Below are 72,089 nucleotides of genomic sequence, written 5' to 3' on the forward strand. Positions count from 1 at the left end.
AATCATATTTGCTATAGCACTTCACAACAAAATTAAGATCACAATCAGTTGACGGAAGGCTTTTTATCCTAGCTAAAAATTGCAGAAATTATAAATGTAGACAGGTGTGGCTAAATTAGGAACCGGCAAGTTTGTACAGAAAGTAAGTCACAGTTGAGCAAAATCAAAAAGGCATCTGGCTCATCAAACACAGAAACGCACAATATGTAAATTGGCAGCCGTCTGTGGCAGCCATGCCTGAATTCGACGACTGCACGGCATGAATCAAAATGAGACTACACAAAATTACCTGAGGGGGTACATGACAACTTGACTGAGTATAAAATGCATCTGTTCTATGAACAACCAAGACACCAAACGATGTCAAACCATTACAATCCCTCCTGATAAGCTATAAATGGAGCATAAGTATAGCAGCAAATGCCTGAACCCACACAAAGCAATTGGGCATGATCCAACGTTAAACATACGAGCCAAGAGAAACGCTTTCTAACAACCTAAATCCTAAAACCATTAACTTGTTGTTCTTCAAATGAAAAAAAGTTTTCCATAAACTTGGGACATGAAAAAGTGAATCAGAGAAGCCACTCAAACAAAATTGGTACAAGGATGGGCATCTGAGGACAGTGTCACAGCCAGTTCTATCAAGTGCACAAGTGGTATGTATCCCAGGTCTAAAGACACAGATTTGGAAAAAATACAATACATACAGCCCTCAGAATCAGTTACCCATCTCTGCAACTAAAATATGTATATGTGGGGAACAAAAAGCACAACAAACCGACAAATTGTGAAAACATAATTTATTGATTTCACAGTAAGAACTGTTTAAGATCTGGGTCTCTCCTTCTTGCCTTTGTAAAGGGCCAGCAGGGAGACGTTAGCCACTTTGACCACCTTGAAACGGACACCGGGGATATCCCCGACGGCATGTCCCTTACGACCGAATCCTGCCACCAGAACCTCGTCGTTTTCCTGAAAGACCGAAGGAAACAAAACTAAATACACAGGACAACACCAGACAATACGCACCAGTCAACTTTGAATATCAAAATTATTGTCCCTGAACACGTGCACATTCTTAGATTACTTATGGGGGGGTCTTACAATTGTCATTATAGTGTATATCAGGCAGAGTATAAGATACTGGTTTATATGGCTACCCAAATATGTCCGTCAGATCCTACAATATCTGTCAAGTTAGCTAATGTTCTAGGAATTTATCAATCTCTTCTTATTCTGAGGCAATCCACAACATCCTAGAAATAGTTACCGGTACACTCTTCTTTGGTAAGATGGATGCAATGTTGGGTTTGACTCTTACCTCAATGAAATTCAAGCAACCATCATTTGGGACAAAGGCAGTGATCTTCTTGCCATTCTTGATGAGTTGGACCCTGACACACTTCCTAATGGCAGAGTTGGGCTGCTTAGCTTCAACACCTCTGTAAGAAGAATTGGGGAGAGGAGTTTGACACTTCGCACTGACAGTATATGAAAGATGGCATCCAGTGCACTGTACATAGTTGATCATACAGCATTCACATAGCTTTCACTGGATTAAAGTTTGCATGGTTATTAGTGAACACTCATTAGGGGCGTTGTGATGTAACGTTAGCTAACTACTTACACTTTCTCAAGTACGATTCCCTTAGCGTGGGAAGCGCCTCCGAAGGGGTTAGCCTTCAGGGCAGTGCCGAGATGGGCCTTCTTGTACTGTTTATCATGCCATCTCTGTTCACGACGATGGTTACGCAGCTTCCTGGCTGTACGCAGACCGCGACACTTTCCTGGGGAAATAGAACGGTAAACTTAAAATCATGTCGTGAACTAAGTCGACTAACAAAACAGGTCGATACATACCTACAAATGGAGTCTAGAGAACCTGACTAACCTTGGCTAGAATAGACAACCAGTTACAGTAGCTTATTAACGCATATGACTAACGTTAAATGCGGACAATCCAGCGGCTAACAATTTAGCTAGTTCATTGCTAAATATTTAAGCCAATTAGTCAAATGGATGCAGTTCGCTGCTAAACACTTGTTTTTCTATCACTTTGTAACTAGCCAGCAGGCTTCGTAAATGCTTGGTGACTGAAACGTAAGGCAGAGGGGAAGTGCTTGCCGAACCCCATGCCATGCTACTGGCCCTCTCCACGTTGCGAGACTCGCGCTATTTGTCCGTAACATTTAGAAAATATGGCTACAAATAACAGCCCGTTTTTCCACGATTATACTGGAAGTTGGTAAGAGGACATCCTTATTCCATATCAATGTAAGGAATATGACTATATATTGTAATCGTTCCGTTAAAAAGGGAAAATGACCGTACCCATGTTTGCAGATTACGAGCCCAGGCTAGAAAGGAAGAATCCCAGACTCCTCCGCGGCAATGTCCCTTCTCAGGACCCCAGAGGTGGGTAATAAAGTGCCTGTTTGAGCTCGGTCTTTTTTCAAAATACAATTTAAATATAGCTCCATTTTAAGCAACCCGTTTAAAATACACAATTTGAGGAAATATCACATGTATACTATATGAATAGCTATTTTATATTAAGTAAGTGTAATAACGAGGTGGTGTTTTAAATGCCTGATTTAAAGTGCAGTCAAACAAGTCTGAAAATGGACACGGCGTTAGTTCCTTAATTCATTAATGCTGAGAGCCAAGCAGAGAGTCATCAGGTCCAAAACTACTGGATTGATAAACCATCCTTTCTGTCTCTCCCCACTCTCAACTAGAATTTCATACCGCTGAGTGCATGGCTTGTTGCACTCAGGGGTGGGTTTGGACGGAGCCACATTGTCTCTCGATCATGGCCATGGTCAGCTTGTCTCATCTGGTGTACTGGGTTTTATCTGTTTTATCGGCATGCTCCCACTAACCCCCTTCTTTTGTATTTTTCTACGACGTGCCTGGCCCATACTGTACATTCCACCTCACCCTCTTCCTCTCCTCCTATGTCCTCTCCTGTCTTATGCCTAGTCCTGGACAAATAAATTATTTTACATTTATATTGAGCATGCTTTTTTTGTCCAGGACTAGGTGTAATCTGAGTCCGGGAAACCAGCCCATACTGTAGACAATGAGATTATTCCAGAATGCTATCAAAATAAAGATTGTTTTGTAATTGTATTTATTATGGATCCCCTTGGCAGCAGCTACTCTTCCTGGGGTCCAGCAAAATTAAGTCAGTTAAACAATTTAAAAAACAAAAACATTGTTTAACTGATTTAATTCTGCTGGAACCCAGGAAGAGTAGTTGCTGCCAAGGGGATCCATAAAAAAAGCATGCTCATTATAAATATAAAATAATTTATAACATTCACAACATATTTCACAACGCATTAAGTGTGTGGACTCAGGTCACTACTCCACCACCACATATCTACAATGCAAAATATAATATATCTAAGGCACCGCATCTCAGTGCTTGAGGCATCACTACAGACACCCTGGTTCGAATCCAGGCTGTATCACAACCGGCCATGATTGGGAGTCCCATAGGGTGGCGCACTATTGGCCCAGCGTCCTCCGGGTTTGGCCGGTGTAGGCCGTCATTGTAAATAAGAATTTGTTCTTAACTGACTTGCCTTGTTAAATCACTGTTTTGTTTTTAAAACATGTTGCAGTCATTTCAGTCGCTGTAGTAGCTGACATGTTTTGTGTTGAGTTATCCACATACATAGACATACTGGCTTTACACAAAGCCAGTGGCATGTCGTTAGTAAAGTTTGAAAGAAAGTAAGGGGCCTAGACAGCTGCCCTGGGGAATTCCTGATTCTACCTTGATTATGTTGGAGAGGCTTCCATTAAAGAACACCCTCTGTGTTCTGTTAGACAGGTAACTCTTAATCTATGATTATCTACGGGACATTTAACATTTCCATTCTACAATATGGCCTCTGACAAAGAAAATGTACTCATTGTGGTGTGGTTTGTCTCTCACAGAACAGAAGGCTTGGGAGAAAAACACAAGAACCCAGATGCTGGGAACAAGATCAATGGGAGTTAACACACACATCTAAAAATGCATAACACATCCTAACATACAAAACACAGCACAAAATAATGGTGAAAAAACAAACAACAAAGCAGATAAAACAAATCTAGGACAACAGACTAACCAATCAAACAAGGGTTAGGGTTGTATCATCCATTATCATGATACTTACGCCTATCCAAACATATCTACAAGTGCATAAGGGTTAGGTCTAACTTATCCATCTACAGACACGTTTTTTTACTTTTTCAGGAGAAGAGAAAGGATATTTAAAAAATTGAGGGGAGTGGAAAGGAAGGGAGGAGGGGGGTGGTTGAGGAGACAAAAGAGGGGAGAGGAGACACTAGAGAGAAGAGAAAAAGGGGAGAGGATGGGGTGGAGAGACTTCTACTTTATATTAGGAGAGCAATGGTTCCGCTCTTTTTAAGAGTTCCAGTTATTTGTTGTTTTTATTTTTTTAAGGACAAAAATATAGAAATGAAATCTTAGCATCCATATTCTCTCATGCCACATTCTCATTGCTAACATTATAGTTATTGCTATTCCATTACTTCAGTTCCATTGCTTTAGTGTCTGTAGTCTGGTGGACAGTTAGTATATGAAATGAAAGATATAAAGATGTCCATTCTTCCCCATCAGGGACTGGTAGAGATGGGACACCAGGTGGGTGCAATAAGAAAAACAGCAAGTACTCAGAACCTCCATACACGGACGGACCTCTAGCCACTGAGTTCCATGAGGGAAATATTACTAGCTGATAACACAATTCATGTTTGTATTTACATCAAGTAATGTAGTGCTCAGTAGAAAGTATATTAGCAAATTGTAGCTAGCTTGTCCCCAATGGAGAATAATGTTTTGTGCAAACTGGGTGTTGGAAAAGAATGCATTTGTATCTTATTTTTCCCAAAATTTCAGCACACACGTCTTCAAACATATGTCAGGTAGTAATATACTACTCACACACTTTGTTTGTATTGCATATTTGAAATACTATTTACCTGAATTCCTTACTGTACCACTAAATTTGTCACTATTGGAACAGTGAAAAAGTTGCAATAAAGGTAGAAATTACCCTTCATGCACAGAAATTATCATTTTGATTAACCTTCTATTACAGATACATTTTAGAAAAACTATTTGCATACCAAATTAACAAAACAGTAAAGACATGACTCTTAACCTGATTTTTAAAACCTTAACATTTTATTTGGAGAAGTACAGTGGCTATTCACCCCCCTTGGCATTTTTCCTATTTTGTTGCCTTACAACCTCAAATTAAAATGTATTTTTGGGCGGTTTGTATCATTTGATTTACACAACGTGCCTACCACTTTGAAGATAAAACATATTTTATATTGTGAAACAAACAAGAAATAAGACAAAAAAGCTGAAAACTTGAGCATGTATAACTATTCACTCCCCCAAATTCAATACTTTGCAGAACCACCTTTTGCAGCATTTACAGCTGCAAGTCTCTTGGGGTATGTCTCTATAAGCTTGGAAGATCTAGCCGCTAAGATTTTTGCCCATTCTTCAACGTAAAACTGCTCCAGCTCCTTCAAGTTGGATGGGTTCCGCTGGTGTACAGCAATCTTTACATCATATCACAGATTCCCAATTGGATTGAGGTCTGGGCTTTGACTAGGTCATTCCAAGACATTTAAATGTTTCCCCTTAAACCACTCGAGTGTTGCTTTAGCAGTATGCTTCGGGTCATTGTCCTGCTGGAAGGTGAACCCCCGTCCCAGTCTCAAATCTCTGGAAGACTGAAACAGGTTTCCCTCAAGAATTCCCCTGTATGTAGCGCCTTCCATCATTCCTTCAATTCTGACCAGTTTCCCAGTCCCTGCCGATTAAAAACATCCCCACAGCATGATGCTGCCACCACCATGTTTCACTGTGTGGATGATGTTCTCGCGGTGATGATAGGTGTTGGGTTTGCGGCAGGCATAGAGTTTTTTCCTTGATGGTCAAAAAGCAAAATTTTAGTCCCTGACCAGAGTACCTTCTTCCATATGTTTGGGGTGTCTCCCACATGCCTTTTGGCAAACACAAAAAAGCCCAACTCCGTGGAGTGTACGGCTGAAAGTGGTCCTATGGACAGATACTCCAATCTCCGCTGTGGAGCTTTGCAGCTCCTTCAGGGTTATCTTTGGTCTCTTTGTTGCCTCTCTGATTAATGCCATCCTTGCCTGGTCCGTGAGTTTTGGTGGGCAACCCTCTCTTGGCAGATTTGTTGAGGTGCCATATTCTTTCCATTTTTTAATAATGGATTTAATGGTGCTCAATGGGATGTTCAAAGTTTCATATATTTTTTTATAACCCAACCCTGATCTGTACTTCTCCACAACTTTGTCCCTGACCTGTTTGGAGAGCTCCTTGGTCTTCATTGTGCTGCTTGCTTGGTGGTTCCCCTTGCTTAGTGGCATTGCAGACTCTGGGGCCTTTCAGAACAGGTATACTGAGATAATGCGACAGATCATGTGACACTTAGATTGCACGCAGGTGGACTTTATTTAACTAATTATGTGACTTCTGAAGGAAATTAGTTGCACCAGATCTTATTTAGGGGCTTCATATCAAAGGGGGTGAATACATATACCTTTCCGTTAAAAATAACTAAACTTTTGTAATATATTAATATAACAATGTGTTTGTTATTTACTTATATTGAAATTATCACATTTCAGGTATGACCCAGAGGCAGACAGTGTCGAAGAAACAAACGTTTATTTCTAATACTGGGGCAGGCAAACGACAGGTCAAAGGCAGGCAGGGGTCAGTAATCTAGAGAAGGTGCAAAGGGTCCAGAACGGCAGGCAGTCTCAGGGTCAGTGCAGGAAGGGGTCAATAATTCAATGAGGAAAGAAACAGAAAGGAGCAGGGGAACAAACACTGGTAGGTCTCACGAACAAAACGAAATGGCAACAGACAAACAGAGAACACAGGTATAAATACACAGAGGATAATATAAGATGGGCGACACCTGGAGGGGGGTGGAGACAAGCACAAAGACAGGTGAAACAGATCAGGGTGTGAGAGAAATAAAACATATCATGATGTAAAAACATTTTTGGAGGCTTGATTGCTTTTTTAAATCTTTTTTTTGGGGGGTGGGACTGCAATTTGCACCACTTCTGTAGAATCACAAGAAGTACCAGTACTGTATCATTTTGTAGGAATATGAGGTATTTGAGGTAAGTATGTACATAAAGTCAGGGATAAAATGACTAGACATCAGTATAGATAATAATAAGAGTAAAGTAAAGAACAGATTAGCAGCAGCATATGATGAGTGAGTATGTGTGTGTCTGGCGTCGGTATGCGTGTGTGTTGTGTATATGTGTGTGGGGATTTTGTGTGAGAGTGTCAGTGTAGTATATGTGAGTGAGTGTAGTATTGTGAGTGTGCATAGAGTAAGTGCAAGATAGAGTCAATGCAGATGTTACTGATTGTAACAGAGAGGAAAAGTCCAAACAATCTTGGGTGAAGATGATTGGGTGAAATCCCAAACCTCTACCACAGATTATCATAATATTAGCCTCTACTGCAACTAGTAACATGTTCTTCACCACTGGTGAAGTAAATGAGATGCTTTTAAAATAGTTTTTTAGCAGTAGCCTAGATGACAGTGGATTAAGCCTGTCCCAGTCTACTGGACCACCCATCACTAGACTAATTTGATAAGACAAGCTCTAAAAGCCATCTTGCTTTATTAGTGGTCAAATTTTTTTTTTAAACTACAGAGCTACATAATTCAAGGAGTCATAGGCTTGATGTCAGTAAACCCAATGGGATGTACATTATTTGAGGTAAGCAGCAGCAGACACTATAATTAAACCTCTTAACTTTTGCACAATTTTATTCTTATATCACTATTTTGATTATTAGAATTTGAAACAATTCCATTGTTGTTGTTTTTTTTAGCCCACTTTTAAATTGTAGTGCAATCTCATCATTCATAGGTTACTGATGTACAGACAGAAGGGTATAGGCCAGTCGAGGAAAGAGAATAGATCCATCCAGTGTCAACTCTATGCCAATGACGAGGATGCAATTCCATTGAATGAACGTGTCTTTCGTCATATTTCATTTTCATACTGCTTCATTAACCCATGATCTCATTCTCATGCAGAGCTTTTTTTTTATTCTTCAGATAACCCTGGTTTATACTTTAAATGAATTCCAATAGAGACAGCCTGGTATCTAGGTCATTTAATCAAGGGGGCACGTTCACTGTGGGGAAAAAACGGCAAGCATACTGACCTTGAACATTCTGAATGTTTAACAGTGTATTTATGAATCAGTTTTCTTGAGGACAGCTGCTGGGCTTTGTGTGTGAGTGTGTGTGTTCTGAGAGTGGGTGTGACCGTGACACATAATTACCAGTCCATCTAGATTTCTATTGGCTGCTGCCCTTGTCAACCAGTAGGCTTAGGCTTCGGCTGTTTTCGAAGCAGATTAGGAAGCAGTCATCATCAGTCGTAGTCTCATCTGGCCGGCTCCATGGCAAAACAAGACCTCTTTATGTATTTGCATTTATTTTCTGTCGTTTTTCTGCAGCTTTCTTTGTCTTTTGATCAAGTGCCTGCTGTTGTGGAGAAAAGGTAGGCATGAAAGGAGGTATTTCAACTCTAGGCTGGAGTCAGGCAGGGGGATGGATGGATATGCAGGGGGGTGGGGGGAGAATGAGGTTCTTTCATAGTGTGATTGAGATCCTGGGAATGAGGAGAAACAGACAGTTTTAAAATGCACTTGTGAATCTGCAAAAGCATGATCTATTTTTATCTGTAACAATTGTGGTAGTGATTTCCCTCTTACCTTGTGTTCTGCACTGTACTGTACTATACTGTAGTGTGCACATCTGCAATTATAATGTTCCTCGGAATTTGCCAGTGAAACACAAGAGAAAATCCATTGGTGTTGCTCTGAAGGCATCAGTTTACAGGGCAAATCCATATATGCACTACAAAAATAGGCAGGAATGAAAGCTGTTACATCAGGGATGAGATGGAGTCAGATTCTGTATGCTCACATGCTATATATCGCAAAGCCATCCTTCCTCTGAGAATTACACTATTTGAGTACAGATCCATATATGCTAGATTGAGTATTTCTATTCTATTCAGCTCTTGCACTGCTGTCAATCTAGTAATCAAAATGTAAAAATAAATAATATAACAACAGACATTTTGTCATTTCTGTAACAGCTATCTTCACAAGTTTTACTGAATATATATATATTAAATACAATATGTTAACTATGATGTTAACTACAGATTTGTTACTTCAGTTACTTCGTTTATTTGTTTGTAGTGTTTCATTGGACAACAATTCATTGATTTTGGTTATTTTGATCGACAATGTCATTGCAGTTTGTTATTTCAGTAGCATGGATATAGTCTCCCATGAATTGCGTTTTATATCATTTTAATGAATACAGTAGGGAGCCATATTTGGACTGAAAGATGAGATGTCAGATTGCCAGGTAGATGACTCCAGTAGATGCCTGGTGCCTTGATGTCCTACCTTCTGACCCCTGCTTACTTTTTAATCATATTGTTTTGACATGTGGCATGTGGTCATGACCCTGACACTTACCTCAGATACTGCATAGGCTACAATAGCCCCCTGTCAACATGTCCTGACATTTCCGGCAGTATTGTGGGAATGTACTGCCCCCCAAAAATTCCACATCATATTCTCAGTAATATTTCTATTCAGCTGCCTTGGCTACAACCTCCTGTGAACCTGTCCTTAATAGACAGCAGGGGCTTCTGATGCTTTCTGTAGGAGAGCAGTGTGATATGGTGATTAAATCAGGCGATGAATACACAGAATACAGCAAACAAAGTCAACTGATGATCCAAGAGGTGAGGATCATTCCAATTGCAACAATGAAGAAACGTCAACGTAACAATTTCAGCCTCATTTCACTTGTCACGGTGTCTTTTGTGCATTTAGGCCAAAACGTGGACAATACTACTTAACATTTTAACATATGTATCTTTAACTAAAAAAGACAAAGATTCGTTCCCCTCCTTGTTTACCAAAGTAATTATTTTCCGCCCTGTGTCCCAGCACCTGTAACACATATGTGCTTTGCGCTCATCTGTTAGTGAATATCTGACTTAATACATTTTAAAAAAAAACGAATGTGTAATTGGCAACATATTGCCTCAAGGGCATTAGGCTATTTAGCCCGTCTGCATTTGCCCCTGCACAGATGGGACTTTGTGGCAACATGTAGGGCAGTACGGGCTTTAGTCTTAGAGCAGATTTGATTTAGCTAGGCATGAGCGTGCTGAGCTGGGCACAGGGTGCAGTCTAAAAGCAGCGCGTCCACCGCAATATTCCCTCTTACCCTCAGAATACATGACAGGCATTGTGAAGTGAAAGAGAGAGATGACCAACGGATCATATTGATTAATAAATGGCTTGTCCATAACATGCTCAGGTGCAGCCAGTCAGTGATGGCAGCAGGGCAGAGAACAGAGTGGATTTGTAAGCTGCTGGTAGGGTGGGGTTGGGATAGACGGAGGAGAAGGGAGGAGGATTTTGCTATCCACTCTTGATCATCGCAATTGGTTCAGTCGTTTGAATTAAAGCTCCATTTTTGCTTGGGTTAGGGATTTTGGTGAGGACGTGTGGGTCTGTGTAGCAAATTCAGTTGGACACTTGTGTTCAGATAAATTATTACTCATTGTTTTGTCACTTTTTATTATGTAAGAATGGCATCTGCTGGCAAACAAGAACACAGAGCACTCACTCCTCGTCAACTCCCAAATGTCTTGTTACATCACTGAGCAAGCCCAACACAGATACACCCACAGATGGGATTTCAATAACAAATGTCAGAGAATTACACTTTTACACTGAGGTACACTAAATATGATCTATTCCTGTTATAGATAATAATACATTATTTAACGGTAGTATATGACTGCCTGTAATAGTATTAAACAAATCACCACAAACAACGCAGTAACATAGTGCCTTATTACAGGGTCAAGCCAAATGCTGCCCTCATGCTTTTAATAATAAACATATCAGATAAGGGATTATGATTCATGCAGAATATAAGCACAGTGTATGACTACAGATGCTCACCACCCACTGCTCAGATAGACCAGTAGTGCGCCAATGGAGAAATCTACTGGACACCTGAAGACGAAAGCTGTAGAAAAAGTGCTTTGCACATTAAATGACTGAAATTTGCATTGATATTAAAGTGCATAGACACATCAAATGTCTGCCATTCATGTTTAGGGTCAATTCCATTTTAATTCAGGAACCTAACTGAAATTCCAATGTACCTAATTGAGAAGCAATGAAGAAGAATGGAATTGGAATGTCAGTTTACTGCCTGAGGACCACAACCCTGCTGCCTGCCAGTCCTCGGTAGCCGCCTCAGATCTGGTGGGCAGTCTGCTAGCTACACTAAACCCCCTGAGCCCTAATAAGGATACCATGGTCTGGCTGCTAGCCCCCCTAAGTCCCAGTAAGGACACCATGGTCTGGGAGGATTAATCGAGCAGAACCTTAATCAGGTTTTAGCGTTTCCCCAAAGCTCATTTAATCTGGCATTATGGCAGTGATTAGATGCTTAAACAGTTAGTCACAGGATAATCTCTTGCACTGTTGAGGAAAACACAATAAGAGCAAACTAGGCCAAATACATTATTAGGGAAAGTGTTATCTCTTTTTTTAGTCACGTCCAAATTTCTAAAACACTATTATACATTTTGTTTTCCATGTAGAAGGTACCATCTCACAATGTCCGCTTGGCCAACCAATGGTTCCAGTGTTGTTGTTTTTTAAATACAGTACCACTCAAAAGTTTAGACACACCTATTAATTCAAAGGTTTTTCTTTATTTTTTACTATTTTCTATATTGTAGATTAATAATGAAGACATCACAACTATGATATATGGAATCATGTAGTAACCAGAAAAACAAAACAAAATATATTTTATATTTGAGATTCTTCAAAGTAGCCACCCTTTGCCTTGATGATAGCTTTGCACACTCTTGGCATATATATATAGGTAGTCACCTGGAATGCCTTTCAATTAACAGGTGTGCCTTGTTAAAAGTTAATTTATTCAATTTGTGCAGTTGTGTTGTGACAAAGTAAGAGTGGTATATAGAAGATAGCCCTATTTGATAAAAGACCAAGTCCATACTATGGCAAGAACAGCTCAAATAAGCAAAGAGAAACGACAGTCCATCATTACTTTAAGACATGAAGGTCAGTCAATCCAGAACATTTCAAGAACTTTGAAAGTTTCTTCAAGTGCAGTCGCAAAAACCATCAAGCGCTATGATGAAACTGGTTCTCATGAGGACCTTCACAGGAAAAGAAGACCCAGAGTTGCTTCTGCTGCAGAAGATACGTTTATTAGAATTACTAGCCTCATAAATTGCAGCTCAAATAAATGCTTCACAGAGTTCAAGTAACAGAAACACCTCAACATCAACTGTTCAGAGGAGACTGCATGAATCAGGCCTTCATGGTTGAATTGATGCAAAGAAACCACTACTAAAGAATGCTAATAAGATGAAGAGACTTGTTTGGGCAAAGAAACACGAGAAATGGACATTAGACCGGTATCTGTCCATTGGTCTGATGAATCCACATTTGAGATTTTTGGTTCCAACAGCCGAGAAGCAGAGTAAGTGAATGGATGATCTTCGCATGTGTGGTTCCCACCGTGAAGCATGGAGGAGGAGGTGTGATGTGTGGGGGTGCTTTGCTGGTGACACTGTCAGTGATTTATTTAGTAGTCAAGGCACACTTAACCAGTACAGCTACCACAGCATTCTGATGGTTGGGATGAGTTGGACAACAGAGTGAAGGAAAAGCAGCCAACAAGTGCTCATCATATGTGGGAACTACTTCAAGATTGTTAGAAAAGCATTCCAGGTGAAGCTGGTTGAGAGAATGTCAAGAGTATGCAAAGCTGTCATCAAGGCAAAGGGTGGCTACTTTGAAGAAGGTAAAATATATGTTTTGATTTGTTTAACACTTTTTTGGTTACTACATGATCCATATGTGTTATTTCATAGTTTTGATGTCTTCACTATTATTATACAATGTAAAAAAAAACTTGATCCCTTGAATGAGTAGGTGTGTCCAAACTTTTTAAAATGTTTTTTACCCCCCTTTTCTCCCCAAATTCATTTTCATGTCTTTATTGAACACACCATGTAAACATTCACAGTCCAGGGTGAGAAAAGCATGTCTTTTGGGTTGTTGTCCTGTTGAATCACCCAAATTATGTTGAGCTTCAATTGGCGGACAGATAGCCTAACATTCTCCTGCAAAATGTCTTGATAAACTTGGGAATTCATTTTTCCGTCGATGATAGCAAGCTGTCCAGGCCCTGAGGCAGCAAAGCAGCCCCAAACCATGATGCTCCCTCCACCATACTTTACAGTTGGGATGAGGTTTTTGACGTTGGTGTGCTGTACCTTTTTTTCTCCACACATCATGTTGTGTGTTCCTTCTAAACAACACAACTGTAGTTTAATCTGTCCATAGAACATTTTGGAAAATCCAGGTGCACTTTTGCAAACTTCAAAGATGCAGCATTGTTTTTTTTGGACAGCAGTGGCTTCTTCCTTGGTGTCCTCCCATGAACACCATTCTTGTTTAGTGTTTTTTACGTATCGTAGACTCGTCAACAGAGATGTTAGCATGTTCCAGAGATTTCTGTGAGTCTTTAGCTGACACTCTAGGATTCTTCTTAACCTCAGTGAGCATTCTGCGCTGTGCTCTTGCAGTCATCTTTGCAGGACGGCCACTGCTATGGAGAGTAGCAACAGTGCTGAACTTTCTCCATTTATAGCCAATTCGTCTTACTGTGGACTGATGAACAGCAAGGCTTTTAGAAATACTTATGTAACCCTTTCCAGCTTTATGCAAGTCAACAATCCTTAATCTTAGGTCTTCTGAGAACTCTTTTGTTCAAGGCATGATTCACATCAGGCAAATGCTTCTTGTGAATAGCAAACTCAAATTTTGTGAGTGTTTTTATAGGGCAAGGCAGCTCTAACCAACATCTCCAATCTCGTCTCATTGATTGGACTCCAGGTTAGCCGACTCCTGACTCCAGTTAGCTTTTTGAGAAGTCATTAGCCAAGGGGTTCACATACTTTTCTCAACCAACACAACCGACAAGAAAAATACAATAATTTGTGTGTTATTAGTTTAAGCACACTTTTTTTGTCTATTGTTGTGACTTTTGATTTGATCACCAATTTAAACAGAAATCCAGGTGATTCCAAAGGGTTCACATACCCTTTCTTGCCACTGTATGTAATAAACTGTATCAAACCCGATGGTGGAAATGGATTTGATTGTATATAGTATATGCCTGATATTCATCCTACCATTATCCCTATATCTCCTGTCCTAGTAATCATATAAGAGAGATTTACGTTGATGTCCTGTAGCCAGTACCTTACAGCCTACCATCTGAAATAATGATTTATTGTCTTATATTTACAGTTTAGGGGGACCCACATCCCAAGATATCAGGGTTCAAAACAGTAGGTTATTTTCCCTTATTGTCAATTGATTATGTGACATTTTTTAATTCTATTCTATCTACTAAATTCACTGTTAACACTTCACTTCACGTTGCTCGTGTACCTGTGTAGTAGTAACACTGCAATAACTCCCGTAGCAATGCTGTATTAACGTTGCTAATACAGCAGTCATCTTTTTTAAATGAATTGTATTTCTCTCTCTCTCTCCTTGTATACAGATGGATTGGCTTCCCAGAGCCACAGTGCTGCTTCCGATGGGGACAGTTCTTTGCTTGTGGTGGAGCACCCTCTCAGAAGAGTGCTGCAGGTACTATGTCCCAATTATCTTTCCTCACTCTCAAAGTGTGCACTTGTTCACTTCACCTCACTGACCCTGAAAGGAAATGACTGGTAGAAGAAATATGGTGGAAACTCCCACTAGCCCATGCCTCCATCAATCCAATGCTTTCATATTTACGGAAAGCATAGTGAACGAGTGCACACTTCAGCGGAATGGAGAAATACACTGAGTGTACAAAACATTAAGAACACCTACTCTTTCCATGACACAGACTGACCAAGTGAATCCAGGTGGAAGCTATGATCCCTTATTGTCACTTGTTAAATCCACTTCAATCAGTGTATATGAAGAGAAGGAGACAGGTTAAATCATTATTTTTTCAGCATTGAGACAATTTAGACATGGATTGTGTATATGCACCATTCAGATTGTGAATGGGCAAGACGAAAGATTTGCTACTTAATATTTGGAAGGTGTTCCGAATGTTTGGTATACTCAGTGTAGACTACTGTGTGCGTGACTCCACCAGACAGAGGTTTTTAGTTATCGAAAAGGACCTTGTACATTGAGAATAGGTTTTATTCCCAGCCATTTGATATTAATCCCAGACAGAAGGCATAATCTCAGTGAGGTAAACCATTAGATATATTGTCATCAAGGAAATTAATAAACAGATTCGATTATTCCTAACAACAGCACCCTTACACAACGTCTTATTGGTCAATGAACGCCCGCTGCAGCGCCCACAATGAGATGAAAAGCAATCTGTAATAGTACTTCAGATTACTGTTGGTTGTCAATCAATGAGCCACCATCTTATCTATTTCTCTCTCCCCTTCTCCTTCTCTTATTTTCCCTCTCTCCCTCTTTCAACCCATCCTGTCTCATCCTCTCTTTCCCGCCATCAGCTTTATGGGTGGCAACTGGACTCCCCACACAGAACCAAAAGGAGGCTACTGCAGACATCGAGCACTCTTCCTTACTCTCCTCTGAGCGTGGTTTACAATGGAAAAACATGTATCCTGTTTAGGGCCAGGAAGATTGCTATAAGGTTCAGGAACAGCACTTCGGTGGATCTCACAGAGAAGGCATTCGGCCCCGACGCACCGGTTGACACCAAAGGCTCTATGTGCAGCAAAGATAAAGCTACGTAAGTCTGCTTAGCGGCTGTAGATATTCCTCCTGCAGTTCAAGGTACATGACTCTTCCTCGCTCTCCTGACATTTTGAAGGATGATGTAATGACAGTGCTATTGAACTTGTTTTCCCCACCAGGCTTGTTCTACGATTTGGAGATGTGGAGGACTTGAGAGGACTTGCCATAAGGTTTAATTCTTCATTCATTTTTACAGCCAATTTTAGGCTTGAAAGACCAGTATAAAAATGATAGATTGGCCCAGGGTTTTCCTGGCAGGTCACATGTTGGTCTGAAGTATATCGTGTGTGTTACTGTGTACTGTACACTAACTGTGTCTCTCTTGACAAGAGCATCTGCTAAATGACTCAAATGTAAATGTATAATCAATGTATGAGCTCTTCCTACAGGCTACAGATGTCCAACACATTCTATGAGTCGGCAGGGCAGAACTGGTTTACTCTGGACAGCGTACACATCCACTACAACTGGACCCACGAGGCTACGTTCAATGCCAGCGACGTGTACGCTCCTAGTACCTACTCCTACCACTGTCAACACGTCAGCAGTCTGCAGAAGTACGACACGCTGCTTGTACCAAGCTCCATCACAGACAACTCCGCAAACTGGCACATCACATTCACAGACTTCCAGGTTGGCATGCATTGTTTTTGCAGGAAGGCGACATTTTATGGCAGGAGGGGAGTGATGTTTTGGTAGAGGAGCACGTTCTAATGGTTCTGTCGGAACCTCTGCAGCTACTCCTGTTGAAATGTAATGGATAACTTGTACTGTTTGTTAAAACCATGATTTGTGAAAAGTGCTGTAAAATAATGATCAATGATTGGTAAACAGGACTCCAACTTGTGTGTGGCTTTACTTAAGTCTCCATAATACAGGACAGTTTCTAGTTATACCGCCATACCGCCATTGTTATACCATTACACTACATTGTTAATGTATTGTATTTAATTGTGTTTGTGTATGAACCCAGAAATATTCATGTTTATTTTTTTAAACAGTTACTTAATATAGAAATCCACAAGAATAGTTTCGATGTAATAAACTTTATGTGTTATGTATGTAATCTTTGCCTTGTTTACTTTACTTGAACATCTCACCTTTTTATTTCTCTTTGCCTGACAGTTACAATCCTTCAACGTGCTGTCCAACAAGTTTGCCTCAGCCAGCGACTGCGCTACGTTCTTCACTCCGGCAATCCTCATGGGTCTGATCACCTCCCTCATCCTCCTCCTGGTCCTGGCCTACGCTCTGCACATGGTGGTGCACCTCAAACACATCGACACCTACGAAGAGCACAAGACTACTGTCTACTTCCCTCGCAGCTCAGAGACTGCAGAATGCACCGATGCCACCGGCTCCACCGCCACTGAGAAAAACAGCTTGTAGGACTCTGTTTCCCAGGATCCACCTCAGTCTCCACCCACTAGGAGTATAGACCGTTTCTGTAGTTGTCAGAGAGTGACTGTGCAGGGGCTCCGACTGAGACCCCTGATGCCTGGCAGACCGACTGATTGACTGACTCAACTCTAGATATAAAGCAACATCCCATACTGAAGGACATGGTCATGTTGCCTGGACTTGATATGGTCGTCCACTCTGGCATTGCTGGACTCAGGCAGTGGTTGTCCAGTAGATCCAATACTTCCCGGCTCAGCATCATCTGGTGGATTTGTAAACAACTTTGGAGGACACTAATCCTGAGACATTAACCACTTATCTGGCATTGCAAGTGAAAAATAAACTAATAATGATGTACTCTTGAATGAAATTCAAACTGATAAAAGCACAAAAAACGATTTATTTTTAGTTCCTTGTCAGTACTATAAATTCTGGTATATTGGATAAAGAAGTTTCATTTGAATATCCATACCCTAAACGGTACATACCGTAAAGGGTATGCAGTATATACTATTATATAATTAACTAATCTTTGTTGGATACGCAATTGGTGAGCTTTTGTGAAAATAATACTGTTATGTGAATTCTGGTTTTGTAAATTTTATTTGGTGTTTTTAATTTCTCAATAGTTTTCCAGTTAAAACATTATATTGTCATTGAACTATTTAAAAACAGTTCAAATTGCCAGAATCACATCAACAATGTACTGTGATATGCATCATGCCTGTGGCTAGAAAATACATTTGCATACAACAGTACGCTACTCTGATGGGCAAAATTGTAAACATTTTCTAGGAACCTATTGTTATGTATGTTTCATGTATCTGTAGGCTATGTGTTTGGACAAAATAAACCCACGTTGGCTCAAAGGTGTCCATTGCAATCTATCAAAATGGAAGAGGAGTGTGGAAGTTTAACGGCCATTTTGAAATCAATATCAAATCATTTCTGGGTAAAAATCAGGTACTTGTAATAGATTTCTAGAAACATTTGCAAAAATACCTTTTTGGCTATCAACTATTTCTCAAGCAAGAATTTTGTTAGGGCTATCTGGGAGTGGTCTAAGTGGTGAGAGAAAAAATATAAACTAGCTGTTATTGGCAGAGAGGTTTGGAACTCTCTTTGTTATTGGTCTATTAACCAATTTACAGCATGGTGATGTCACCATGGAAAGACGAAACTCTCGCCCGTGTAAACCAAACCTGCTGATTAAAAGGTCCTGTGTAGATTGTAATTTCAACCAGCAACTACAAGGAAATAACACTTACCATGGTAGTTTCATCAGCTGTAGTACAATATGATATGAAACATAGGACAAAACTATTTTAACTGCACTGGGTCTTTTACAGTGAATTACATGCAGGGACCATGTATCGCGAGATCTTGGCCAACAACCTCCTTGAAGATGGGTCGTGGCTGGGTCTTCCAGCATGACAACGACCCGAAACACACAGCCAGGGCAACTTAGGAGTGGCTCCGTAAGAAGCATCTCAAGGTCCTGGAGTGGCCTAGCCAGTCTCCAGACCTGAACCCAATAGAAAATATTTGGAGGGAGCTGAAAGTCCGTATTGCCCAGCGACAGCCCTGAAACCTGAAGGATCTGGAGAAGGTCTGTATGGAGGAGTGGGCCAAAATTCCTGCTGCAGTGTGTGCAAACCTGGTCAAGAACAACAGGAAATGTATGATCTCTGTAATTGCAAACAAAGGATTCTGTACCAAATATTAAGTTCTGCTTTTCTGATGTATGAAATACTTATGTCATGCAATAAAATGCAAATTAATTACTTAAAAATCATACAATGTGATTTTCTGGAGTTTTGTTTTAGATTCCGTCTCTCACAGTTGAAGTGTACCTATGCTAAAAATGACAGACCTCTACACGCTTTGTAAGTAGGAAAACCTGCAAAAATCGTCAGTGTATCAAATACTTGTTCTCCCCACTGTATATATAGATAGATACAGTATATTTACCAAATAAATATATATGGGTGATTGGAAATGATGCAGACAATTACATTGATGGAAGCCACAATCTAGCTGCAATAAAGATGATCTACCCGCTAATATTGAAAAAAAAAAATACATGGAGTAACAGAAATGAATGTAACCAAATGACGGGGGATTTACGGTACATTTACTAGGCCTACCGGTTACATACACGATGGGCAATTGATCAAAAATAAACGATTAAAGGGCAAACAATTCACAGAATGAAACAATGAATGCGCAAGAATTGGCGGGAGACAGCTGAGCACATTCTGGAGAGCTGAGTGCATGCATTCTGAGACACTCCATATCTTCGCCACACACCTATCCCCTTCTTCTTGTTGCAACATTTTAAATTATACTCAAAACACATTATCTTCACACATATTTTAGATGCTTTTCACTGACAAGACCCTTGTGTCCTGATGCAACAGACTGGTGAGTTATGTAAAGCTTCTCCCATTTCTCTCAATCTCATTCTCCCTGTCGCTCACTCAAACTCACACACGTGTAGATTCAGAGAAGAGTAAGATATTTGCCAATTACACCCATTTCCAACAATGTTCGTTGCAGCAGTGATATGACAGACATCACTTTTGAAAAATGTAATATTTTATTGTCACTAACTTTTTCACTCGTGAGTTCCAAATATCTCTAACGGTCATCCCAGCGTGAGTAAAAACGTGAGGTCAGAATGCCCTCGCTATTCCAAAATGTGATTGTTACGCAACAGGACAGTTAGTCTCGGGGAAAATATTGGAAGCGGATGTTCTGTTTGAATCGGATGACGTGTGTGTCGAGTGGAGATGAGAGTGAGAAGAACAGGATTACAGTGGCGAATGCAAAAGGAAATAAGAGCAGTAAAGTGGTAGTGGAATCTTGTAGGGAAACGGAAGGAACAAGGGTTTTGGATTGATGTTACCTGGGAGATCCGTTTGAAGTCTCGATTAAAATTGTAGATGCGTTGGATAAGGTGGCGTCGATGAAGGGGAAAAAAACGATTCCGTTTTGTTGTGTTTCTATGGAACAGAAGGAGCATGCTTTGCTTCTCAAGAAGACGTCAGATTGGAATGTCCCTTGTGTAGATCTTCGAAACAGGGCGCCCATCAAGGGTGTTATCTCTGGGGTGGTGCTCGAAGTAAACGCAAAGGATACACACGAAGAAATGGATCAAGTGGTTGGTGCACACCGACTGACTCGCATGGTAGAGTGTGGAAGCCCAGTCCATCAATTCTATAGTTTTTTAATGAACACTCTCTCCCTTCTCATGTGTATCTGGGTTATATGAGATTCCCTGTGAGGGCCTTCGTGTCCAAACCCACGCAGTGTGAGAAATGTCAATTATTTGGTTGTGTGTCCTGTTAGGGTGAAGGAGGCGGAGGTGGCAAGAATAAGGGCTGTCCAGAATGTCTCCTACCCGGAGGCATTGAGAAGAGTGGAAGAAAGACTTGAATTTGAAGAAGTAATGGTCGTAGTAGAGACACTATATGATGTTCCTTGTAAACAGGGGGATCCTGACATGTTGCATGTTAAGAAGGTGGACTTTGTAGTGTTTATTACTTTGGTTATCGACTCCACAGTGCAAACAGAGAGGAAATCTGAGAAAATAGGCATCATTGTGAGTGCGGCTGAGCGTTCTTTTGGGACTCAGGAACTTTTCTGCAGAGGCATTACAAGGGATTCTGTCGATGAATGCTCAGTCCTCACAGGCACCTGAGCCTGTGTAGGGATGTGATTTGAATGTGACTGAAGGAGTGGAATGGTTGTTTGATTTATTTGTGTATTTTGTATTATCTTGGGCCCTCCCGCCCCACAATGGAATATATTATTTTGGTTGTATTTCAATACCCTGTACAGTAGGTGGCAGCAATACACCAAAAGGACAGGACAGTTAACCTGCTCTGCCCTCAAACCAAGACACACATTGCCTGCTAATTATTTATAGGTTATATTTCAACTTGTCGATTTGAAATTATTTTTAAAGAAATGTATTTTCTAACACTGAATTGAGTTGTGTTCCGCCTCATTAATTCACATAGAAGTAGCCCATTTTACTGTTGTGGACAATTTATATTTGAGGCTTTACTGAACCGGAAAAACTTCTCTTCAATGAGAGCCCAAGCACCTTCCCAGTATTCCTCCAGATCAAGTACGCAGACATTTGCGCCGTCTAGCACAAGATTTCTCCACTAGCACATTTTCTGGCTGGCACTCGTATTGCCTTCATTGTTGTCTTCCTTACAAATAAATAACGTTGGGCGTGTTTGTGTTCCAATAAAAGTAAGTGCCTTATTTTCTGCATATGTTTTTGTCGTTTTTAGTATACCGTAAGTATGTATGGGCATAATGTATTTACTGTTTTGCAAGTTGCTCTTTTTTTAAACATTTAAGATATAACGGCCACCAACTTCTTCAACTAGTCCCATGGAAATACTTTTAGCCAGCTGAGTCCACAAAGTTTCTTCAGGAATGTCCTTTTCTAGTTCTTTTGAAATCTCAAATCGATAAAGTTGTAATGCGCTGATTCTCTTCACTGCAGATCTGAACCATCACATCACTTTTATTAATAAAATAAAACAATCTGCCAAAATATAAGCTGTGTCCCAGTCTTTCTCTGCATGTAATTGATGTGGGTGAATTATGAAACAATTACTACTGTATGCAGATTTTGCCATTGCATAATCTTTGTTAAATAAAAATCTGTTACAGATTTAAACTTTAATTGGTGGCTGTGGAAACAAATAGAAATGTAATGAACAATGTTTTCAATATTCAACGTTATCCTCTGCTATACAGTAGTTAATAGGCTGTAGCCAGGTGATCATTACCAGGTTATGAGGTCTTAAGTATGACCAGTAGGCTACCTAATATAGCACATAATACAGTGTTCAGAATTACGACCAACTGGTTGTATGGTGGTCAGAAAAGACATATTCTGGTCAGTAAAAATACATACCAAACAGATTTTGACCACTGGGTGTAGGGTAAGGTCACTTGTTTTGTTTTCAACATGTATTAGGTAAAACATGTTTTGCTGAAGGGAGGGCCATCCATTTTCATTTCAGAGACAGGCGGGAGACTCCGGCAGCGCCGGAGAGGAGGAAGGCTCTGGCACCACTGGACAGGCGGGAGCACCTGTAGGGATGAGACGGAGAGACAGCCTGGTGCGGGGGGGCTGCCACCGGAGGGCTGGTGTGTGGAGGTGGGCGCACTGGAGCTCTTGAGCACTGGAGCCTGTCCAACCTTACCTGGTTGAATGCTCTCGGTTGCCCTGCCAGTGGTGCGAGGCGAACCGGGGACACCGTGCGCAAGGCTGGTGCCATGTAAGCCGGCCAAAGGAGACGCACTGGAGACCAGATGCGTAGAGCCGGCTTCATGGCACTTGGCTGGATGCTCACTCTAGCCCGGCCGATAGGCGGAGCTGGTATGTACCGCACCGGGCTATGCACCCGCACTGGGGACACCGTGCGCTCCACCGCATAACACGGTGCCTGCCCGGTCTCTCTCGCCCTCCGGTAAACACAGGAAGTTGGCGCAGGTCGCCTACCTGGCTTCGCCATACTTCCTGTGTGCCCCCCCAAAACATTTTTGGGGCTGCCTCTCGGGCTTCCTTGCCAGCCGTGTTCCCTCATATCGCCGGCTCCTCTCTCCGGCTGCCTCTGCTCTCCTAGCAGCCTCCACCTGTTCCCATGGAAGGCGATCCTTTCCCGCCAGGATCTCCTCCCATGTGTAGCAACCCTTGCCGTCCAATACATCATCCCATGTCCATTCCTTCTTGTGCTGCTTCCGCTGCCTGTCACCACGCCGCTTGGTCCTGTTGTGGTGGGTGATTCTGTCATGGTTTCTTCTGTTGAAGGAGAGGCGGACCAAAACGCAGCGTGGTTATTTTGATACATCTTTAATAAAGATGAAAATAGAACAATATACAAAAACAAGAACCGTGAAAAAAAACAAAAACAGCCCTATCTGGTGTAACAAACACAAAGACAGGAACAATCACCCACAAAACCCAACACAAAACAGGCTACCAAAATATGGCTCCCAATCAGAGACAATGACTAACACCTGCCTCTGATTGAGAACCATATCAGGCCCAAACACAGAAACAGACAAACAAGACATCCAACATAGAATACCCACTCAGATCACACCTTGACCAAACAAAACATAGAACACACAAAGCAAACTATGGTCAGGGTGTGACAATTTGCCAATTATTCATTTCAAAATTCTTCAAGCTCTGTCAAATCAGTTGTTGATCATTGCTAATCAACCATTTTCAGATGTTATCATATATTCTCAAGTAGATTTAAGTCAAAACTGTAACTCAGCCACTCAGGAACATTCACTTGTCACGCAACACTTGGTAAGCAGTCTAGATTTATCCTTTTGTTTAAGGTTATTGTCCTGCTGAAAGATGAATTAATCTCCCAGGTTCTTGTGGAGTGCGCACTGAACCAGGTTTTCCTCTAGGATTTTGCCTGTGCTTAACTCCATTATGTTTATTTGTTTTATCCTGAAAAACTCCCCATTCCTTAACGATTCCAAGCATACACATAACATGATGCAGCCACCACTCTGCTTGAAAATATGGAGAGTGGTACTCAGTAATGTGTTGTATTGGATTGGCCCCAAACATAACACTTTGTATTCAGGACAAAAAGTGAATTGCTTTCACACATTTTTTTTGTAGTATTACTTTAGTGCAAACAGAATGCATGTTTTGGAATATGTTTATTCTGTACAGGCTTTCTTCTTTTCACTCTGTCAATTATGTTAGTATTGTGGAGTAAATATAATGTTGTTGATCCATCATCAGTTTTCTCCTATCACAGCCGTTAAACTCCTTAACTGTTTTAATGTCACCATTGGTCTTATGGTGAAATCCATGAGCGGTTTCCTTCCTCTCCGGCAACTGAGTTAGCAAGGACACCTGTATCGTTGTAGTGACTGGGTGCATTGATACACCATCCAAAGTGTAATTAATAACTTCATCATGCTTCAAGGGATATTCAATGTTATGTCAATCTGGGTTTGAAATTCACTGCTCAACTGAGGGACCTTACAGATAATTAATTATATGTGCAGAATACAGAGATGAGGTAGTCATCCATTCAAATTATTTACTTTTGAACTTATTTTGGCTTGCTATAACAAAGGAGTTGAATACTTATTGACTCAAGACATTTCAGCTTTTCATTTTTTATGAATTTACAAAGATTTCAATAAACATAATTGCACTTGTTGGCCAATGACCAAAAATCTCAATGTAAATCCATTTTAAATTCAGGCTATGACAACAAAAATGTGGAAAAAGAAGGTGTGTGAATATTTTCTGAAGGCACTGTATAATAGCCAACCCCTCGCAGATAGTCTACAGTGCAGGTATAACTGATGAGACTCACAACGATATCCAGAAGCCTCTGTAGATGAAGGGGAGATTTCTTCCTGCCCCAAATATCCTAACAGCCGCTGCTGTTCTAATCGCTCAGTGACAAATGCATTTAACAGGCAGGCAGCTTTTCTCAGCCAGTCAAAATCATTCATCAGTGTAAATTTTATGGATATATCAAAATAAACATCAATAGAAAACAGGTAGAACGAAATTTAGTGCAGCTAGTTTGCAGTCTTTCCAGCTCCAGTTTGGACATTTTCAGATAAATAACGTTAACCTATTCATCCACAGAATCAACCATATTCGTTACATTTCTGCTCCCAAATGCAAATAAACTGATCTATATCCACAATCTAGTTTTTATCGCAACCTGCTGTGCAGTATGATTGATTCAGAGTGAATAATTATTTCAGCTTGATGACCAAAACCAATATGTCATTAAACTCCAACAAGTAGTCTATTTAGGCCACTGAATATCATAATAGCCAAGTTCATTATGCATAAAATAAAGTTAATGAAAAACAAACCTAGATGATTGTAGTGTTATGTCTACGCCATGGTCTCATGTGGTACCGCCAACAAAAAAAACTAGCCTCCGCAGTGACAGTGGGATAATCTCATTTTGATTTAATTGATTCCTCACATCCTCTTGCCTCCTTCTCAAAACCCATCGGATTAAAGTATAGAGGGGATGGACCTCAGACCTTCTCATCCAATGGGTTATGAGAAGGTGACGAGAGGGGAGGTGAGGAATGAAGGATATGCAATTGAAATTCTACCAGTAAATATTAGGTGGTTATGCATCCCTGCCAGAGCAGAGAGAATACCTTGTTAAAAATTCTTGAAAATTTGTTGATATTGGCCTACACCTGTTAGCAACGAGTGTGGCTGAAATAGCCAAATCCACTCATTTGAAGGGTTGTCCACATACCTTTGGCCATGTAGTGTATTTGGCAAATTCCTCAAGGAGAAAAGCCTTATGCATATGATGAGTCATGCAGGAGAGAAGACATTTACATGCCCTATGTAACAAAGGCTTTGTTGCGGTAGGTACTTTAAAAATAACACACCTGAGACTTCACACGGGCAAGGACACGTTTGTGCAAGATGCTTCAAACTGAAAGGAGCCCTGACGGACCACATGCAGCTACACACTGGGGAGAAACCATTTAGCTACCAATGACCGTGGCAAATACTTCAGTCGGACAAATTCCCTTAAAAACCACATGCAGCAATACTGACAAGAAAAGGATATACAAGTGACCTGCGGAGAAAAAGAGTCAGTCTGAAAAGTAGACTTCTTTCTCTAGAAAACACTCAAGTGTCATATAGTTGAATAAAGCAGAGGTAAATTGAATAAAGTACACAGACCATTTTCTAAACAGGAGTCCTTGTTCATTTTATGAAGGTAGAAGCCTCATAAATCTATTATTCGAAAAAAAAAATCATTGAAGACCGACATACACTTTCAAGTCTACTCATTTTATTTCTTTCAAAAATAAAAAGACTGTGGGCCCAAAAAAATCATCATATTTTACTTTGGAAAAACAAATCACGTGATGAGGCATTTACATCAGAACAGTGACAAAATAATACCTGCTCTTTCTGACATGCATGTGCTTCTGTGCAACTGGTGCCACGTTAAACCTCCACAGCTGTATTCTCATTAGAGCAGCAGGAGGAAACAGAAACCTACTTGTGTTAAACAATACAACTATGCATCAAAACAAAAATATGACCGATACACTAAACACACAAAAAAAAACAGAAGTTTTGGTTATGTGAAACCACAATAAATAGCCTGTCAAAATGGTTTTGTGGTGATAAAGAGGGATGATGTGTAACTCTACCAAATGGGTTTTAAAGTGAAGACAATAGGTGGCCATTTCAAAAAACCCAAACAATGCATTTGGTGCAGTGTCCTCCAAAGATCATGTATATGGCAGTGTAGAACACAGGAGCGCCTCTTGATTTTGGGTCTCATCTGTCCGGCCGGATCATACCCGGTCTGATAAGCATCATTGGCCGATGGTGGCGCATCATATGTGGGCCAGGCATCATCTGCATGTGGCCCATTGGTGGTCGCATACCTGGACATACAGGACAGCAAACATATCTGATTTTACTTGGTTTTCACATTGTACCCTAATCATGGTCCAGTATACATGTCCCTTATGGACTATTATTGAATACATCACATCAAATCTTGGTGAAAAATATATCTCAAAGCTATGACTTTGACCAGGCATGAACTGTTCTTGTTCAGTGAAGATTTGTGAGCAGCAGCAGATACATTTTGGGTGAGAACTTGCAGATCTTTAATTCAATGCCCACCAAAAATATATTTTTTAGACACACACACACACACACACACACACACACACACACACACACATTGTTTACATCAACAATACATGATGTAGGTGTTGGGGCAATAATCTCACCTCCAGGCATCATTCCATGTGGTGGGGGCCCCATCATTTGCATCATATGAGGACCATGTCCACCCATAGGGGGCCCGGGCACTGGTAGCATGCCTGGGCGTGGAGGGCCACCTGGGGTTCACAAATGACAATTTAAAGCTCAGTCCCCAACACACCAAGTTATCAGTATTTTATTTAAATATAAATCATCCTCAAAATGCTAGACTAGCACTGTTGTGGTTGGTCCACAGTCTACATACCGATGTTTGGAGGAGGTAGCATGGCTCCGCCTGGGGGAGGGGCTCCAGGGAATGGGGTAGGAGGCATCTTACCAGACTGGAAGGCAGCCGCTGAGGAGGAAAACACAAGGCAACATGTTAACCTATTGTAGAGTTGACAGTCGCTGGACCAGGGCGCTATCCCTGAATTCACTACGTCGGTGTCCGATGTGGGATGGCACCCATGAGGCCATCGGAGATGCACGTGTTCACGTGAGGGACTTCGTATAGAGAAGCATGGGGACACGCAAGGGGGTAGTGTAGCGACCTTAAAAGATGTTCGGATCTCTTGGAGTAACGGCTAAGGTGTTGGGTTGACAGTCGCTGGACCAGAGTTCGAATCCAGGTCAGTGCTACCCCCGAATTCGAACGTTACACGCTTATTATGCAAGTATGGGTGTGTGGGGCTTGTGTATGTTTTGTATATGCACAAACTGTTGCTTATAAACGAAACCGCATAGAATCGGCTGAATGTTTAGCTACCCCCTTCATATCTGCTTACTTGTTTTATCGATGAGGCTCTGTGCCTGCTCCTCCATCCATTTCTGGTAGTAGTCTTTCACATTCTCTTTATGCTTTCGTCCACTACAGTGAGTCTTTCTCACCGATGGCTGTAAAAATATATAATGTTCAATTTAATGTTAATACAGGGTGCAATTTATGATGTGCTCGCTATTGTTAAAGGGTGCAGAGACTGAAAATTAGTCTGGCTTACCGAGTCATGTGTAAGGTACGTATCACAGTAGTCACAATAAAATCTGGGGGATACAAAAAAGCAAGTTAACCAATTCACTGGGAGGAAAAAAAAAAAAAAAAAAAAAAAAAAAAAAAAAACTTTAGCTGGGCCATGGACCAGAACAAACTAGCTTGGAGCAGTACCCTATATTTTTTACTATGCAAATAGAATGCTCTGGCTGGGAGAGTGAAGAAGATGCTAGCTAGTAGCTCTCGAAAACCCTTCTTAGTATGTAGGGTTTTCAGCAGACACATTTCTCTACAGTTGGTTCCATGGGGGAAATTCGGACCCAAGTTAAGCGCACACGAATGGACTGTATTCCCCTTTATGCTCTTCTCTCTCTTTGTATTCTAACCTTGAACTTATGTTATTCACCAGCTGTTAGTTTGGGGTGGATGTCAGCGAAATTAAGGTGTGGCAGGGGTGTGTATTTTTTTTTTCCCTCCCCAATTTCATGATATCCAATTGAAAGTTAGTCTTGCCCCATCACTGCAACTCCAGTACAGACTTGGGAGAGGCGAAGGGCGAGAGCCGTGCGTCTTCCGAAACATGACCCCGCTAAGCCGCACTGTTTCTTGGCACAATGCTTGTTTAACCCGGAAGCCAGCCGCACTTAATATGTCAGAGGAAACACGTACACCTGGCGACCGTGTCAGCGTGCACTCCGCCTGGCCCGCCACAGGAGTCCATAGAGCATGACGGGACAAGGACAACCCGGCCGGCCAAACCCTCCCCTAACCCCGACGACTCTGGGCCAAATGTGCGCCGCCTCATGGGTCTCCCGGGGCGCGGCCGGCTGCGACACAGCCTGGGATCGAACCAGGATCTGTAGTGACGCAACTAGCACTGCGATGTAATGCCTTAGACCGCTGCATCACTCGGGAGGCAGATACACTGTATTCTGACCATTACCACCTTTAAGAGCGTCTGCTAAATGACTTAAATGTAAATGTAAATGTTTATGTGGAAGGAAACCATGAATAAGGTTGAGTGAACCTACAGGTTCCAAGTGGAAAAATAATAACACCATTCTCCATGCACTGTAATTTATAAATTGTTAAAGACATAGGTAAAATGAGTAATCAGTTTGGATAATGGGATTGTAAATAAACAAAGCAATTGTTTTAGGATGTTTCCTTATGATCCTTGGAGACGAATGTGAAACCATATGGACGCAAACTCAAAATCACATCAACATTGCAGCCTTTTTTCCATAGTGAAGTCCACTATAAATATCTGTGCTGTTTAGTGTTGTCAAGATAGCAGAATTTGACTTCGATGCCAGGTTTAGTATCACGGTACTCAGTACTAAAACGATACCATGGGGCAAAAAAGAAAGCGTATTAGCTAGTCACGGATTAATCATTGAACAATATGTTGATAAATGGTAGAACGACTAAAATAACTATAATTTATTCTATATAAAATTTTTCAAAAATAAAACTATTTTGAATGAACAGAAGAATCTTACATTTTCCTTATGCAAAACCATGACTCGGACCATTCAAAAATAATTGTACAATTACAACGGTTTTAAAATGTAATATATAATACATATAATCACAGTTAAATTTTCTAATCTACGGCCAAAATATTGGGTCAAATGACATTCATTAGACCGGATTCATTATAGCTAAACTATTGAATAGATTATATGAATAGTATAGATCCAAAACAAAAAAAAAACACTTTGAAGCTCATTTCTGAAGTTTCTATACAGAACAAAAATATAACATGTAATGTGTTGTTCCCACGTTTCATGAGCAGAAAAAAAAGATCCTAGAAATGTCCCAGACGCAAAAAAATATAATTTCTCAAATTTTGTGCAGAAATGTTTACATCCGTGTTCGTGAGCATTTCTCATTTGCCAAGATAATCCATCCACCTGACAGGTGTGGCATATCAAGAAGCTGATCATTACACAGGCGCACCTTGTGCTGGGGCCAACAAAAGAACACTATAAAACGTGCGTCACATAACGTCACATAACACAATTCCACAAATGTTTTGATGGAGCGTGCAATTGGCATGATGACTGCAGGAATGTCCAGCAGTTGGTATCCAGAATTTAAATGTGTAATTTCTCTATCATAAACTGCCTCCGTTGTTTTAGAGAATATGGCAGTATGTCCAACTAGCCTTGCAACCGCAGACCACATGTGACTACGCCGGCCCAGGACCTCCACATCTCGCTTCTTCACCTGCGGAATCATCAGAGACCAGCCACCTAGACAGCTGATGAAACAGAAGTATTTATGTCTGTAATAAAGCCCTTTTGTGGGGAAAAACTCATTCTTATTGGCTGAGGCTGGCTCCAAAATGGGTGGGTCTGGCTCCCAAGTGGGTGGGCCTATGGCCTCCCATGGCTGCGTCCCTGCCCAGATATGTGAAATCCATAGATTAGTGCCTAATTAATTAATTTATATTGACTGATTTCCTTATATGAACTGTAACTCGGTAAAAACATTGAAATTGCTGCATATACAGTGCATTCGAAAAATATTCAGACCCCTTGACTTTTTCCACATTTTGTTACGTTACAGCCTTATTCTAAGCCCTCTAGGAGAAATCATTAAAAAAAATGTATAAAATGGAAATGTTGTCAATGTACCACATTGAACGTGGCCTACATAAACCCAACCTCACTCCGAAATTACTTTAACATACAGTACCTTGTGTAAAACAAATTAGAGGAGAAACGTTCAACTATTCAACGTCACTAAGGTGGAGCACAGCTACGCAAATTAGTATGGAAGATGATCAGTATTCATATGTGGTGACATGATAGCTCAGCAGAAACTAACACAGCTGGATTCCAAAGACATCTTGGCCCGGTTGGAACTTAGGGCAGCGATGGAACTTTGACTTATTCATGTTTTACCGATGCAACTTTTTATACAACAGTTCGAATTGTAACATGCTTTTCCCATAACACCACGCAGAGAGCACATTCACTGAGTGCATCATTGAGGCATTTGTCAATACCGACAGGATCTAAAAAAAAAAGGCAACACTGCTCTCTGTATCGGATCAGCGTTCTCCCAAACATTAGAATTATTCTACATTACTGATGACGGATAAGCTCCTGGAGAGATAATATCACCAATTGCTTCAAATATTGATGAGACTCTCAAACACATACATACAGTTGAAGTCAGAAGTTTAAATACACTTAGGTTGGAGTCATAAAAACTCGTTTTTCAACCACTCCACTAATTTCTTGTTAAAACAAACTAGATTTTTGTATACGACAAGTACATTTTCCAACAATTGTTTACAGACAGATTATTTCACTTATATATATAGCTGTCATCAAGGCAAAGGATGGTTACTTTGAAAAATCTAAAGTATATCTAGATTTGTTTAACACTTTTTGGTTACTACATGATTCCATATGTGTTATTTAAAATCACATTTTATTCGTCACATGAGCCAAAAACAACAGGTTTTCACCTGTTCACCTTACAGTGAAATGCTTACATACAAGCACCTAACAAACAATGCAGTTAAAACAATTATAAATAACCCAAAAAATTTGTAAGAATAAGAAATAAAAGTAACAAGTAATTAAAGAGCAGCAGTAAAATAACAATAGCAAGACTATACAAAGGTGAGTACCGGTACAGAGTCAATGTGCGGGGTCACCGGTTAGTTGAGGTACTATGTACATGTAGGTAGAGTTATTAAAGTGACTATGCATAGATGATAACAACAGAGAGTATCAGCGGTATAAAAAAAGGGGGGGGGGGGATGCAAATAGTCTAGGTAGCCAGAAGCTGTTTAGAAGCCTCTTGGACCTAGACTTGACGCTCCGGTACCACTTGCCGTGCGGTAGCAGAGAGACTGGTCTATGACTAGGTTGGCTGGAGTCCAACCAATTTTTAGGGCCTTCCTCTGACACCGCCTGGTATAGAGGAACTTGAAGCACTCAACCTGCTCCACTACACTGTAATCCACAATCATCTCCTTTGTCTTGATCACGTTGAGGGAGAGGTTCTTGTCCTGGCACCACACGGCCAAGTCTTTGACCTCCTCCCTATAGGCGGTCTCGTCGTTGATCAGGCCTACCACTGTTGTGTCATCGGCAAACTTAATGATGGTGTTGGAGTTGTGCCTGGCCGTGCAGTCATGAGTGAACAGGGAATACAGGAGGGGATTGAGTACATACCCCTGAGGGGCCTCCGTGTTAAGGATCAGCAAGGCGGATGTGTTGTTACCTACCCTGACCACCTGGGGGCAGCCCATCAGGAAGTCCAGGATCCAGTTGCAGAGGGAGGTGTTTAGTCCCAAAGTCCTTAGCTTAGTGATGAGCTTTGGCAATATGGTGTTGAACACTGAGCCGTAGTCAGTGGGAAAGGGCAGTGTGGAGTGCAATAGAGATTGCATCTTCTGTGGATCTGTTGGGGTGGTGTGCAAATTGGAGTGGGTCTAGGGTTTCTGGGATAATGGTGTCACAAAGACACGATAGCTTGCAAGGATGTGAGCCATGACCAGCCTTTCAAAGTACTTCATGGCTACAGACAGGAGGTAATTCAGGCAGGTCACCTTAGTGTTCTTGGAAACAGGGACTATGGTGGTCTGCTTAAAACATGTTGATATTATAGACTCAGGGAGAGGTTGAAAATGTCGGATTGAAGAACACTTGCCAGTTGGTCAGCGCATGCTCGCAGTACACGTCCTGGTAATCTGTCTGGCCCTGCGGCCTTGTGAATGTTGACCTGATTAAAGTTCTTAATCACATCGGCTGCTGAGAGCGTGCTCACACAGTCTTCCGGAACAGCTGGTGCTCTCATGCATGTTTTAGTGTTATTTGCCTCAAAGCGAGCATAGAAGTCACTGGGCAGCTCTCGGCTGTGGTTCCCTTTGTAGTCTGTAATGGTTTGCAAGCCCTGCCACATCCGATGAGCGTCAGAGCCGGTGTAGTACGATTCGATCTTAGTCCTGTATTGATGCTTTGCCTGTTTAATGGGTCGTCCGACGGTATAGCGGGATTTCTTATAAGCTTCCGGGTAAGAGTCCCGCTCCTTGAAAGTATTAGCTCTAGTCTTTAGCTTAGTGCGGATGCTGCCTGTAATCCATGGCTTCTGGTTGGGTTTGTACCTACGGTCAACTGTGGGGAAAACGTCATTGATGCACTCATTGATGAAGCCAATGACTGATGTGTTGTACTCCTCAATACCACCGGAGGAATCCCGGAACATTATCCAGTCTGTGCTTGTAAAACAGTCCTGTAGCTTAGCATCCGCTTCATCTCACCACTTTTTTTTTTATTGATCCGAGTCAATGGTGCTTGCTTAAATCAGGAGGATAGAATTATGGTCAGATTTGCAAAATGGAGGGAGAGGGAGAGCTTTGTATACATCTCTGTGTGTGGATTAAAGGTGTTCCAGAGTTTTTTCACCCTCTGGTTGCACATGTAACATGCTGATAGAAATTTGGTAAAACTAATTTCAGTTTCCCTGTATTAAAGTCCCCGGCCACTGGTATTGTCGCCTCTGGATGAGCATTTTCATGTTTGCTTATGACGGAATACAGCTCATTCAGTGCGGTCTTAGTGCCAGCATCAGTCTGTTGCGGTATATAGACCGCTACGAAAAATACAGATGAAACTCTAAGTAGATAGTGTGGTCTACAGCTTATCATGAGATGCTCTACCTCGAGGCAAACCCTCGAGACTTCCTTAGATATCGTGCACCAGCTGTTATTTAGAAAAATACATAGTCCACTGCTCCTTGTCTTAACAGACACCACTGTTCTGTCCCACCGATACAGCTTATAACCAGCCAGCATGAAGCATTAGATATTACAGTTTTGAATATCCCGTTGGTAGTTTAATCTTCCGCGTATGTCATCGATTTTATTTTCCAAAGATTGCACGTTTGCTAGTAGAATGGAAGGAAGTGGGGGTTTATTATTGCAGTCTTGATGTTCAGAAGTTATTTTTGGTCATGAGAGGCAGTAGCAGAAACATTATGTACATAATAACTTACAAACAAAGCAAAGAAATGAACATAAACCACAGTTAGGAATACATAAAAAGGTCAGCCTTGTTCTCCGGGCGCCATCTTACATATAGTTCATAGTTTTGATGTCTTCACTATTATTCAACAATGTAGAAAATAGTAAAAATAAAGAAAATCCCTGGAATGAGTAGGTATGTCCAAACTTTTGACTGGTACTGTATATATTGTTTTTGGGGAGGGGGTTGCCTGTTTTGCATGTTATTTTGCCATCAATATGTGTTACATAGGTTTTTTTGTTGTAAAATCATTGAGTTAATAAACCCACATTCAAACATGGTTTCTTTTTTGCTTTCTTGAGTAAGGCAGCTCCAAAATGCAAGTGTTTCAACCTAGCTCTGTGCATTCTGTGGTGGTGGGGCAGCCAGCGGGAAAAAAACAGAGCACAGGGGTTGGTAATGTTCTGCATTTGCGCCGTGATAGGCTCAGTGTTCTGTCACTCATGGGGACACTATGCCACCACCAAATCAAAGGGTAGAACTCACAAATTCAAGCCCCTTGAGTGCTGCCAGAGAGTGATATTAGAAGTGCCCATCCAAAAAGGCTCAAGGTCATTGGCCACAGATACAATTTTGTCAAATCACGCTATACGTACAGAAGTTTGATTGGACTGATCAGGTCAACCTCATACATTCAAAATCTCAGCTAGCAGTTATTATCATGAATCAAGTTGACAATCTACTGCCAAATCCTTTTTCATCCTTGTCATCATACATCATACATCATACTTTCCAGGTCTATACCCAAACAGTTTGAACTACAAATTAAAAAAATGAACCTCTCCAGAAATAAGTCTCTCACTGTTGCCGCCTGGTATCGACCCCCCTCCGCTCCCAGCTGTGCCCTGGACACCATTTGTGAATTGATCACCCCCCATCTAGCTTCAGAGTTTGTTCTGTTAAGTGCCCTAAACTGGGATATGCTTAACACCCCGGCAGTCCTACAATCTAAGCTAGATGCCCTCAATCTCACACAAATCATCAAGGAACCCACCAGGTACTAAATCTGTAAACATATGGGCACCCTCAGACCTTATCCTGACCAACTTGCCCTCCAAATACACCTCCGTTATTTTCAATCAGGATCTCAGCGATCACTGTCTCATTGCATGTATCCACTATGGGCCCGCGGTCAAACGACCACCCCTCATCACTGTCAAACGCTCCCTAAAACACTTCAGCGAGCACTTTTCCTCACCATCTTAGATAAGCATGCTCCGTTCAAAAAATGCAGAACCAAGAAGAGATATAGCCCTTGGTTCACACTCAAGACCTGACTGCCCTTGACCAGTACAAAAACATCCTGTGGCTGACTGCAATAGCATCGAATAGTCCCCACGATATGCACCTGTTCAGGGAAGTCAGGAACCAATATACAAGGTACAGGTAACACGGTCATCACTGACAAATCCATGATAAAAGAACATTTCAATAAGCATTTCTCAACTGCTGGCCATGCCTTCCTCCTGGCTACTCCAACCCCAGCCAACAGCTCTGCCTCCCCCGCAGCTACTCGCCCATGTCTCCCCAGCTTCTCCTTCACCCAAATCCAGACAGCAGATGTTCTGAAAGAGCTGCAAAACCTGGACCCGTACAAATCAGCTGGGCTAGACAATCTGGACCCTCTCTTTCTAAAACTATCCCATTGTTGCAACCCCTATTATCAACCTGTTTAACCTCTTTAGTATCGTCCGAGATCCCTAAAGATTGGAAAGCTGCCGCGGTCCTCCCCATCTTCAAAGGGGGTGACAGCCTAGACCCAAACGGTTACAGACCTATCTAAAGTCTTCGAAAGCCAAGTTAATAAACAGATCACTGACCATTTCGAATCCCACCGTACCTTCTCCGCTGTGCAATCCGGCTTCTGAGCCGGACACGGGTGCACCTCAGCCACGCTCAAGGTACTAAACGATATCATAACCACCATCGATAAAAGACAGTACTGTGCAGCCGTCTTCATCGACCTAGCCAAGGCTTTCGACTCTGTCAATCACCGTATTCTTATTGACAGACTCAATAGCCTTGGTTTTTCTAATGACTGCCTCGCCTGGTTCACCAACTACTTTGCAGGCAGAGTTCAGTGTGTCAAATCGGAGGGCATGTTGTCCGGACCTCTGGCAGAGCCTCCTTCACTCACGCCGCCAAACTTACCCTAGTAAAACTGACTATCCTACCGATCCTCGACTTCGGCGATGTCATCGACAAAATAGCTTCCAACACTCTACTCAGCAAACTGGATGCAGTCTATCACAGTGCTATCCGTTTTGTTACCAAATCACCTTATACCACCCACCACTGCGACCTGTATGTTCTAGTCGGCTGGCCCTCGCTACATATTCGTCGCCAGACCCACTGGCTCCAGGTCATCTATAAGGCTATGCTAGGTAAAGCTCTGCCTTACTGGTCGCGATAACAACATCCACCCGTAGCACACGTTCCAGCAGGTATATCACACTGATCATCCCCAAAGCCAACACCTAATTTGGCCGCTTTTCCATCCAGTTCTCCGCTGCCAGTGACTGGAACGAATTGCAAAAAAAAAAAAAAAACATTTTTTTTTTTTAATTGACAGAAGTTGGAGACTTATTTCCCTCATCAACTTTAAACATCAACTATCTGAGCAGCTAACCGATCACTGCAGCTGTACATAGTAGAGGTCGACCGATTAATTGGAATGGACGATTATTTAGGCCTGATTACAAGTTTTCATAACAATTGGAAATCTGTATTTTTGGGCGCCGATTTCCGATTTTTATACCTTCATTTAACTAGGCAAGTCAATTAAAAACACATTCTTATTTTCAATGAAGGCCTAGGAACGGTGGGTTAACTGCCTTGTTCAGGGGCAGAACGACAGATTTTCACCTTTTCAGCTCAGGGGATCTCGTCCAACGCTCTAACCATTACACGCCACGAGGAGCCTGCCTGTTACGCGAATGCAATAGAAGCCAAGGTCAATTTCTAGCTAGCATTAAACGTATCTTATAAAAAACAATCAATCATAATCACTAGTTATAACTACTAATCCAGTTTAGCAGGGAATAATAACCAGGTGAAATTGTGTAATTTCTCTTGTGTTCATTGCACGCAGAGTGAGGGTATATGCAACAGTTTGGGCTGCCTGGCTCATTGCGAACTAATTTTCCAGAACTCTACATAAATATGACATAACATTGAAGGTTGTGCAATGTACCAAGAATATTTAGACTTAGGGATGCCACCCGTTAGATAAAATACCGAACGGTTCCGTATTTCACTGAAATAATAAATGTTTTGTTTTCGAAATAGTTTCCAGATTCGACCATATTAATGACCAAAGGCTCGCATTTGTGTGTTATTATGTTATAATTAAGTCTGATTTGATAGAGCAGTCTGAGCAGCAGCAGGCCCGCAATCATTCATTCAAACAGCACTTTCGTGCATTTTGCCAGCAGCTCGTCGCAAGCACAACACTGTTTATGACTTCAAGCCTATCAGCCTAATGGCTGGTGTAACCGATGTGAAATGGCTAGCTAGTTAGTTGGGTGTGCGCTAATACTGTTGTCACTCGCTTTGAGATTTGGAGCAGTTATTCCCTTTGCGCTGCAAGAGCCGCGGCTTTTGTGGAGCGATGGGTAACGCTGCTTCGAGTGTGGCTGTTGTCGATGTGTTCCTGGTTCGAGACCAGGTAGGGGCGAGGAGAGGGACGGAAGCTATGCTGTTACAATGACAATACTGTAGTGCCTATAATAACATCCAATAGTCAAAGGTATAAGAGATAAATAGTCCTATAAATACTATATTAACTACAACCTAAAACCTCTTACCTTGGAATATTGAAGTCTCATGTTAAAAGGAACCAACTTTCATATGTTCTCATGTTCTGAGCAAGGCTTTTTTACATGGCACATATTGCATATTGGCACATTTTATTTTCTTCTCCAACACTTTGCTTTTGCAATATTTAAACCAAATTGAACATGTTTCATTATTTATTTGAGGCTAAATTGATTGTATTGATGTATTATATTAAGTTAAAATAAGTGTTCATTCAGTATTATTGTAATTGCCATTATTACAAATGAATGAAAACATTTTTATTTTATTTTTAAAATCGGCCGGTTAATCGGTATCGGCTTTTTTGGTCCTCCAATAATCGGTATCGGCGTTAAAATCATAATCGGTCGACCTCTACATAGTACATAGTCCATCTGTAAATAGCCCACCTAATCTACCTACCCCTATACTGTTTTTATTTTATTTACTTTTCGGCTCTTTTGCACACCAGTATCTCTACTTGCACATCATCATCTAGCTCATGTATCACTCCAGTGTTAATCTGCTACATTTTAATTATTCGCTCCTATGGCCTATTTATTGCCTACCTCCTCATGCCTTTTGCACACACTGACTTTTTTTCCTACTGTGTCATTGACTTTTTATTGTGTTATTGGATTGTTTAATGTTTATGTGTAACTCTGTTGTTGTCTGTGTCACACTGCTTTGCTTTATCTTGGCCAGGTCGCAGTTGCAAATGAGAACTTGTTCTCAACTAGCCTACCTGGTTAAATAAAGGTGAAATAAAAACATTTAAAACATGTTTTTTAAAAGACAGTAAATGAGGCTAAATGACCTGTTTTACAGCCAGAAAAAGCTACGCTGATAGCCAGGTGCAGCAGTGGTAAGGTGTTGGGACAGCTTTATGTAGGCCCTAACAGATTGTGGGCAATCTCACAGTTATAGTGAAATTAATGCATTGTTTCGTGTTGTGTAGTGGCTTTGCTGGCATGTAATGCCCCACCAAGATTTACATGCTAAAATTGCCACTGGAAAAGACACGGGATCTCAGCCATAAGAAGTTAAGATTCACGGAAACATCCGAGGTGACACATTCGAAATTGGCACTTCAAGCCGAAATATATCATACTTTGCCTAAAATTATGACTTAGCTACATTGTCGTGCAACATCATGGGTAAGCTCTGGCCATCGTCTTTCAGGATGAAAAAGTGGATTTCTACTGGTGTGGGCGTTTAACCTTTTGTTTATCGAAAGTTATTCCTCGCTGATATGAAAGATGCATTCAGTACCCCAAGCGATGCGTTTTAACTTTCAGAACGAGTCGGGGATCTTTACAAAAAGATACTATCGTCAGGCGCTAAAGCAGTTAGCGTCTATGAATGGGTAAGCTAGCTAGTCTAGATAAAACATATTTCACATACACAATTTAACTTTAGTTAAGGCAAATGAGATCATTACCACGATATGGCATAGCTAAATGAGAACAAATAGCTTAGTATCAAAACCGCGAACTGGCAAGATGGGAATGAATAATGAGCTAAATGGAAACGCTAAAGGTCGTAATGCTAACGTTTACAATTGGGGGGCAGACACAAAATATACACAATCTCGATTTAAAAAGAATCGTTCCCAAACATACGTTTTAAAACATTGAAACATGTAAATATTGCAGGTGACGCAGCGATAAAATACTTGGAAATAACACTTGAATTGAGGGATTTCGCAACTTACTTAGGCATATTTTTGTGTTCTTCACGAGACGCTCAGTGAGATCATTTCCTGTGTTGAGGGTTGCCAGGCCTTCGCAAATGTAAATTGGTCATAAGGCCTGAAAACCAGCAGCAATATTAGTTTCCACTTTTATCCAATAAACCCTTTCCCATAACGACCTCGGGGGAATTAAGAAATAATATAGACTTAATTTAATTCGGTTTTCATTAAAATAATAATTATTGAGAGCTTTGCAAGAGAAAATATAATTCCCCTTTATTAAACGACCCAGATCATTTCCAATTTCACTTGTTCTGGCTGATATGATTAAGCTGGTTGGTTCGAGCCCTGAATGCTGATTGGCTGACAGCCGTGGCATATCAGAACGTATACCACGGCTATGTCAAAACATGTATTTTTACTGCTTTAATTACGTTGGTAATATATTTTATGGAAAAGGGATTGGAAATAGGTGGCTCCATAATGACCAATCGAAGTAGCCTACCTACAACTGGCAAAAAGTTGTCACAAAGGTGCTCTGTCTCCGTGACTCAGCTGCCTGCTGCAGAACTCTCTCAACCAGTGCTCTCAACACACACATAGACACCCCTCCGGTCCTCCCCATTATTCATTCACTTACTCACTCACAGCCTGATAGTGAGCATCAGCAGGTCACAGTGAGATTTTTTTTTTAACATAAGAGAAATGCCATGGCGGCCGCGATGCAATTTAGAAATAGCCCAAACCTCGCAACCAATACATTTTATAACCGGTGATATCGTTTTTATTAGTAACCAATTTTAGGAATATGTGGACATGGCAACCCTGCCTGTGTTCCCACTCTCAATTGTTCGAAAATTCAAAGGTTGCCCATAAATAGTTCCGCCTAATAATGTCATACTTTTTCTCATCACAAATTATGATTTCCCTGTGGAGAGTTGTTGATTAGTCTAATTAATTAATGCAATAAAGGACTTCTGATTATTTAATTGTGTTTTTCCTTAGAACGACCCAGATTATTGTTTTGAAACCATCATTAGCTAAAGAAAAGCAAATTAAAATAACAATTCAAATAGCAACAGATGACCGATGACAAAAGTCCGCACCAAAGACAGTTTTAGAATTCATTTTAAGATTATTCTATTGGTTTTAAAACAATCCACGATTGTGCACCCCAAAACATGTCTGACATGCTTCAAATGCACTAGCCTTTTAACTATCCCAAAGCCGAGGACCAAGAGGCATGGAGAGGCAGCCTTCAGTTACTAATACCCAGCCTCTGGAATAGCCTGCCAGCAGAGTATGTGAGCAGAGCTGAGAGTGCCCAATTTGACTGGAGCCTTGGGCGAGACTTGAGCATCGGCCTTCTCATCTCGTCCAGTAGAGCTCACTTGACGAGCTCAGGGCATGCATTTGTAGTCTACTTGTGTGCTGCTATAGCCCCTTGCTTTAGCTACTGTCATGGAGTTCCCTAAATATTTTCATAAAGAAGTTAGTAAAACACACAGGGGCTAAATTAAGGTGATTTACAAAAATGAGGACCAAGAGCAAGATAGGGAGTGTGGTGATGTAGTGTCCACAACTAAAGAATCATTGTGGAATCTGACAATACACTTGATGGTGTACTTACTATGTGAACATGCTTTAAGAAAGGAAGGAGGTGGGTATATAACTGTGTCATTGTAACAAAGTATTTATAAATAAAAAATCAGAACTCTTAAACGTTTAGTTCATTTTCATTCTATTATCTATACAATAGGCCATACTTGATTTTGGCACAATAGGCCTGTCATATTCCCACGTTCAAGGAGCTTTACGTTTTTATTGGGTTGTTTAGCCTAAAAACCTTTAAGCCTATCGATATAAAAATAAAACAACTCTGCATCTCTGCCCAGCCTGGCAAGAGTGGCCAAAATGGTTTTTACCATCCCCAGTGCCTCAGATATTCTCCGCTGCTGGCTGGCTCGCAGGCAGCAACGCGTGAGCCTGTAGCCAGACACTGGCCCGACTCATGTTTCTAAAAATGAATTCAAATTCACTAATAAGTCTTTTTTTGTTGACTTTGTATTTATTTCTAACTAAGTCACAGCCTATAAGTGCAATATACAGACTATAATCATATAATACAAGGACATGTTATTTAAATGCGGAGCGCTATATATCTCTACCAGCCTATTGTGTCACATTTGCAAATGCTTCACAATGTATTTATTTGTATGCTAGCCTTGAAATAATAGAAATAATATAGCCTATGTAGTAAATATTGCAGTTTTTATTTCCATTGTTTTTATATATTTTTTTCCTGTGAAGCACATTGTGGTGCATTCCATGTCTGAAATGTGCTGTATAAATAAAGCTTGATTTGACAGAAGAGTATGAAGATAGGTTTAGAACTAAACTAAGAGACCACAGCCTGCCGTTTCTAATGAGAATACATTAGTCATAGTGGGCAGAACAAGCAAGGAGGTGGGCAGAGACAAACACGAGCCAGTGAGATCCAATTAGTCTAGATCCTTCTTGCATATATCTGCATATTTCCGAGTGTGCAATAACTCAATTCGCATTTGCACTCCTAAACAACGCAATTTTTTGCAACTGGCAAATGTTAAAGTCTGAAAAACGTAGTCCACTTTGTTCATAACGGATTCTAGCTTGGGGAACAGAAAACTGTATTGAGATCCAATGTTTCATTGATTAGAAAATTTGCTGAATTTCAGCCAAAATCCATCTCCTTCCATCGTCTCCCACTGCCGGCCATATTTGGTAGTGAGTGAAAACGCCAAGCGGATTCTTCACATTTTATACATCTGGTGAAATATCTGTCTCGTTGTTCTATCTGTGCATAAACAGCTTCTCCAATAGAAATCCCGATCAAACTCTGTGTCCACACCTTGGCTCACACACCGCGACGCAAGGTGACGTTCAATTGCACCGACGTCAAACGTTGCCCTCCACCATGCGTATTAAATGTATTGTTGTTGGAGTGGTTGTTATGACTGGACAAGGCCTCGGTTTAAATTAGGAGACCCCGCCGTCGCTGCCACGGTAGACCTGCCGATGGAGGGCATGGACATAGACCTGGACCCGGAGCTCATGCAGAAATTCAACTGTATGGGCACCACTGACAAGGATGTCCTCATCTCAGAATTCCAAAGACTGCTGGGGTTCCAACTCAACCCCGCAGGATGCGCCTTCTTCCTTGACATGACCAACTGGTGAGTTCGTGGATATGGGGCCTAACTTGGCTAGTAGCTAGCTACATTTGGACTAGTGCCAAAGCGAGCTAGCTGTTATTTATTGTGGTTGTGTGTGTCTCTCTCGTTCTCTTTCATGTAGTTATATCTACTTGTGCCGATACTTTGCATTTGGCTATGTCATTGCTGGGAATTATGCCGTGTTCGTGTGCTAGTCGAAACTCGAACATTTCCGATTTGCTTATTCGGTGAACGCTGCACATGTATAACGAACCAGTTAACGAGTCAGACTTTTCCGAGTTTCCTTAGTTTCGATTAGTATGTGAACGCGGCAATAGTTACGTTAGTTATGTGAAACTGTAGCTAACGCCAGATAAATTGTGCTGATTTGATTATGATGCGGGGCACCGGTCTATGGACCGCGACCGTGAACGGGCAAAAGCGGTGAGGGAGGAGCGCCTTTCTCAAATAGACAGTAATATGTGCTGCTCGGTCATGTTGTCAACAAGGCAGCATGGTGCATACAACATATCTTGTCCATTGTGTGTGTTAGAATGTATTTTAAAACAAGTTTTCATTGGGAAGGCAGATACAACGTTATTGTCAAAAGCAATCACGTTTGCATGTGTAAACACAGAATACTACTCATTATGCTGTGTTCAAAACAACTGGGAACTCTGAAATCTCTGACTTCTGACGTCAGTGCGTTTAAGACAAAAATCATGGGGTCATTGATCTTCAAGTACCCAGTTGTCTTGAACACACTATCGGAAGTCGGAGATATACCAGCTCCCAGTTGATTTGAACGGGGGCACCTGGCTCCAAAACTAATGTAGTGAACATTTTGCCTGGACCAGATTCATAGAATCACCTCAACAACCACACTCCCATCCAGCTTTTATGTGAGTAAAGTCATATCTTATGAAAAATAACAAGGCAGCGGTAACCAGGTTTCCATAGAACATTTTTATGCCAGTAAAGTACATGTTGGATAAAAAAATGTCATGACATGTCTGATGGAAAAAAAAATTAAACATTTTTTTTGACGAACTTTCCGATTGTCAACAAAACATGATAGACAAGGTGGAATCTTTTTGTTGTTAGTGAATTATGCGAGAAATGCTGGTGGAAATGCTTTTATGGGCAAATATTGATATAATAACCATCATATTGAAGTGAACTTGGGAGTCATGGACCACTCGTCAGGAAAGCATGCAGTTTATTAGGCTACAGATTGAACAAATGAAGATGAACTTCACAAGGTGGCGCAAGTGATGAGGTTGATGCTCCTTTCCAACAAATATTGAGGGTCTAATTCTGGTGACATGCTCATCGATGCTTGGCAGCTGTTTGACAAATAAAAATTATCTTGCTCTTTGGTCCATAATAATTTCATCATGCAGGCTATACATGCCATGTAGCTAACACTTGCCAATACCGTAGTAGGCACACTCCCTATAAAACCTTTTTTTTTTTTTAAATATATAAAATAAACATCAGTAGAGCTGAAAATGGGTTTCCATCGCATTTAACTTGTATTTTTTTGTGGTCCAGCTAAACAACCATGTGCAAGCTCTAGGAGTAAATTTTTGAACACCTAGCTAGTGAGTGTTTGTGATATGATGACATAATTTGATTGGTAGTGAGCTGAGGTAGGCTAGTGATCACGACTTTATCACTGAACAAAATAAAACAACCCTGAAATGACCTTGACTCATATTTTTGCCAGGGAAAATCTTAATCAGCAAGATACTTATTAAATATATATATTTTTAAATGGTTGTTGTGAAGTAGTTTCAGGAACTAGATCATGTTGAATACTTCCTAGTTTAAACATGGCATTTACTCACCCACTCTCCTCAATGTCTTTTGCCATTAAAACAGGAATCTACAGGCAGCCATCGGTGCATATTATGACGTTGAGAGTCCCAGCATCAACACACCATCCATGTCCTTTTTGGAGGATGTGACGATTGGTGAGGGAGAGTCTGTTCCCCCCGACACACCGTTCACAAAGACCTGGAGGATACAGAATACAGGTGGGGGTTACCTTTTATTCATCCAGTTCATATCACCATACGTATGATTCAGTCACAAAAGAAGAAAAACCTTCACTGCAATGTAAGACCTGGAAACCACTGGCCTGTAAACGTGTGTGTGGTGCAGGTAAGGTAACTGACTGCATGTTTGGCAAGGGAGCTTTGTGTCTTAAAAATGTGCATCAAATATCTTTGTCTGTCTGTTTCACAGGTGCAGAGTCCTGGCCACCTGGGGTATGTCTGAAGTACATTGGAGGGGACCAGTTTGGCCACATCAACATGGTGATGGTGCGCTGTCTAGACCCCCAGGAGATCTCAGATGTTAGTGTGCAGATGCACAGCCCTGTGTCACCTGGCATGTACCAGGGCCAATGGAGGATGTGCACAGCCACAGGACTGTTTTACGGAGGTAGGTCCCAAACATGCACTGTTTTGTGGACACGTTTTTTTCCCCCATAAGGGTGTAATTCATTCTAGAAATGATCCAGACACGTTAACCTCTGCAGTTTTTATTTGAATCATTTTATACGTTTGTGTGCAACTGTTTAGCTGTGTAGTCCTTTTTCAAGATTTTTAAGTGGTCAATCAATGTCTTGAAATTGGTCAACTTGATTTTTTTATCCTTGATTTACTGAGCATTGGGGTATTTAACTCACAGCACTCTGTCTCCTGGACAGAACACGTCACCCCTAACTCCTGGTGGGTGTCACTCTCTCTCTGTCCACACAGATGTGATCTGGGTGATCCTCAGTGTAGAGGTGGGGGGCCTTTTGGGCGTGACACAGCAGCTGTCCTCCTTCGAGACAGAGTTCAACACGCAGCCGCACCGCAACGTGGAGGGAGACTTCAACCCCTTCGCCTCGCCACAGAAGAGCAAACACAACTCCGGAGACCACAACAACTTGAAAGACCCTGGAGGAGCCTGGGAGGGCACGCAGGACGCCATCCAGCAAGATCAAAACGGACTGTCTCACAATGCTGTAAATAGAGCATCGAATGGGCTCCAAAGCAATCTATCAGTAGTCACTTACAGTCAGGTATGTATGAATTAATGAACCAAGTTTGGCTTGACTCAAAACAAGGTGACGTCCACTCCTCATTGTTATCTGCTTAAACATCGGGCCTCTTGTGTTTGAAGTGAGTAGTTATTACAATATTTCTTGAGGTTTTTATGTATTTATTTTTTCATTGCCAAGTATGGATGTGGATAAGAACATCTCTCTTCATGGCTGACTTTGAAACCTCCGATTCAATATAGTGTTTTTTGTTGTCACGAAAGTACAGTGTTAGTGAAGTTCTCCGATTTTTCCAGGCGTTGCCACTACTGTACAGTTACAGAATGTGTGTTTGGTAGTGTGGAAAACATAATAGATCTCTGCTCTGAATTGTAGCACAGACCGATTGTTCGGGAAAGCATGCAGTTTATTAGGCTACTAGCAAAAAGTGGAAGTTTCTGGTTTTCAGGGGTACAGTATTTAACCTAACGTAGCATGTGTATGAAACTGAAGTTATTAAGCTACAGATTAAGTAAGTTATGATGAGCTTCACAGGGTGGTGAAAGTGCACAGAGATGAGCTTGATGCTCCTTTCCAATAATTGCTTGGATGCTTGGTTGCCATTTGACAAATACAAATAATTTAACTCTTTTTGTCCGTAATAATCTCAATATGTAGTCTATACGGGCACTGTATCTGCGGGCTGTTGGCTAGAGCGCAACTCATTTTCAGTTTCCCTCTCAGACCACTCCCAGACAGTCCTAGCAAAATTCTTGCTTGAGAAATTGCCCTTTGCTAAGAAGCCATTTTGTGTTTCTTTTTGACCATTTTTTTTTTAGCACTAGCCACAGAGTTTTGAAACTACAGCGCATGACACGATTCAGTGCACGAATAAATCCGCACAATTGAATTCAGTTTTTTTCAAATTGCCAGCGTCTTGGAGCAAAAATGTAGATAATTTAACGTCATTAGCACAGTATACATCAAAAGAGTAACTGAGAGGAATGTACAATACCGCAAACAAGGTATTTGTGGTAAGTGCATGGGGGCTCCATATTTATGCTTCTCTGCTATTAAAAACAATTACATTACCAAAAGTATGTGGACACCTACTCGGCGAACAACTCATTAAAAAAAATAATGGGCATTAATATGGAGTTGGTCCCCCTTTGCTGCTATAACAGCCTCCACTCTTCTGGAAAGGCTTTCTACTGGATGTTGGAACATTGCTGAGGAATTTGCTTCCATTCAGCACAAGGGTATTAGTGAGATCGGGCACTGATGTTGGCGATTAGGCCTGGCTCGCAGTCGGTGTTCCAATTCATCCCAAGGGTGTTCGATGGGGTTGAGGGCAGGGCTCTGTTTCCGGCCAGTCAAATTCTTCCACACCGATCTCAACAAACTATTTCTGTATGGACTTCGCTTTGTGTACGGTGGTATTGTCATGCTGAAACAGGAAAGGGCCAAATCTGCCAAACTCAGATTCGTCTGTCGCCTCCCAGATGGTGAAGCATGATTCATCACTCTAGAGAACGCATTTCTATTGCTCTAGAGTCCAATGGGGTAGAGCTTTACACCACTCCAGCCAAAGCTTGGCATTGCGCATGGTGATCTTAGGCTTGTGTGCGGCTGCTCGGCCATGGAAACCCATTTCATTAAGCTCCTGACAACAGTTATTGTGCTGGCGTTGCTTCCAGAGGCAGTTTGGAACTCGGTAGTGAGTGTTGTAACTCAGGACATGCTATTTTTACACGCTACACAGTTCAGCACTCGGCGGTCGCGTTCTGTGAGCTTGTGTGGCCTACCACTTCGTGGCTGAGCTGTTGTTGCTCCTAGACGTTTCCACTTCACAATAACAGCACTTACATTTGACCGGGACAGCTCTTGCAGAGCAGACCTGACAAACTGACTTGTTGGAAAGGTGGCAACCTATGACAGTGCCACGTTGAAAGTCGCTGATCTCTTCAGTAATGCCATTCTACTGCCAATGTTTCTCTTTGGAGATTGCATGGCTGTGTGCTCAATTAATTTTTTATTATGTCCTAATTTGTGGCTGAAATATCCGAATCCACTAATTTGAAGGGGTTTCAACATACTTTTGTGTGTATATACACTACCGTTCAAAAGTTTTGCGTCACTTAGAAATGTCCTTGTTCTTGAAAGAAAAGCACACTTCTTTTTCTTCTTTTTTTTTGCCCATTGAAATAACATCTAATTGATCAGAAATACAGTGTAGACATTGTTAATGTTGTAAATGACTATTCTAGCTGGAAATGGAGTAGTACACAGCGTTGTACGAGATCTTCAGTTTCTTAGCAATTGCTCGCATGGAATAGCCTTCATTTCTCAGAACAAAAATAGACTGAGTTTCAGAAGAACGTTTTTTGTTTCTGGCCATTTTGAGCCTGTAATCAAACCCACAAATGCTGATGCTCCAGATACTCAACTAGTCTAAAGAAGGCAAGTTTTATTGCTTCTTTAATCAGAACAACAGTTTTCAGCTGTGCTAACATAATTGCAAAGGGGTTTTCTAATGATCAATTAGCCTTTTAAAATGATAAACTTAGATTAGCTAACACAACATGCCATTGGAACACAGGAGTGGTGGTTGCTGATAATAGGTGTACAGAGGCCCATGTAGATATTCCATTAGATATTTCCAGCTACAATAGTCTTTTACAACTTTAACAATGTCTATACTGTATTTCCGATCAATTTGATGTTATTTTAATGGACAAAAAAGTGCTTTTCTTTCAAAAACAAGGACATTTCTAAGTGACCCAAACTTATGAGTGTGTGTACTTAAAATGTATTAACACCAGTAACCTGGATCCCATAACCACTCTTCACATTTTCTGATTTTTTAAAAATTGTATTTTTATGACCAGACCTGGGAAATTACAACATTTCCCCCCAATGTGGCACTAATGCAATTCCACAAAATCCACAACATGCGCCGCAGCAGATTGGCTAAAAATGTAATGGCACATTATCTAAACAGGTTGTCACATGGAAGCCTTTAGCCTCATGGATTTAGTTCACACAAAGTCGCCATAAATTCAAAGCACATGCATAATTGAAACTGCCGGACTGCACACAAGACCCAAATGCAATTTGGAGTTGTAATTATACCTGAAAATTTGATTCTGATCCAGGCCCGGTGAGCAGAAGCCCGAGTCCAGGCCTGTTCCACCATCACAGAAATTAAATGAGTCTGAACCTGGGGGGAAAAAATGAAAAGCCAGACTTCTAGTAAACAGTAGGCTATATTGATTTAAAACGGGTGTTGAGAACAACACGGTGAAGGCTGGCGGCAATGGAGTGAGGAAACAGCCATTGGGCCTAGAAAAAGCGCAGAGAATGGAAAACTGAATGATGAAAATATTGGAATAAAGTAGGCTAATGCAATTGAAGGCATCTATCAAATTCTTGCTTATACTGAAACTCCTAAAGTTGTATCCAACCGTTATACTAATTTAAAGCAATCGTTGTGTGTGTGGTCACCTAGATTATAATTTTAGCACTGTTTTGATTGGGACAGTGCTGCTTTGACAAGCGTGGGGGACTTATAGATTTTTCACTGAATCTCTGTTTGGATATTTGGTAACAATTAGGCTGGGGAAATATTAGCTAAGTACTAATGGTCATATTTTATTCTAGTTTGCTCATACATTGGCAAGAAGAAGTGTGTGAACCCTTTGGAAGTACCTGGATTTCTGCATAAAAGGGTCATAAAACGTTATCTGATCTTCATCTAGGTCACAATAATAGACAAACAGTCTGCTTAAACTAATAACACGCAAACAATTCTACGTTTGTCTTTATTGAAAACACTGTGTAAACATTCACAGTGCAGGGTGGATAATGTATGTGAACCCTTGGATTTGATAACTGGTTGACCCTCCTTTGGCAGCAATAACCTGAACCAAATATTTTCTGTAGTTGCAGATCAGACCTGCACAACGGTCAGGGGGAATTTTGTACCATTCCCCTCTACAAAACTGTTTCAGTTCAGCAATATTCTTGGGATGTCTGGTGTGAACTGCTCTCTTGAGGTCATGCCACAGCATCTCAATCAGGTTGATGTCAGGACTGGGCCATTCCAGAAGGTGTTTTCTATTCTGTTTAAGCCATTCTGTTGTTGATTTTACTTCTGTGTTTTGGGTCGTTGTCCTGTTGCGTCACCCAACTTCTGTTGAGCTTCAATTGGCAGGCAGACAGCCTAAAATTGTTCTGCAAAATGTCTTGATCAACTTGAATTAACTTTTCCGCTGACTATAGCAAGCTGTCCAGGCCCTGAGGCAACAAAACAGCTCCAAACCATGATGTTCCCTCCACCATACTTTACAGTTGGGATGAGGTTTTGATGTTGGTGTGCTGTGCCTTTTTTTTCTCTCCACACAGTGTTGTGTGTGCCTTCCAAACAACTCAACTGTAGTGTCATCTGTCCACAGAATATTTTGCCAGTAGCGCTGTGGAACATCCAGGTGCACTTTTGCAAACTTCAGATGTGCAGCAATGTTTTTTTTTGGACAGCAGTGGCTCCTTCCATGATGTCCTCCCATGAACACCATTCTTGTTTAGTGTTTTCCATATCGTAGACTCCTCAACAGAGATGTTAGCATGTTCCAGAGATGTCTTTAGCTGAGACTCCAGGATTCTTCTTAACCTCATTGAGCATTCTGTGCTCTTGCAGTCATCTTTGCAGGACGGTCACTCATAGGGAGAGTAGCAACAGTGCTGAACTTCCTCCATTTCTAGATTTTTCTAGAATTTGTGGAATGATGAACATCAAGGCTTTTAGAGATACTTTTGTAATCCTTTCCAGCTTTATGCAAGTCAACAATTCTTAGGTCTTCTGAGATCTCTTTTGTTCGACGCATGGTTCACATCAGGCAATGCTTCTTGTGAATAGCGAACTCAAATTTGTTTTTTAAAATTTGTATTATTTATTTATTTGTTTTGTTTTTATAGGTCAAGGCAGCTCTAAACAACATCTCCAATCTCGTCCCATTGATTGGACTCCAGGTTAGCTGACTCCTGACTCCAGTTAGCTTTTTGAGAAGTCATTAGCCTAGGGGTTCATATACTTTATCCAACCTACACTGTGAATTTTTAAATGATGTATTCAATATAGACAATGAAACATTCTATAATTTGTGTGTTATTAGTTTATGCACACTATGTTTGTCTATTGTTGTGATCAAATTTGATGACCAATTTAGGCAGAAATCCAGGTAATAATTCACATACTTTTTCTTGCCACTGTGTATTAGCTGATAACATTTTTTGAACAAGTCTGCTTGCTCTTCACTCATGTAGTAGCCGGTCCTACTCTCAACCAAAAGCCTGTGACTTGTCTGATAATCAATCAATGTGATTTTGTGTCACTGAATCTCTATTTGGTTATTTGATCTCTGGCAGGACATGTGGTAGATGAGCAAAATAATAAATGAGCTATCACTGATCAGAAACATTTAGTGTGCAATAATGTAGCCTAAATCCAGTGTATATTTCTATATTGACTTGCGTTGTAGCCTTTAAAAAAAATATCAAGCCTAGGCTATTTACCTATTGTGCCAATCCCAACGAAACCCAAAATCCTGACTCCTGTCTCACATTAAAATTCCTAACTTTATTCTGTAATCCATAGGTTGCATTATCAAAGCATGTCTCGCCTATGCATGTCAAAATACAGCTGTAACGTTTATCCTGCTTCTCTGCACTGTCTCTTATTGCTGCCCACATGAGCGCTCAAGTGGATTATTATTATTATTTCATGAGCCGATCTGTATTATTATAATAATAATATTGATTTTGCCAAATAGGAGATATTCTGTCAACTTTGAGCAGTTTGACCGCCGTTACAAAGTTTGTATGATTCGACAACGCTATAGCCTATTCGGGGTGCGCTCTATGCCTGAATTAATTAATAATGCTCATAATTTATGAACCCTTTCGCAATTCACAACAATGTTACTGGCGATCAAAGTTACTGTATCATTACTAAATATCAGTTTCACTTTTGGTGAAATCTTTGTATATATTGGGAGAACTCTGGCAAAGTAACCATATCTTTGTTTGAAAGATTTTTTGGTGGTATTTCCCGGGACTCTCTGCAACGTATACTCCCTCTCCGGCCTCTAGGTCATCAGGCTGCTGATTATCCCGCACCCCTGTCACCATCGTTTCACGCACCTGCGCCTCATAACACTCACCTGGACTCCATCCCCTCCTTGATTATCTTCCCTACATCTGTCACTCCCCTTTTGTTCTTTCCTCAGGTGTTATTGACTCTGTTTTCATGTCGGTGCGTTGTTTCGTGTTCATTGTTTCTTTTATTCATAAAAACACTCACTCTCTGAACTTGCTTCCCGACTCTGTGTACACTCGTTGCACTCTCGGTATAAATATGAATTATTCTTGGTATTGAAATGCAGGTAGATTTTTGGGGAAAATATTCATCCATAGTACTTAATTGTTACTGAGAAATGATTTGATATTGAGATAAACACGGCTGCATTGGCCCTTTTTTTTAAAAGTCTTGGACTAAAGCATTCTCAGTGGAGGTTCTCCTTGTAGTCATAATCTGTGTCTGGAAAACCAGCCCTATGTCAGTTCGTGGTTAATATCCTCACTGAGCAACAACATCCACCACTACAGCTCCTGTACACCACCTGCTTTGCCAAGTTTATTGCCCTTAATGATGCAAGTCATTTTTGTTTTTATGGATTTACCTGTATATATGATGATAACCCTTGTCAGTTTGCCACCATATAGCCCTCAGAGATGCTTGGATATGTGTGTGTTCCGTGCCTGCTCTAAATCACCTCATCGTTCTGTTATGGCTGGCCTTTTTTTTTTTAATTCCAGACTGTAAATGTACTGCCACTCCTGGCTGGGTACACCTGACTGTTCTGAAACTCCTATTAAATTCAATGAACCTGGGCGTAAGCACGCAGACTCCGCAAGAGGCATGCGCCGTTCAGCGTAAAATTGTGCACTGTGTTCTGTGTCTCTCCCCAGGGTATTCATGGCCCCTATCCGTTTGGCCAGAGTTAAAAAGATGGGAGATCCAGGCGGTGCTGAACTGACCTGGGTATGTTGAGGCAGGGGCACCGGAGAGGGGAGTGACACATTTCATACAGACTCCAGACAACCCTCTTCCTTGCCCCCAATCCACCAAAACACAAGCTACAGAGAGAACAAGGACGCACCGACCCCAGCGAATAACCCCCTACCTACATCATCAGCACCCTCCTGAGATCTGTCTGTAAATGCCACATAATGAGTGCTATAAATCCTTTAAAAAAAGTTGTCGTACTACTACACAGCTGTTTTTAGTTTTCTTTCTTATTTTTATCTGTCAACACACCTCAGTGAGTAAGGACTGCTGGATGAGTTTAGCAAAGGGATGGATGCGTGTGAGCTTGAGCAAATGACGTGTGAGTGAAAAAAAGCCATCTAAAACAATTTTGCCTGTTGAGCAATTGTACAGTTGAAGTCGGAAGTTTACCTACACCTAGGTTGGAGTCATTCAAACTATGTTTTTCAACCACTCCACAAATTTCTTGTTAAGTAACTAAAGTTTTGGCAAGTTGGTTAGGATATCTACTTTGTGTGACACAAGTCATTTTTCCAAAAATTGTTTACAGACAGATTATTTCACTTACAATTCACTGTATCACAATTCCAGTGGGTCAGAAGTTTACATACACAAAGTTGACTGTGTGTTTAAACGGCATGGAAAATTCCAGAAAATTATGTCATGGCTTTAAAAGTTTCTGATTGCTAATTGACGTCAATTGGAGGTGTATCTGTGGATATATTTCAAGGCCTACCTTCAAACTCAGTGCCTCTTTACTTGACATCATGGGGAAAGCTAAATAAATCAGCCAAAAAATTGTAGACATCCACAAGTCTGGTTCATCCTTGGGAGCAATTTCCAAACGCCGAAAGGTACCACGTTCATCTGTACAAAGAAGAGTACGTAAGTATAAACACCATAGGACCACGCAGCTGTCATACCGCTCAGGAAGGAGACTCGTTCTCTCTCCTAGAGATGAACGTACTTTGGTGCGAAAAGTGCAAAGCAATCCCAGAACAACAACAAATGACCTTGTGAAGATGCTGGAGGAAACGTCTACAAAAGTGTATATATACACAGTAAAACGAGTCCTATATCGACATAACATGAAAGACCACTCAGCAAGGAAGAAGCTACTGCTCCAAAACCGCCATTAAAAAAAGCCAGACTACAGTTTGCAACTGCACATGGGGACAAATATCGTACTTTTTGGAGAAATGTCCTCTGGTCTGATGAGACAAAAATAGAACTGTTTGGCCATAATGACCATTACTATGTTTGGAGGATAAAGGGGAACGCTTGCAAGCCGAAGAACACCATCACAACCGTGAAGCACAGGGGTGGCAGCATCATGTTGTGGGGGTTCTTTGCTGCAGGAGGGACTGGTGCACTTAACAAAATAGATGGCATCATGTGGAAGGAGAATTATGGGGATATATTGAAGCAACAACTCAAAACATCAGTCAGGAAGTTGAAGCTTGGTCGCAAATGGGTCTTCCCAATGACCCCAAGCGTACTTCCAAAGTTGTGGCAAAATGGCTTAAGGACAACAAAGTCAAGCGATTGGAGTGGCCATCACAGAGCCCTGACCTCAATCCTATAAAAAAAATTGTGGGCAGAACTGAAAAAGCGTGTGCGAGCAAGGAGGCCTACAATCCTGACTCCGTTTTACACCAGCTCTGTCAGGAGGAATGGGCCAAAATGCACCTAACTTATTGTGGGAAGCTTGTGGAAGGCTACCTGACACATTTGACCCAAGTTAAACAATTTAAAGGCAATGCTACCAAATACTAATTGAGTGTGTGTAAACTTCTGACCCACTGGGAATGTGATGAAAGAAATAAATAAATCATTCTCTCAACTATTATTCTGACATTTCACATTCTTAAAATTAAAGTGGTGATCCCAACTGACCTAAGACAGAGCATTTTTACTATGATTAAATGTCAGGAATTGTGAAAAATGTAGTTTATATGCATTTGGCTAAGGTGTATGTAAACTTCCAACTTTAGGTTTTAAATCAATGTCTGCATATGTACAGTACCAGTCAGAAGTTCCAATGTTCTTTATTTTTCCTATTTTCTACAATGTAGAATAATAGTGAAGACATCAACTATTATATAACACATGGAAGGAATCATGTAGTAACCAAAAAAGTGTTAAACAAATCAAAATATATTTGAGATTCTTCAATGTAGCCACCCTTTGCCTTGACAACAGCTTTTGCACACTCTTGGCATTCTCTCAACCAGCTTAATGAGAGTCACCTGGAATACAATTAACAGGTGTGCCTTGTTAATTTGTGGAATTCATGTCCTCAATGCGTATGAGCCAATCAGTTGTGTTGACAAGGTAGGGTTGGTATACAGAAGATAAATCTATTTGGTAAAATACCAAGTCTTTATTATGGCAAGAACAACTCAAATACGAAAAGAGAAACGACAGTCCATCACTACTTTAAGACAATCCGGAAAATGTAAAGAACTTTGAAAGTTTAAGTGCAGTCGCAAAAACCAAGCGCTATGATGAAACTGGCTCTCACGAGGACCGCCACAGAAAGGAAGACCCAGAGTTACCTCTGCTGTTCATTAGGGTTACCAGCCTCAGAAATTGCAGCCCAAATAAATTATTCAGAGTTCAAGTAACAGACACATCTCAACATCAACTTTTCAGAGGAGACTGTGAATCAGACCTTCTTGGTTAAATTGCTCCAAAGAAACGGCAGTGGGGCCGCAGCATAGCCTAGTGGTTAGAGCATTGGACTAGTAACCGAAAGGTTGCAAGATCGAATCCCCGAGCTGACAAGGTACAAATCTGTCCTTCTGCTCCTGAACAAGGCTGTTCCTAGTTAAACCACTACTAAAGGACACCAATAAGAAGAGACTTGCTTGGGCCAAGAAACACGAGAAGAAACACGAGCAATGGACATTAGACCGGTGGAAATCTGTCCTTTGGTCTGATGAGTTCAAATTTGAGATTTTTGGTTCTTTTGTGAGACACAGAGTAGGTGAACGGATGATCTCTGCATGTGTGGTTCCCACCATGAAGCATGGAGGTGTGAGGGTGTGGGGGTGCTTTGCTGGTGACCTCATCTGTGATTTATTATGAATTCAAGGCACCCTTAACCTGCTTGGCTACCACAGTATTCTACAGCGATACCTCATCCCATCTGGTTTACACTTAGTCCCACTGTCATTTGTTTTTCAACAGGACAATGACCCAAAACACACATCCAGGCTGTGTAAGGGCTATTTGACCAAGAAGGAGATTTATGGAGTACTGCATCAGATGACCTGGCCTCCACAATCACCTGACCTCATCCCAATTAAGATGGTTTGGGATGAGTTGGTCCGCGGAGTGAAGGAGAAGCAGCCAACGAGCTCAGCATTTCAAATTGTATTTGTCACGTGTGCCGAATACAACAGGTGTAGACCTTACCGTGAAATGCGTACTTACAAGCCCTTAACCAACAATGTAGTTCAAGAAGTAGTGTTAATGAAATATTTACTAAATTAACTCAAGTTAAAAAAATTTTTGAATCAATCAAAATAACACTATAACGAGGCTATTTGCAGGGGGTACCAGCACTGAGTCAATGTGTGGGGGTACAGGTTAATCGAGGTAATTTGTAAAGTGACTATGCATAGAAAATAAACAGCGAGTAGCAGCAGTGTAAAGACAAAGGGAGGGGGAGGTGGACCCATGCCAAGTCTTTTCAGTCTCCTGCGGCGGAAAAGGTGTTGCTGTGCCCTCTTCACAACTGCCTTGGTGTGTTTGAACCATGATAGTTTGGTGATGTTGACACCAAGGAACTTAACTCTCGACCCGCTCCACTTCAGTCCCGTCAATGTTAATGGGGGCCTGTTCGGCCTTCCTATAGTCCAAATCAGCTCCTTTTGTCTTGCTCACATTGAAAGGTTGTTGTCCTGGCACCAAACTGCCAGGTCCATGACCCCTTCCCTATAGGCTGTCTCATCTTTGTTGGTGTCGTCAGAAAACTTAATGGTGGTTTTGGAGTCGTGCTGGCCACACATTCATGGGTGAACAGGAAATACAAGAGGGGACTAAGCACTCACCCTTGAGGGGCCCTAGTGTTGAGGATCAGCGTGACAGATGTTATGTTGCCTACCCTTACTACATGTGGGAACTCCTTCAAGACTGTTGGAGAAGCATTCTACGCAAAGATGGTTGAGAGAATGCCAAGAGTGTGCAAAGCTGTCATCAAAACAAAGGTTGGTTACTTTGAAGATTCCGAAATATAAAATATATTTTGATTTGTTTAACACTTTTTCTTGGTTGCTACATGATTCCATATGTGTTATTTCATCGTTTTGATGTCTTCACTATTATTCTACAATGTAGAAAATTGTCAAATAAAGAGAGAACTTTGAATGAGTAGGTGTGTCCAAACGTTGGACTGTTACTATATGTGTATGGTTTCCTTCTGGATTTTACTAAACATGAAATGGTGGTTACTACATCGGCAAGAAAGTGGTGACCTATGTACACATAAATATAATACTCATTCTAAAACAATTCCTCCACTGATGTTTCAGAATTTAGGATACAGGCCTGTGAATGAGTAGCCCAGTAAGTAAGGCTTTGCTGTACTGTTCTAACACAGAGATGCATAGTTCAGTGGTAAAGCTTGTTCTTTAGAGCAAGCAGATGGTGCTATTAATTAAACTACCAAACCAAATCGTCTCTGACACGTCACGACAGACAACATCATAGAAAGATCGACTTCTGGATTTGTGACTTCTCAAGCCATCAGCAATATCAACACCATTGTTTTATTTCTGCAGTTTCTGCAGTTTGCACGATGCCACTTCGGATATTTGCAAGTGGTGATTCGATGTACTATCAGGATCTAGAGCGTATTTTGTTTTCATATATACTCCTTGTTTTATTTTTCTTCCAAACTTGTACACAACATTGAAATCCCGTTTTGATTGTCAAACTAAGTAAATTTGGTACTACTTATATTCAAACGAACACAGGGTCAACCCTGGAATTCATTGTCCTCTGCATAAATTGCTGTATGAGGTCTTGTTATGTTAATCATTGTTTCCAAATGTCAACCAAACTGAGTTAACATCATGTTCTGCCATTTGTTTACCATTTGGAATGTTGTCGTTTTGAACCCTTTTTCTATCGCACCCTTCAAGTAATCCTGATTTGTCTGCTTCCTATGTTCCAACAGGTTGAGTAAAAATAAAAAAAGGCAATTTGTGACCATTGTTATTCATCGACTAAAGCTGTTGTAGATGGCCGTACAATAGTCTTTTATGGTTCATTCTGATGTACGGTGTCTGTTTTCTTGTGGGCATGGTGTTTTCACACAAGCCTTTCATATTTCTGTATTTCTCGAGGTCATTACTGTTAGTCTTCCCAAACGTTTTTTTTTTTTTATACGACTTTTTTTTATCGGAGTACCTTGCTGTCTGCTTTGCTTGTGTTTTGTGTTCGATGGGGAGTTTTTAATTGTTTTCTTTTTTTTAAGCGGTGTGGCATGGTGAGTGGACGAGTGGAGAGTTTGCATAGTCTTACGATAGAACATTTATGAGAAGAAAACATGTCAAATTCAAGCATATTTCCTGTATGTATAAATTAAGATTTGTATGATTAAATTAACACTGACACAAATAATGTGGCACCATGTGTGTTTAGTTTTTTTTGTTGATTGACTCACTGACTCATGTAATACACTGTGTTGGCAGTGAGCACAGCACAGTTGTATGTCCTATTTTGGCAGGATGAGGCTATGGTCCCCAAATGACAAAGAAATAGGCATTGGGTCCAAGAGAAACTGCAAGTCAATTTGTGAGAGGTAAGTGGTATTTGAGACGGAAGGGCTGCTTCCCACATTAATGGTGTGGCCGTTGGTTTATGGTATAAAGCTGTAAGGTATGATGTTTCCTCACAGTGGGCTCTTCAGTCCAGGGTAACGGTTCTGTTATAGGCAATCGTACTGTACACTGACTTACTGTAAGGGGTGTCATCATGATTAAAGTTCAGACACGCTGAAACGGAAAAAGTATAATCCCACAGCATGTTTTACAGTAGGAAAATGGTTGTAAATGTTTCATTCTCATTAAACAACCCATCTCTCGTTGCAGACTGACAATATAATGTACATTTCATCACAAGCATTATTCATAATTCGAGATGTAGTGCCTCAAAAGGAGACGCTACTTATTTATTCTTAAATAATCCAAATTCGTGTTGGAGATAAGAGTATGGATGATGAAAAACAAAAAAAACGAAAGATTATTCTCAAAAGACCATACCTGAGTGTGTAGGAAAGGGGTGAACTCTGGCCTCATTGACTCCTGGATAGGTGGTGCCTTTGAGCTTATGGATCCAGTAGCATAGCAGTGTTTTCTAGAAAGATGATCTATTATACTGACAAAATAGCCGAGTGACCACTCAAACAATGTAAATACATGTCCTCAAAGGCAGATGAGATCAGGTGGGGCCTTTCTAGCCAATGAGAGGGCATACGTGTGTGGACAACAGGCACAACCAAGTAGTTCTTCTCAATATTGCTGGAATGATACATGCATTCACATACATTACCGTTCAAAAGTTTGGGGTCACTTAGAAATGTCCTTGTTTTTGAAAGAAAAGCTACTTTTTTGTCCATTAAAATAACATAAAATTTATCAGAAATACAGAGTAAGACATTGTTAATGTAAATGACTATTGTAGATGGAATTGGCAGATTTTTAATGGAATATCAACATATAGTTGAAGTTGGAAGTTTACTTACACCTTAGCCAAATACATTTAAACTCAGTTTTTCACCATTCCTGACATTTAATCCTAGTAAAAAACAATTTCAGGTCAGTTAGGATCACCACTTTATTTTAAGAATGTGAAATGTCAAAATAATAGTAGAGGGAATTATTTATTTCAGCTTTTATTTTTTTCATCACATCCCAGTGGGTCAGAAGATAACATACACTCAATTAGTATTTGATAGCATTGCCTTTAAATTGTTTAACTTGGATCAAACGCTTCGGGTAACCTTCCACAAGCTTCCCACAATAAATTGGGGGAATTTTGGCCCATTCCTCCTGACAGAACTGGTGTAACTGAATCAGGTTTGTAGACCTCCTTGCTCGCACACACTTTTTCAGTTCTGCTCACACATTTTCTATAGGGTTGAGGTCAGGGCTTTTTGATGGTCACTCCAATACCTTAACTTTGTTGTCCTTAAGCCATTTTGCCACAACCTTGGAAGTATGCTTGGGGTCATTGTCCATTTGGAAGACCCATTTGCGACCAAGCTTTAACTTCCTGACTGATGTCTTGAGATGTTGCTTCAGATTATCCCCATAATTTTCTTCCCTCATGATGCCATCTATTTTGTTCAGTGCACCTGTCCCTCATGCAGAAAAGTACACCCACAACATGATGCTGCCACCCCCGTGCTTCACGGTTGGGATGGTGTTCTTCGGCTTGCAAGCCTCCCCCTTTTTCCTCCAAACATAACGATGGTCATTATGGCCAAACAGTTCTATTTTTATCTCATCAGACCAGAGGACATTTCTCCAAAAAAGTACGATCTTTGTCGCCATGTGCAGTTTCAAACCGTAGTCTGGCTTCTTTATGGCGGTTTTGGAGCAGTGGCTTCTTCCTTGCTGAGCAGCCTTTATGATTATGTCGGTATAGGACTCATTTTACTGTGGATATAGATACTTTTGTACCTGTTTCCTTCAGCATCTTCAGAAGGTCCTTTGCTGTTGTTCTGGGATTTGATTTGCACTTTTCGCAACAAAGTACATTCATCTCTAGAATACAAAATGCGTCTCCTCCCTGAACGGTATGACGGCTGCGTGGTCCCATGGTGTTTATATTTGCATACTATTGTTTGTATAGATGAACGTGGTACCTTCAGGCATGTGGAAATTGCTCCCAAGGATGAACCAGACTTGTGGAGGTCTACAATTGTTTTCTGAAGTCTTGGCTGTTTTCTTTTGATTTCCCCATGATGTCAAGCAAAGAGGAACTGAGTTTGAAGATAGGCCTTGAAATACATCCATGGGTACACCTCCAATTGACTCAAATGATGTCAATTAGCCTATCATAAGCTTCTAAAGTCATGACATCACTTTCTGGAATTGTCCAAACTGTTAACAGGCACAGTCAATTTATTGTATGTAAACTTCTTTCGCACTGGAATTGTGATACAGTGAATTATAAGTGAAATAATCTGTCAGTAAACAATTGTAAACAATTGTTTACAGACATGCACAAAGTAGATGTCCTAACCGACTTGCCAAAACTATAGTTTGTTAAGAAGAAATGTGTGGAGTTGAAAAACGAGTTTGAATGACTCCCAACATAAGTGTATGTAAACTTCCGACTTCAACTGTCAGTGTACAGAGGCCGATTATCAGTAAACGTCACTCCTGTGTTCCAATGGCACGTTGTGTTAGCTTATCCAAGTTAATCCAAGTTTATCATTTTAAAAGGCTAATTGATCATTAGGAAACCCTTTTGCAATTATGTTAGCACAGCTGAAAACTGCTGTGCTGATAAAGAAGCAATAAAACTGGCCTTTAGACTTGAGTATCTGGAGCATCAGCATTTGGGTTCAATTACAGGCTCAAAATGGCCAGAAACAAAGAACTTTCTTTCTTCTGAAACTCATCAGTCTATTCTTGTTCTGAGAAATGAAGGCTATTCCATGCGAGAAATTGCCAAGAAACTGAAGATCTCGTACAACGCTGTGTACTACTTCCTTCATAGAACAGTGCAAACTGGCTCTAACCAGAATAGAAAGAGGAGTGGGAGGCCCCGGTGCACAACTGAGAAAGAGAACAAGTACATTAGTGTCTAGTTTGAGAAACAGAGGCCTCAAGTCCTCTACTGGCAGCCTCATTAAATAGTACCTGCAAAACACCAGTCTGAACATCAACAGTAAAGAGGTGACTCCGGGATGCTGGCCTTCTAGGCAGAGTTGCAAAGAAAAAGCCATATCTCAGACTGCCCAATAAAAAGAAGAGATTAAGATGTGCAAAATAACACAGACACTGGACAGAGGACCTCTGCCTAGAAGGCCAGCATCCCGGAGTCGCCTCTTCACTGTTGACATTGAGACTGGTGTTTTGCGGGTACTATTTAATGAAGCTGCTCCAGATACTCAACTAGTCTAAAGAGGGCCAGTTGTATTGCTTCTTTAATCAGAACAACAGATTTCAGGAGGTGCTACCATAATTGCAAAAGGGTTTTTTAATAATCAATTAGCCTTTTAAAATCATAAACTTGGATTAGCTTACACAACGTGCCATTGGAACACAGGAGTGATGGTTGCTGATAATGGACCTCTGAATGCCTGTGTAGATATTCCATAAAGAAATAAGCCATTTCCAGCTACAATATTCATTTATAACATTAACAATGTCTATACTGTATTTCTGATCAATTTGGTGATATTTTAATGGACAACATTTTTAGCTTTTCTTTCAACAGCACTGATATTTCTAAGTGACTCCGAACTTTTGAATGGTAGTGTATATCAGTACATTGATAATAGCCAAAACATGACCAAACTTGTATTTGATTAAATAAGCCTCCTGCAATTCGACCCTCTCTCATGGACCTCTGTACAAAAAAAGGACTTTTGGGTGGAGTAAATGTGTGGGGGTGTAGGTGAGGTGAGGAGGGGGATTATTTCATATGAACTTTTAAGAGGTAGGGTTTCAGGTGCTTCCGGGAAGATGGGCAGGGACTCTGCTGTCCTAGCTTCAGGGGAAATCTGGTTGCACCATTGGGGTGCCAGGACAGAGAAAAGCTTGGACTGGGCGAAGCAGGAGCTGCCCTCCCGTAGGGGTGGGAGGGCCAAGAAATGAGTTGTGGCAGAACGGAGTGCTTGGGTTGGGGTGTAGGGTTTGAGCGTAGGGCAGTTCCTCTTGCTACTCCGTAGGCAAGTACCATGGTCTTGTAGTGGATGCGAGCTTCAACTGGAAGCCCGTGGAGTGTGTGGAGGAGCGGGGGGACATGGGAGAAATTGGAACTCGACAACTAGGCAAGCTGCAGGGTTCTGGAAAAGTTGCAGGTGTTTGATGGCACAACCGGGAAGCCGAGTCAAGAGCAAGTTTCAGTAGTCCAGACAGGAGATGACAAGTGTCTGGATTAGGACCTGCGCCACTTCCTGTGTGAGGTAGGGCCGTACTCTACGGATGTTGTAGAGTCACTGCTTTGATGTTTGCAGAGAACGACAGGGTGTTGTCCAGGCTCACACCATGGTTCTTTACACTCTGGTAGGGTGGCACTGTGGAGTTGTCAACCGTAATGGAGCGGGCAGTCCTTCACCAGGAGGAAGAGCAGCTCCATCTTGTCGAGGTTGAGCCGACATCCAAACTGAGATATTTGCCAGGCACGCAGGGAAGCGTGTCGCCACTTGAGTGTTAAAAGGCGGGAAGGAGAAAAGTATTTGAGTGTAATCCACATAGCAATGATAGGAGAGACCATGTGAGGATATGACAGAGCCGAGTGACTTGGTGTATATAGAGAAGAGGGCCTAGAACTGAGCCCTGGGGGACACCAGTAGTGGGAGTATGTGGTGCAGACACAGATCCTCTCCGCACCACCTGATAGGAGCGGGTTGCCAGGTAGGATGCAATCCAAGAGTGTGCAGAACCTGAGACTCCAAGCCCTGAGAGGGAGGAGAGGAGTATCTGATGGTTCACGGTGTCGAAGGCAGTTGAAAGATCTAGGAGGATGAGAACGGAGGAGAGAGACAGTCATCTTTGGCAGTGTGGAGTGCCTTCGTGACACAGGGAAAAGCAGTCTCGGTTGAGTGACACATACTGTATTGAAGCCAGACTGGTTAGGGTCAAGAAGATTGTTCTGAGAGATAACGAGAAAGTGGATCAGAGACCTGTATCTCTTTTTTATTTTATTTCCAAAACATGTGAGCGTGCTGTCTCTGATCAACTTTGTCGTTATCTCTCAGAACAATCTTCTTGACCCTAACCAGCCTGGCTTCAATACTAGTAGTTCCTCTGAATTGACTTACCTTCATGTCTTACAGTAATAATGGACTGTCGTTTCTCTTTGCTTATTTGGTTACTACATGATTCCATATGTGCTATTTCATAGTATTGATGTCTTCACTATTATTCTACAATATTGAAAATAGTACAAATAAAGAAAAACCCTTGAATGAGTAGGTGTGTCCAAACTTATTTTTAGATGTTTCATGTAAAAAGTTAGAGGTACAATTTATTAATGATATATAAAATATGATATACAATAACATAGACCTGACTGTAGACAAAAAAAATAGAAAGGGTCTCTCTGACCAAATGATGGACAGGTGCCATAATAATATGAAATAATTATTCAATAAATAATATGTGATTATTTGAGTGGGACTGTGCAGATATGGTGTGAACAGAACACATGAGGACAAATATTGACTTTAACTCTCTGCTGTACATTGATCAACTTGAATAAGAAAGACACGGCAAACTGCTGCTTATCATATCTGGGATCTGCAAGTGCATTTAAGTCAACAGAATGATTGATTAGATATGAAGGAAAATACATTGTTAATATACATCTGCTAAATGGCATATATTTTTTTATTTTTTTATATATATTTTATATATATATACATTGTGTGGTTATGGCGGAATAGAAAAATGCCCACCACGGCCACCAGAGGGAGTTTTTTGCAATATGTTTATGGCCCCAAACTGTATAAGTGTACCAAGTTTCATGCTTTTAAGAAGACGTGAACATTATTTTCACATATTGCATGGACTGTATTATTTTGTTTGACTTTAATTTCATTTAATTTGATGTAAAGGTCCAGCACGAGAACATTGAATATGAACTTGATTGATCTGAAAAAAGCAACCATGTTCCCAGTCCTGGCCGTTCTGCCGCCTTCGTCGAGACAGAAACATTGCCGCCCTCCTCCCCTGCAAAACTACAAAAGTGTAGCCTACAGTGTCAGATTGCAATTACATTTCATAAATGCTCATCCATGTGGTAGGCCTACCGTTTGTAAAACAGCCAGTTGTATTAGCTTCATTACTCCTGATTCCGATGACCAATCATTTTGGGTTTATAATCTCTAAATATCAGCTACCCAATTTAATCAGGAGTAATCTTGAGCCCATTTGCAATGAGAATCCATATGTGTACACAACGGGAAATGCAGAGGTATTTTCTTTTTCGCTATGATGCAGCTCCTGAAAAATGTACTGATATAAACTTTAAAATCACTGATTATTATGATAATTTAGCCCACAGGGTTAAACTCCCAGACAGAAGTTATAACTAGCCAGATTTACCCTTCTAGATATTGTCCATTTTACTTTGACCTGTCCTGTTTTTAGCACAGCATTGTTGAATACTCAATTCTGATTGGTTAGAAGAGCATTTTAGAATGGAAATTATAACCAGATAATGGGTCAGTTGGAAAAGATATTGGGACACCTTGCAATCATGACGCAATATTCTCCTACACATGCTGACCGAAGTTACAGAAAGCTAAACCAAGAACCACACAAACCGAAATTGGATACATTGTAAATGCAGGTCCAATGAGGAAAAACGTAGCTAGCTAATTATCTGATTGGTTTTTGCTGAAACATATTTCTTTGGAGCATTTGATGACCTAATGTGGTGAGTGATGAACATGAATTGCTCTGGTCCCTATGTTGCAGTCACGATGCAGCGCTATGATGTCAAATCCTCCCACATGTTTTTACCCAGGTAGCAAAAATACGTTTTATAAATGTTTTTTTAGGTGTTGGATTGGTTGTCTAAACATTCTGAATGCATTCAGATAAACGTTTGGTTTTAGTTCAAGTGTAGGGGACAGATGACATTTTGTAAACATTTGTCAACGTTTGTTAAACGTTGGTATTAGTGTCATTTACAACGTTGGCCATTAGTTCCTTTTTAAACGTTAATGAACATCCAACAACGTTTAACAAATGTTGGTAATAGGTGTTATTTGCGATGATGGCTTCAACTTATAAAGACAGGAAATTCCAACTATATAAGACAGGAAATTCCAACTATATAAGACAGGAAATTCCAACTATATATTTAGATTTTTTTTAACCAACAAGGAAATACAATATAAAACTGTTACAATGACAAACTCTTGATGTACTATAATTGGATAAGCAACTAATTACATTTCTATTTCCCTAGTATTTCCCTTTTTTCTTTTTTTACTGCTGGACATATTTAATAAAATCACTGGAGTTACAAAATGTACTCTTCAGTCAAAAAGCATTAGGGTCGACTCTGTGCTTGTGCTCCTTCTCTCTCTTGGGCTTCTGTCTCTTGGGCTCGTGCTTCCGTCGCTCTCCATTATTTCAGGTGCTGTGGTCTGAAACAAAGTAACTGCGTGTTAAAACTCATAATTGGGCTAGCATTTATTTGAGGGGCACAGTCAGCTAATGCTCTCTCACACCATTTGGGCACACAGAGCTCTTTCTGTTTATCTGCGACTCTCTTCTCCTCTGGAGACAGATGTGTCAATTTTGACAAGTAACGTTACAGAATAAGAACGTTACCTAGCTTTATGGGATAGTGGTGAATTAAACAAACATGGCTGTACCCATGAAGTAGACCTGTCGACAGCTTAATAGGTTGTATAATTACTAATGTACAGTTAGGCATAACTTGCATGTGGTAAGTCGTAGCTACTGCTGTTACTTCGCTAATGTTTTGCTTCATGGATTACTACGGTATTTAGCTCGACTAGGCTAAACATCCAGCTGTTGTGTTAGCGAGCTACGAGGGAGTCGGTCATACAACTGAATTATTCAGATAAATTACAATGAAGAACAACATTTTCATGTAAGTAAAACACTTGTGCTGCTGTTGCGTACTGTTAATGGTTAATGAACACAAAATATCTGATGTGGAACTCCACCTGTCCTACATTCGATCTGTATTTGTTGCCCCCTTCCTTAAATGGCGCAATGCTTCAGGCACCTATTTCGGTCTCACACAGTGATTTTGGCCAGTGATTTTTGCTAAAATAATGATTATATTATTGATTGATTGTCTATGGCTTTTCAAATCACCCAGTATTGCTATCTGCAGTGTTAATTCTAGGCAACTGTTGCAATTCTTCAGCCATTCCTGGACCTGTGACCAAAAACGAGCTACATATGGACAATACCAAAGTAATAGAGAATTTGATTCCTGATATGTCTGACTGAAACAATGAAGAAGATGTGACCTACAGTAGTATCCCTATAATACTTTACCAGCCGGTGTTTATCTTTTTGTGGCGAAGAAGTACTTGCAGTGAGAACATACCAATTGTTTGTGAAAATTATCCTCTGTTGAGATCTGCTTAAACAGTAGCTTCAGGTCAACGGTGATGGCAGAATGTCGAGGTCCTCAGCCGTGGTCGATGGCTTTGTAGCAATAAGGAGCCTCAGTTGCTCTTGCTGGTTCTCAATTATAATGTCTAGCTTCATCAGTACCTTTGTCTGGAATGCAAAGCAATTCATTCATTCTTAACATTCTTTCATTCTTAACAGTGCATTGTGACATTTCAGAAAAAACACAACGGCTTTGATTGAGGGGAAAAGTAGAGATGGGTGTGTTGATGCTGTTGGGCACTACTAAGGGAGGTTGACTATGTACTGTAACAGATATGCAAAATTCTTACTGGATGCTGCAGGTAGCGCTATTCCGCCAGTTGTTGTTTTGGCTGGTAGGCCTGTAGGAAGTTCAGATAAAACTCAGGTATGTGAATTCAATATGCTATTACAGTCAACACCAAAGATAAATGGACAGTAACACTGTTTGTGGGTAATTACAAATCATAAGAAGCATGTTTTATTTGGCATTGCATTGGGCCAAAATTCTGTTAGTTGTGCAATCATAAATGATTTCTCCATATAAGACACCTTCATTTGTGTCCTGAAAAAGGAAAAAGATGGTGCTGCAGAACATGGCTGAAGTTTTACATTCTCCCAACCAATTGTGCTATTTTGTAAAACATTATTGCATTTTGTGTAACTTATTTTTTAACTTATTGTGTACATAATGTTGCTGCTACAGTCTCTTATGACCGAAAATAACTTCTGGACATCAGAAAAGCGATTAATCACCGCGGACTGAAAAAAACTTTTTCCTTTAACGAGTCCAACGAAAAGGATATCCTGCTTTCACTGGAACAGGCCCACATCCACGTCTTTGTGTGAAGAAAAGACGCTGGAAAAGGGGCCGCAGATCGGGCAGCCTTCTGAGAATCAGTAGGTGAGCGAATAAACTACCACTGCCATCCGTTCTTCTTGCCAACGTGCAATCATTGGAAAATAAAATGGATGACCTACGATTAAGATTATCCTACCAACGGGACATTAAAGACTGTAACCTCTTATGTTTCACCGAGACGTGGCTGAATGACGATATGGACAATATAGAGATAGGGGGATTTTCCATACACCGGCAGAACAGAGACGCTACCTCTGGTAAGACGAGGGGATGGGGTGTGTGTCTATTTGTCAATAACAGCTGTTGCGTGATGTCTAATATTAAAGAAGTCTCGAGGTATTTCTCGCCTGAGGTAGAGTACCTTATGATAAGCTGTAGACCACACTATCTACCAAGAGAGTTCTCATCTATATTATTCATAGCCGTCTATTTACCACGACAGAACGAACCTGGCACTAAGACCGCTCTCAACCAACTCTATAAGGCCATAAGCAAAGAAGAAAATGCTCACCCAGAAGTGGCGCTCCTAGTGGCCGGGGACTTTAATGCAGGCAAACTTAAATCAGTTTTACCAAATTTTTACCAGCATGTCAAATGTGCATCCAGAGAAAGAAAAATCCTAGACTACCTTTACTCCACACACAGAGATGCATACAAAGCTCTCCCCCACCCTCCATTTGGCAAATCTGACCATAATTATATCCTCCTGATTCCTGCTTACAAGCAAAAACTAAAGCAGGAAGTACCAGTGACTCGCTCTATACGGAAGTGGTCAGATGATGCGGATGCTACACTACAGGACTGTTTTGCTAGCACAGACTGGAATATGTTCCGGGATTCACCCAATGGCATTGAGGAGTACATCACATCAGTCATCGGCTTCATCAATAAGTACATTGACGACGTCGTCACCACAGTGAATGTACGTACATATCCCAACAAGAAGCCATGGATTTCAGTTAACATCCACTTTTTTTAATTTTTTTATTTCACCTTTATTTAACCAGGTAGGCTAGTTGAGAACAAGTTCTCATTTGCAACTGCGACCTGGCCAAGATAAAGCATAGCAGTGTGAACAGACAACACAGAGTTACACATGGAGTAAACAATTAGCAAGTCAATAACACAGTAGAAAAAAAAAATGGGCAGTCTATATACAATGTGTGCAAAAGGCATGAGGAGGTAGGCGAATAATACAATTTTGCAGATTAACACTGGAGTGATAAATGATCAAATGGTCATGTACAGGTAGAGATATTGGTGTGCAAAAGAGCAGAAAAGTAAATAAATAAAAACAGTATAAAAACAGTATGGGAATGAGGTAGGTGAAAATGGGTGAGCTATTTACCTATCCGATTTGACACACTGAACTCTGTCTGCAAAGTAATTGGTGAACCAGGCAAGGCAGTCATCCGAAAAACTGAGGCTGTTGAGTCTGCCGATAAGAATATGGTGATTGACAGAGTCGAAAGCCTTGGCGAGGTCGATGAAGACGGCTGCACAGTACTGTCTTTTATCGATGGCGGTTATGATATCGTTTAGTACCTTGAGTGTGGCTGAGGTACACCCGTGACCGCTCGGAAACCAGATTGCACAGCGGAGAAGGTACGGTGGGATTCGAGATGGTCAGTGACCTGTTTGTTGACTTGGCTTTCGAAGACCTTAGATAGGCAGGGCAGGATGGATATAGGTCTATAGCAGTTTGGGGCCAGGGTGTCTCCCCCTTTGAAGAGGGGGATGACTGCGGCAGCTTTCCAATCCTTGGGGATCTCAGACGTTATGAAAGAGAGGTTGAACAGGCTGGTAATAGGGGTTGCGACAATGGCGGCAGATAGTTTCAGAAATAGCGGGTCCAGATTGTCAAGCCCAGCTGATTTGTACGGGTCCAGGTTTTGCAGCTCTTTCAGAACATCTGCTATCTGGATTTGGGTAAAGGAGAACCTGGAGAGGCTTGGGTGAGGAACTACGGGGGGGGCGGAGCTGTTGGCCGAGGTTGGAGTAGCCAGGCGGAAGGCATGGCCAGCCGTTGAGAAGTGCTTATTGAAGTTTTCGATAACCATGGATTTATCGGTGGAGACCGTGTTTCCTAGCCTCAGTGCAGTGGGCAGCTGGGAGGAGGTGCTCTTGTTCTCCATGGACTTCACAGTGTCCCAGAACTTTTTGGAGTTGGAGCTACAGGATGCAAACTTCTGCCTGAAGAAGCTGGCCTTAGCTTTCCTGACTGACTGCGTGTATTGGTTCCTGACTTCCCTGAACAGTTGCATATCACGGGGCTATTCGATGCTATTGCAGTCCGCCACAGGATGTTTTTGTGCTGGTCGAGGGCAGTCAGGTCTGGAGTGAACCAAGGGCTGTATCTGTTCTTGGTTCTGCATTTTTTGAACGGAGCATGCTTATCTAAAATGGTGAGGAAGTTACTTTTAAAGAATGACCATGCATCCTCAACTGACGGGATGAGGTCAATGTCCTTCCAGGATACCCGGGCCAGGTCGATTAGAAAGGCCTGCTCACAGAAGTGTTTTAGGGAGCGTTTGACAGTGATGAGGGGTGGTCGTTTGACTGCGGCTCCGTGGCGGATACAGGCGATGAGGCAGTGATCGCTGAGATCCTGGTTGAAGACAGCGGAGGTATATTTGGAGGGCCAGTTGGTCAGGATGACGTCTATGAGGGTGCCCTTGTTTACAGAGTTAGGGTTGTACCTGGTGGGTTCCTTGATGATTTGAGTGAGATTGAGGGCATCTAGCTTAGATTGTAGGACTGCCGGGGTGTTAAGCATATCCCAGTTTAGGTCACCTAACAGAACAAACTCTGAAGCTAGATGGGGGCGATCAATTCACAAATGGTGTCCAGGGCACAGCTGGGAGCTGACGGGGGTCGGTAGCAGGCGGCAACAGTGAGAGACTTGTTTCTGGAGAGAGTAATTTTCAAAATTAGTAGTTCAAACTGTTTGGGTATGGACCTGGAAAGTATGACATTACTTTGCAGGCTATCTCTGCAGTAGACTGCGACTCCGCCCCCTTTGGGGGGTGACTTGATCACATGTCAGAAGGATTTTTACTTGCCTGCCCCTTATACACCATTCCCTCATCTTGAAGATTCTTCATCTCTTGTATGGTATCATTAAGAAAGTTGAGGTCATTCGGTTCAGAATTTCCACAACTGCGCAACTGGGAAAACTATCGGTGGGGTGTTGAGACCACACAACACGGACCAGGTAACGGTTTTTAGAGCTTTTGAATAGGGGTAGTCCATCAACATTCAGACACATTCAAATACTCAGTCTCATCTGTGAAGCAACTGGGACACTTGTCTAGGTTCTTCTTCAGCATGTTCTCTACTCCCAAAAACACATAGTCAATGCCAGACCTCATTTCGACCTGCACATGTTTATCAGTTTTTAACAGTGTACTACGTGCACTACATGGCAGATCATCAACACCATGTTTTTTCAGTATCTTGAGAAAACCATCTCCTGCGGTGTGCTTTATATTATTCACAACCAGCCAAGAGGCTAACTCTTCTCTTAGAATGGATTTCATCACTGTGTCATTGTCTGAGTCCCCATAAATATTCCTTTGACTGATTTCTCCATCATCATCATCGGCTCCATGAATGTCCACTTCACTGATTTCCCCATCATCCTCATTGTTGGCTCTGTGATTGTCAATTTCTCTGATTTTGTTTGATGTGTCTAAGTCATAAGGACCTGATGTGCATTCCATAGCAATTTCTGTCTCCGCAGGATCAATATTCCTTTCTTGCCCTGGCCTATTTAAGCTACAGTCCTTTAGTAGTTTTCTCCTGGAGGCAATCCATTTCCTGTTATAGCAGCATT

General features: G+C 41.1%; 4 protein-coding genes across 5 annotated transcripts; 2 read left to right on the top strand and 2 right to left on the bottom strand.

Moving 5' to 3' along the window:
* Window positions 1-786: 786 nt before the first annotated feature.
* LOC118399937 (40S ribosomal protein S23) lies at window positions 787-2,491 on the bottom strand. Its single transcript, XM_035796171.2, has 4 exons — window positions 2,335-2,491; window positions 1,631-1,790; window positions 1,325-1,445; window positions 787-975 (listed from the first exon to the last, which is right to left on the bottom strand). Exons 1-4 carry the CDS (start codon window positions 2,336-2,338, stop codon window positions 829-831), a joined length of 432 nt encoding a protein of 143 aa, XP_035652064.1. The 5' UTR covers window positions 2,339-2,491; the 3' UTR covers window positions 787-828.
* A 5,965-nt stretch (window positions 2,492-8,456) lies between these two features.
* LOC118399938 (V-type proton ATPase subunit S1-like protein) lies at window positions 8,457-18,335 on the top strand. Its single transcript, XM_035796172.2, has 7 exons — window positions 8,457-8,613; window positions 14,522-14,562; window positions 14,781-14,869; window positions 15,751-15,992; window positions 16,117-16,167; window positions 16,387-16,630; window positions 17,123-18,335. Exons 1-7 carry the CDS (start codon window positions 8,513-8,515, stop codon window positions 17,384-17,386), a joined length of 1,032 nt encoding a protein of 343 aa, XP_035652065.1. The 5' UTR covers window positions 8,457-8,512; the 3' UTR covers window positions 17,387-18,335.
* A 7,905-nt stretch (window positions 18,336-26,240) lies between these two features.
* LOC118399939 (U1 small nuclear ribonucleoprotein C-like) lies at window positions 26,241-39,911 on the bottom strand. The gene is made up of 6 exons (XM_035796173.2): window positions 39,745-39,911; window positions 28,196-28,238; window positions 27,983-28,091; window positions 27,463-27,552; window positions 27,224-27,334; window positions 26,241-26,869 (listed from the first exon to the last, which is right to left on the bottom strand). Exons 1-6 carry the CDS (start codon window positions 39,750-39,752, stop codon window positions 26,760-26,762), a joined length of 471 nt encoding a protein of 156 aa, XP_035652066.1. The 5' UTR covers window positions 39,753-39,911; the 3' UTR covers window positions 26,241-26,759.
* A 2,197-nt stretch (window positions 39,912-42,108) lies between these two features.
* On the top strand, window positions 42,109-58,687 carry LOC118399941 (protein ILRUN). Of its 2 annotated transcripts, none has more exons than XM_052473224.1 (5): window positions 42,109-42,938; window positions 44,802-44,956; window positions 45,168-45,365; window positions 45,686-45,993; window positions 52,099-52,872. In XM_052473224.1, the coding sequence occupies exons 1-5, from the start codon at window positions 42,691-42,693 to the stop codon at window positions 52,189-52,191; spliced, it is 1,002 nt and encodes a 333-aa protein (XP_052329184.1). In that variant the 5' UTR covers window positions 42,109-42,690; the 3' UTR covers window positions 52,192-52,872. The 2 variants fall into 2 exon arrangements, with proteins under 2 accessions (XP_052329184.1, XP_035652067.1); XM_035796174.2 differs by lacking the exon at window positions 52,099-52,872 and adding an exon at window positions 52,978-58,687 and having other exon boundaries at window positions 42,131-42,938.
* The last annotated feature ends 13,402 nt before the right edge of the window (window positions 58,688-72,089 follow it).

Source organism: Oncorhynchus keta, chromosome 21 (genome assembly GCF_023373465.1).
Source record: "Oncorhynchus keta strain PuntledgeMale-10-30-2019 chromosome 21, Oket_V2, whole genome shotgun sequence".
NCBI lineage: Eukaryota > Metazoa > Chordata > Actinopteri > Salmoniformes > Salmonidae > Oncorhynchus > Oncorhynchus keta.

Coding starts and splice junctions, on each gene's coding strand:
- LOC118399937 (XM_035796171.2), bottom strand. Junction 1,446..1,630: donor GGAATCGTACTTGAGAAAGT/GTAAGTAGTTAG, acceptor TTCTTCTTACAG/AGGTGTTGAAGCTAAGCAGC. Junction 976..1,324: donor GTTGCTTGAATTTCATTGAG/GTAAGAGTCAAA, acceptor TCGGTCTTTCAG/GAAAACGACGAGGTTCTGGT.
- LOC118399938 (XM_035796172.2), top strand. CDS start 8,513: ATGGCAAAACAAGACCTCTTTATGTATTTGCATTTATTTTCTGTCGTT. Junction 8,614..14,521: donor CCTGCTGTTGTGGAGAAAAG/GTAGGCATGAAA, acceptor TTATATTTACAG/TTTAGGGGGACCCACATCCC. Junction 16,631..17,122: donor TCACATTCACAGACTTCCAG/GTTGGCATGCAT, acceptor TTTGCCTGACAG/TTACAATCCTTCAACGTGCT.
- LOC118399939 (XM_035796173.2), bottom strand. Junction 27,553..27,982: donor GAGCCTCATCGATAAAACAA/GTAAGCAGATAT, acceptor TTTCCTCCTCAG/CGGCTGCCTTCCAGTCTGGT. Junction 26,870..27,223: donor ACATGGAATGATGCCTGGAG/GTGAGATTATTG, acceptor CTGTATGTCCAG/GTATGCGACCACCAATGGGC.
- LOC118399941 (XM_052473224.1), top strand. CDS start 42,691: ATGTATTGTTGTTGGAGTGGTTGTTATGACTGGACAAGGCCTCGGTTT. Junction 44,957..45,167: donor CTGGAGGATACAGAATACAG/GTGGGGGTTACC, acceptor TCTGTTTCACAG/GTGCAGAGTCCTGGCCACCT. Junction 45,994..52,098: donor CAGTAGTCACTTACAGTCAG/GTATGTATGAAT, acceptor TCCGGCCTCTAG/GTCATCAGGCTGCTGATTAT.